This window comes from Sycon ciliatum, chromosome 1 (genome assembly GCF_964019385.1).
Source record: "Sycon ciliatum chromosome 1, ocSycCili1.1, whole genome shotgun sequence".
NCBI classification, from domain to species: Eukaryota; Metazoa; Porifera; class Calcarea; order Leucosolenida; family Sycettidae; genus Sycon; species Sycon ciliatum.
Window position 1 is genome coordinate 32,889,530 of NC_088643.1, and position 72,089 is coordinate 32,961,618.

The 72,089-nt window shown below is 48.3% G+C and overlaps 4 protein-coding genes across 4 annotated transcripts in view; 1 reads left to right on the forward strand and 3 right to left on the reverse strand.

The window, feature by feature from the left end:
- The window catches only part of LOC135823474 (uncharacterized), a 6,077-nt gene extending 1,768 nt beyond the window's left edge, over positions 1-4,309 (forward strand). Inside the window, exons 1-3 of the mRNA XM_065336322.1 lie at positions 1-3,004; positions 3,244-3,520; positions 3,718-4,309. The exon at positions 1-3,004 is cut by the window's left edge and continues 1,768 nt beyond it. Of these exons, the coding sequence (XP_065192394.1) occupies positions 1-3,004; positions 3,244-3,520; positions 3,718-3,721 (3,285 nt within the window). The 3' untranslated portion in view covers positions 3,722-4,309. The remainder of the gene's footprint in view (positions 3,005-3,243; positions 3,521-3,717) is intronic.
- A 26,298-nt stretch (positions 4,310-30,607) lies between these two features.
- LOC135823484 (tRNA wybutosine-synthesizing protein 2 homolog) lies at positions 30,608-51,531 on the reverse strand. Its single transcript, XM_065336334.1, has 6 exons — positions 51,327-51,531; positions 48,795-48,966; positions 47,974-48,204; positions 47,263-47,413; positions 42,680-42,909; positions 30,608-31,789 (listed from the first exon to the last, which is right to left on the reverse strand). Exons 1-6 carry the CDS (start codon positions 51,380-51,382, stop codon positions 30,944-30,946), a joined length of 1,686 nt encoding a protein of 561 aa, XP_065192406.1. The 5' UTR covers positions 51,383-51,531; the 3' UTR covers positions 30,608-30,943.
- Positions 51,532-52,755: 1,224 nt separating this feature from the next.
- LOC135830636 (uncharacterized) lies at positions 52,756-57,675 on the reverse strand. The gene has a single exon (XM_065342893.1). It carries the CDS (start codon positions 57,673-57,675, stop codon positions 52,756-52,758), a length of 4,920 nt encoding a protein of 1,639 aa, XP_065198965.1.
- Positions 57,676-61,873: 4,198 nt separating this feature from the next.
- Positions 61,874-72,089, reverse strand: part of LOC135823497 (translation initiation factor eIF2B subunit delta-like) — a 26,651-nt gene continuing 16,435 nt past the window's right edge. The window contains exons 8-12 of the mRNA XM_065336342.1: positions 70,204-70,331; positions 69,695-69,786; positions 68,796-68,881; positions 63,947-64,127; positions 61,874-63,247 (exon numbers count right to left, since the gene is read on the reverse strand). Coding sequence (XP_065192414.1) covers positions 63,021-63,247; positions 63,947-64,127; positions 68,796-68,881; positions 69,695-69,786; positions 70,204-70,331 — 714 coding nt within the window. The 3' untranslated portion in view covers positions 61,874-63,020. The remainder of the gene's footprint in view (positions 63,248-63,946; positions 64,128-68,795; positions 68,882-69,694; positions 69,787-70,203; positions 70,332-72,089) is intronic.

Genomic DNA, 72,089 nt, shown 5'->3' on the forward strand with positions numbered 1-72,089 from the left:
AGTGATGTTTCTCCTGCTGAGCCAGCACGAAAACGCAAGCGTACGCTGGCCCTCGAACCTGAGGTTCTTCCCGAATTAGTGTGCCCGACAAAAGTCAACCCAGAGCGCCGTGAGGCAGTTGACGTGGAGACGCTGGACACCTCACTGCCTCACTGTTCTGACGCGGTGGCCATGGATGACTTCATCTGGCAGCTTGCACGGGCTTCAAAGGACGGTGACATCGGCAACGTCATTTTGTCCCGCACTGATCAAGACCAGACAGTTCCAGCGTGGTCGGCATTTAATGCCCTGCTTCAACGCCAATGCATCCCACCACGGTCTGCCATAGGTTACTGCCCTGTGGTCAACTCGTCACCAACTGACATGTCAACAGTCTACGCCATCCTCAGAAAGTGCCTTGGTCGATGTGCCAATGCTGGCCTCCCATTTAGCATCATTGTAGTGGACCAAGCCATTTACGCAAAGGCATTGGACATTATTAACCACCGGCCTGACGAGTTCTCACCCGTGGTGCTGAGATTGGGAGCGTTTCACGCAGCCTGCACGTTCCTCGCCATCATCGGGAAGCGTTTCCGTGATGCAGGTCTCCTTGATCTGTTCGTTGAGTCCGGGATAGCTGGACCATCTTCTGCCTCGTCTGCGTTAGACGGGACTCAATACAACCGAGCTGTGCGTTTGCACAAGGTTGTTGCAGAGGCTTTGCATCGGATGCGGTGGCAGCAGTTCGTGCAAGATGCGGATCCCACGATCATCAACCTAGCAGCCCTCCGATCTTCACTAACGTCTTCATTCAAGGAGCTACAGTCTTGTGTCACCGATGACAACTCGGCGTGCATCACGGCATCACCGGAGGCTGTGGAGTTGCACAAGCAGTATACGGAGTACTGCCGGAAGCGGGCCGCTTCATCAGAAATGTTCAACTTCTGGTCTTCCTACATTGCCATGGTGAGCCTTCTGCTCCGGTTCTTGCGTGCAAGTCGAATGGCAGATTGGAAGCTCCATCTGCAGTGCGTTTTGAAAATGCTCCCTTGGTGCTTTGCGTACGACAGGCAAAACTATGCCCGCTACATGTCCTATTATTGGCTGCAAATGACCCAGTTGCCAACAACACATCCCGAAGCGGATCGGTTCCTGCAAGAAGGAGGTTTCTCCGTCCAGCGCTCCGACAACCCATTTGCTCAGGTCCCATCTGACCAGGCCATTGAACAGTCGATAAACCGGGCCACAAAGACCGTGGGAGGCATTATTGGGTTCAGCCGCCATCCAGCAACCGTGCAGAGATGGGTGTTGACTGCACATGACCGAGCCGCTGTGGCAGATGTCTGTTCGGAGCACTGTGGTATGGACAGTGGTACCGAGGAGCGAGATACCCTGCACAAAGAGTGCCAGACGGGAAGAATGGCTCGTGATGAAAACGATGTCGTGAGTGTGGTCGAGACTGTCAGCAAGTTTCTCAACCCATTCGCATCTGACGGCGAGGAACCGCTGCCTTTGACACAGTTCGCATCTGGCATTGAGGCACCCCATGATGTAGCCCAGGATCTGCTCCATGCCGAATCTCGTGGACACAAGGCCTTCACGGCTTTTCTTAGCGAGAGACTGTTGTCTGGAGCATCCGAGAAACAATTCCACGATCCACTGAAGAAGCTGCAGCTGAAGACCTTCACTCTGAAGAAGCAGAAGAAGAAGACTCCTGGAAGTGGTCAAGCCGAAATTCTCCGGAGTGATCGGTCAACATTCTCCAGGATTGCCCTGATTGCTCAGACCAGGCAGATGGATATGCGTCATGTCCTGTCATACCCACTTGGCCCCCTGCCCTGGGCTTTAGCAACAACGTCAGGATCTCTGGTGAAGACCAGCAAGTCTGCCCTGCTGCCGTTGCTCACGGACAAGGCGATTGTCGACGACAGTACACACCCACCTGATGGTGCACTAATAGTCGACGCCATGGCACTGTTGAGGTCAATGAAGACTTCCAGCTTGCCATCCACGTTTGCCGAATATGCTGAGTGCATCCTAGATCGCCTGTGTAAGTTCTTTGCACGGTATGCTCGAGTGGACTTTGTTGTTGATACGTACCGGGATATGTCGATCAAGAATCTGGAACGTTCATCACGGGCCGCTAGTGGGACTCTACGGCAGCATATCACTGGCGCTGATCAACGGCTTCCCAGGCAGTTTGCCAAGTTCCTGGCAGTGGGTGACAACAAAGAGGAATTGATTGCATTCCTCGCCGTACAGTGGCAGCGTCCTGCCATGGTTGAGAAGGTGCCTGAGCAGAGGGAACTTGTCGTTACCAGCGGTAGCTCTTGTGTGATGATCAAACGTCAGGCAGGTGCTACAAGTGTCGTCCCTGTACCTGACTTGGAGTGCAGCCACGAGGAAGCGGATACCCGTCTCTTGTTGCATGCATCTCATGCTGGATCCGCAGGCTATCCCACCGTCACGGTCAAGTCCCCGGACACTGATGTAGCAGTTCTGGCTGCCTTCGCCCGCCATTGCATCTCTGGAAGATTGTACTTCCTCACTGGGACTGGGAACAAGGTTCGATGCATCGACATGGCAACTGTCAGCGACGAGCTTGGCCCAGAACTCTGCCAAGCACTGCCAGGCTTCCACGCCTTCACTGGGTGTGATAGCACAAGTGCTTTTGCATACCGCGGGAAGAAGGCTGCATTGAAGATTCTGCAAAGCACCGGTCCTGTTGGGTCTACATCTCGGCAAGCATTCACCTCCCTGGGGAAAGGCTTCGAACCACTGACAGCTGATGTGCTCATCAACCTTGAGACATTTGTGTGCTCCTATTACAAAGTCTCTGGTTGTAGCAGCGTCAACGATGCAAGGTATGAGCTGTTCTGCACAAAGACCTTGCAGTCAAACCAGCTTCCACCATGCAAAGATGCCTTCCTGAAGCATGCCGCGAGAGCTAACTACCAAGCTGCCATTTGGCGCCAGTGCATTGTGGCCCAGCCTGCGATACCAGCACCACAAGATAATGGCCAAGGTGAGTGAGCTGACTGTAGCATATAATGCAGTTGTAGAGGAGGACTGCAGTATGAAAATGATGGATATTCTCTGAACAAGACATGTTCGTTGATGTTGCTACTTATACAATAGAGTGAATCAGCTGTGTTATCAACACAATCATGCATGAAGTAATTGACTGTTGTAGTGTAAGAAGCTTTTCTGATATATGGAGTAAATAATTTGCATTCCTCCATCTGTTTGTTCTCCCCATTACAGGTTGGTGTCTTGACCAGAACGGTGATCTAGCTGTGGACTGGCTTAGTATACCACCCGCTCCCCACTCTGTCCTCGAGTTTCTCAGCTGTGGCTGTAAGACTGGCTGTGGAGGAGGCAATTGCTCCTGCAGGCGTCATATGCTCGTGCGTACAGATGCTTGTAGCTGTCACCATCATGCTTCAGTTCCATGCAAGAACTGCCCGGTGGAATCTGCTCCTGGACATGACGAAGTACAGGCCATCGATGAGGGAGATCTTCCGTCTGACACTGAGCAGCAGTGAGTCACCCATTTATGGACACACGGATAATGCACTTTCGTTTTATGTTACATGTAACTGTTCAACTCTAAACATTGGGTATACAGAACTGTGTTCACGTTGTGACATGCTTCCCTATTCTGATTCATGGGTGACTACAATGTAAGGTCGTACTGTGAGTCAGTGAGTTCTATGATTCTATGGTCTGTCAATGCAGGTAATTGAATGAATGGCAAGTGCGGTTCACGTCGGTTTACCCAGTATGTGCTCAAAACTAGTGGACCGATGCGGTTAAAAGTCAGGCACCTCTACTTGTTGCATACACGTGTATGTGCTGAGTGTTTTTGCTGGCTTCTGAAACAACGTAGTGTATAGTGTATAGTGTATAACAATGTAGTATGAGTATGTGGTTGGTAATAATGCAAAGCCAACATCTTTGTTACGTCAGATTTATGTGCATCTCTCGGCGTCCATATTTTGTTGGCCGCTTAGCAGAATCTACTGTGCATAGCAGCATATACTGTGCATCTTCAGTTCCCCGCTCAAGTCCATTACTGAGTTGGCAGCGATTGCCGGATAGCCCTCCCACATTGTACATTGTCCAGTGCCCATGTGATGGCATACTCTTCTTTTTGTCTTTTTTATATTTTCTACGCCTTCATTTTGATTTGATAACAGCCGAAGTTTGTTTCAGATGATGGCCCAGTCACATGGAGAAGCCCACCTACATGTGTATTTCATGTACATTATAATACTTGTGATGAGTACTCTGTTCTTTGCTTCTGATGTACATACGATCCCCAATGTGATTTGACTACAGCTCATTACGAAAGACGATCCATGTATTGGACATAATCTTATCAGTGATTGTAATGCTATTGTATACCAAAGGGCATTCTGAATTGTATTGTGAAACAAGGCCCACCAAGTGATAAAGACTGTAAAATGTCCAGGCATATCACGAGGGGAGAGCCTCCCCTTCCACCCCATTCTGCATCCCTAATCGAGGGGCTGAGCACCCCCCTTCTACCCAACTACTGTACTTACAGTGCAATGGTATTGACCTTTTGTATGCACACAATTGTCGTACTGCGGGCGACCCGGCAGCATGGGTTCTAGTTGCACGATTATCATCAAACCTTGGATACCGGTGGTTCTTGGTCTTTCTTTGGCAATGCAAAAAACTGGAACTGCTTACAGCAAAGGAAAGGTGGTAAAATTTGAATTTCGACTTCCGTTACCATGGCAACATCAAAATAATAGTATTCCTTTGATTTGGTCAACTTAGGACAAGAATCCCGGGACAAGAGATACATGATAAGAAAGCCCTAGCACCACTCTATCATTTCGTATAGTCAAACCTTGGTACCCTTCTGCTCGGAGCGAAAAGTACGAATTTTGCACCCTGGCCTGCGGACTATAGGATTCGGGTTAGGATTGGGGTTAGGGTTAGGGTTAGGGTTAGGGTTAGGGTTAGGGTAATTGTTTTTTTTATCGTTTTTTCATAATTTTCGCCAGGATTGGTTCAGAATTAGGCTTAGAATTGCAATTAGCTGTACCCCTTGCTAATAGCCTTTGATTTAAGGCTAGGGCTAGATTCAGGGTTAGGGTTGGTGTTAGCGTTAGGGTTTGGGTTAGGGTTAGGGTTAATGTTTTTTATCGTTTTTTATCGTTTTCGCCAGCATTGGTCCAGGCTTAGGCTTAGAATTGCAATTTGCTGTACCCCTTGCTAATAGCCTTTGATTTAGGGCTAGGGCTAGAGCTAGGGCTAGGGTTAGGGTTAAGGTTAGGGTTAGGGTTAGGGTTAATGGTCTCTTGTCGTTTTTTACTCGTTTTCAACAGCATTTGTTCAAGGCCAGGCTTAGAATTGCATATAAATGTAAGCTTAATAGAACCACGAGAAAGCCTATCTGAAATGGCCTCCCCGACAAAATCTGGAAACTCATGTGTACTTTTGTGGTTGCCTGACAACCTGGTCCTTGGCAATCTAACAAACGGCAACGTGTATCCATTATTGATTACTTCAAGTACAAACTTTGATGCTCCGATTTCTTCCCAGAACTGCACGCTTTTCTTTAGATTGCCAATGACCACCCTGTTTCGGTCCCGTCCGAACTCCCCATCCGCCCTATGCAACATAGAATACGTCATGTAGGTTTCAGCATCTAATTCATTGCTTTGAAATGACATCATGGCCAGCAATCGAGGACATCTGAGAGTTGTAATTTTTGTACTCCTCCGAGGTGTGATTTTTGGCTTGCTGGGCCAAGCACTAGGAAGCCATCTGCAAAAAACTGAAGAAAATGGTTGTTTAAAGAGTCGGCGTGGAGAAAGCAATTTTATTAGTGCAATTAGGAGTATAATCGATGCAGACATGGCCAGACAACAACGAGTTCATGGAATTTTTAAGGATTTTTATGTTATTCAAAATCGATTTTCGTGTTCCGCTCATCAGTGAATAGTATCGGAACTGAGGGTAGAGGAGACGGCTCGATACCGGGACGTTTTGACAGCCAAATTTGTATAGACCCAAACCGATCATCAGCGTTGATTTTTCACTCGAAATATGTTTGTGGAAGGAAACTGGCATGTTGAAGTTTGCTCTGGGGCCAGAGTCAATCGAACTGAGCCACTCCTTTGTGTTGACCCATTGCCTCCAAGTTGCCCAATTTTTCGCTTCAAAAAAGTTCAAATCAGAGGTGGCTCCAAACCGGACACGTTTTAGAGTGCACGTCAAATTCACTCTGGGTCTGAAATTAGGTAATTGCTATCGCTCCACGACGGCCAGTATAGAGTAACAATAAGCCTTGTGTGTGATTCCATTAGTTTTGATTGGTATGCGGTGCTTTATTGGCGAGAGGCGAGCCGCTGTTTACCTGCGACAAGAAGTTGATTTTTCGAAAGTCGTAAAACTCAAGTCGCAGTGCGAAGCAACACGTCAAAAACTCACCTGCTTGATATGGCGCTTCTGGTCATCGCAGAGCCATGAAATTTTGGCTCGGAGTATAACACATAGTAGTCTCACTGTGACATATATTTTCTAATCAAAATACCAAGAGAGAAAGTGAATATTGAGTCCGTTCCGGTTTGCAACCGGTGTCCTATTTGAAACCGTCGCCTCTACTGTGTACAACAATAGAACATTTTATAACAGCATAATTAATTAAAAGTGTGAACAACAAAGGAAGTAATCGACGCGGAGACAACAATTTTATAATAGCTATAAAGAGAACAAATTCTGCTGTCATCGCCACACTACAACAAAGTCATGAAGGTTTACCAAAATCGATTTTCTTGTCACAATCATCAGTGGAAAGCCGTGACTGAAGAATAACCATGCCAAATCAATAATTTATCTACATTCAATAATGTGTTACGAGAACAAAACAAAGTGCTAAAAATAGAATGGGGGAAGGTGAGACAATAGAAGTAAAGTGAGAGCTAAGTGCAACAGGGGTGAGGAACTAATTGCAACGCTAGAACTATGTAGTGAGACAAACAATCATGCTGTGCACCTACGAAAACAATCTTAACGCAACTACATGTTTCTTCTGCTTACAAAGATCAGGCTTATGCAAACGAATACAAACAGCCTCAAGTACTTTCAACTGACTAGCGTACCGTGCACGACAAAGAACAGAAAAACTAAAATCATCATACACCTGCAGACACTTAGGGTGAGACAACAGATGAAGAAAAACGGCAGACTTCTTACGATCACAATCACCATCCGATTCCTCGTCTCCACCAACCGCAACCTCGTCCCCCGTCTCATCTTCCAACTCATCCTCAGTGTCGTCCTCCGTGTCATTCTCCTCATCACCACCGATCGGTCCCAGGCTCGCTTCACGTTGCTGAACCTCTGTTCGTTGACTCCTCCTTTGATCTTGATGGTAATTTGTTACCATTGTTGTTGTTGTCATTGTTGTTGTTCCTGTTGTTGCTAAATCTTCTGTTCCCAGTGTCTTCACCGGTGCTTGACATCCAGTACTGTAATAATTCATTGAATAATTAGCCGTTGATCGTCTAGGTCTTTGAATGTTGATCGTATTGTTTTCTCTGTTGAATTCCGTTTCCTTCAGCCTTCTTTCTTCTTGTTCATGTTCAGTGCTTACCTCATCCATATTTGCCCGTTCCAGCGACACCACAGACTCAGCCCCAGCACTGCCGATGGCAGATGCAGGTGGCGGTTCTGGGGGAGGCAACGGCAACGATGGCGATGGGGGCATCACCATGATCACCTCGCCGCAGCGTCTACTTTGGTCTTGAGCTGGATGTTGTTGTGGTGTACTTTCTTGTGTTGTTATGGTGCATTGTGTTATAACGTTAGTGACAATGTGCACATTATCCATCTCCACGGCTCTCGATACGGGTAATGGAGGCACTATTGCCGTCGACGGCAATTGTGCTAACGATGGCTCTGATCGAGGGTTCTTAGGTGGCCTGCCGCGTTTGGGTCGCAGTGCCCGTGCCGAGCCAGTCAGCATGTGCAGTGGGACGTGCTGCTTGATACGTGCGTTCAGATGTTGAAGAGTCCTACCAACGTACCGACTACCGCATTGTCGGCACTCAAATTGGTATACCAATTTCGATGCGAGTTGGGTTGGTAGGACATCCTTCCTCACCGTGAACGCACGTACAGTTGTGAAAACCGGTACAAAATGTACCGCGTAGTACGTTTGTTGTACAATTTTGCGGACCACGCGACTCATGGATAATGAGAGGTTACCTTTCCAAGGGAGAGAAAGATACGTGGGACATTTGTCCGGGCCAAAACGTATTTCCTTTCTATGCAGCCTTTCGCTCATGAGCTCCTTCAAGAGATCGTCGGGATACCCGTTCTTTAGAAAAACTGACTTTAGGAATTCCAGTTCCTCAGCCAGTTTGGAAGAGGAGCAAATACGGTTTGCTCGATCCACCAAGTTACGCACTAAATTCACCTTGTATTGGTACGAACAATACGAGTCAAACATTATGTACTGGCCGGTGAATGTAGGCTTTCTGTACACAGATGTTACTGTACCCTGACTAGACTTTTCCACAAGGACGTCTAGAAAGGGAAGTTTGTTCGCTTGTTCGTGCTCACAAGTAAAGCGTATGGAAGGATGTAGGTCATTTAGAATACCAAGAAAGATTTGGCTATCTTCAAGAGAATCGAACCAGGTGAAGGAATCATCAACAAAACGAACGTACAATGCTGGCCACAACTGTTCTGCAATCAGTGACTCGCAGTAACCAACGAACACATTCGCTAATACTGGACCTAATGGGGAGCCCATGGCTACCCCATCAACCTGCCTATACATAATGTCACTGAAGGAAAACTCCACACCAGTCGTCACGAGCAACATCAGTTCCCGGAATGCCGTCTCCGATATCCACGGCGTATCAACTTCATCATTGCGGTACAACACATCTAGGCAAATATTGATAGTCTCTTCTAACGGAACGTTCGTGAATAGAACCCTCGATCAGAGCCATCGTTAGCACAATTGCCGTCGACGGCAATAGTGCCTCCATTACCCGTATCGAGAGCCGTGGAGATGGATAATGTGCACATTGTCACTAACGTTATAACACAATGCACCATAACAACACAAGAAAGTACACCACAACAACATCCAGCTCAAGACCAAAGTAGACGCTGCGGCGAGGTGATCATGGTGATGCCCCCATCGCCATCGTTGCCGTTGCCTCCCCCAGAACCGCCACCTGCATCTGCCATCGGCAGTGCTGGGGCTGAGTCTGTGGTGTCGCTGGAACGGGCAAATATGGATGAGGTAAGCACTGAACATGAACAAGAAGAAAGAAGGCTGAAGGAAACGGAATTCAACAGAGAAAACAATACGATCAACATTCAAAGACCTAGACGATCAACGGCTAATTATTCAATGAATTATTACAGTACTGGATGTCAAGCACCGGTGAAGACACTGGGAACAGAAGATTTAGCAACAACAGGAACAACAACAATGACAACAACAACAATGGTAACAAATTACCATCAAGATCAAAGGAGGAGTCAACGAACAGAGGTTCAGCAACGTGAAGCGAGCCTGGGACCGATCGGTGGTGATGAGGAGAATGACACGGAGGACGACACTGAGGATGAGTTGGAAGATGAGACGGGGGACGAGGTTGCGGTTGGTGGAGACGAGGAATCGGATGGTGATTGTGATCGTAAGAAGTCTGCCGTTTTTCTTCATCTGTTGTCTCACCCTAAGTGTCTGCAGGTGTATGATGATTTTAGTTTTTCTGTTCTTTGTCGTGCACGGTACGCTAGTCAGTTGAAAGTACTTGAGGCTGTTTGTATTCGTTTGCATAAGCCTGATCTTTGTAAGCAGAAGAAACATGTAGTTGCGTTAAGATTGTTTTCGTAGGTGCACAGCATGATTGTTTGTCTCACTACATAGTTCTAGCGTTGCAATTAGTTCCTCACCCCTGTTGCACTTAGCTCTCACTTTACTTCTATTGTCTCACCTTCCCCCATTCTATTTTTAGCACTTTGTTTTGTTCTCGTAACACATTATTGAATGTAGATAAATTATTGATTTGGCATGGTTATTCTTCAGTCACGGCTTTCCACTGATGATTGTGACAAGAAAATCGATTTTGGTAAACCTTCATGACTTTGTTGTAGTGTGGCGATGACAGCAGAATTTGTTCTCTTTATAGCTATTATAAAATTGTTGTCTCCGCGTCGATTATTTACATATTTTAAACGGAGATACTCTAGGAATCAGGTTGAAATCCTGAATGATGCTCTGCGCAAACGCTACCTGGCTAAAAACATTTCACATAATATTATCTTCTTGAAGCGCTGTAAGGAAAATGGAGTGTGCCCTACTTCCATCCAGAAGCGGGTGCACAAAGCCCGTGCATATCACTCATTAGCAATAGAACGAGTATTCCTCAAAGACGACATTGCGCGCTCTACTGACACATTGTGTTCTGTTAGGTCTCAATTTAAACGTCTGTATAGTTCGGCTCGTTCGTTCCTCTCCTATCACGACTACCTCAGATTCAGTACACTACTGGCGGAGAATGACAGCAAACAGCAAGTCAAACTCCTCGCTAAGTACGAGAAAAACATCAAATGGCTGCGTGCAAAGCGGTATGGCTCCTTTAAGCCCAACATGGACACGATTATTAACCTTGCCAACATTGAACTATCTCCGGTGCAAAAGGAATTGCTGTGCCGGGGTACGGAGTTTGGTATTCCTCCTTCTAACAACAGAAAGGAAATGGTCCTTACACAATTCGAAATGTTCCACACAAAACTCACGAAGAATTTTACACCAGTGTCTGAAAATCAGCGTGCTATCTGTACGGCTAATCTTCGAGCCATCGCCGAAGAACACGCGGAAAAACCTCCAGACCGAAGCACATTTTCATTATCCAGAGAACACCTTAAAGCTCGACGTGTTCTAATGAACAACAACGATATTAGAATCACAAGACCAGACAGGGTCGAGCTACAGTTATTATTAGCACACAAGAGTACAATACAAAAATGGCGGTCATCCTTGAGGACACGAGTAAGTTTGTCCAACTCGGTCCGGTATCTACTCATGACAACACAGTTCGGGTAGAGAAAAAGTTGAATAGTTTTCTCAAGAGACTTAAAGAAAGTAAACAGATATCGGAGGAAGAGTTCTTCAAAATGCGGCCCATTGGTTCCGTCCGACCACGTCTCTATGGGCTCCCAAAAATACATAAAGCGAACTGTCCGTTGCGCCCCATATTATCCATGGTCGCATCACCGCAATATAATATCTCTAAATGGCTGTGTGGTTGGCTTGACATCGTGCAAAAGTTCTATTGCAAACATACAGTTAAAGACACCTTCGAATTCATTGACGTCCTTCGCTCCCACCCAGTTCCGGCCTCCGCGCATATGTGCTCGTTTGACGTTGTGAGTCTATTCACGAACGTTCCGTTAGAAGAGACTATCAATATTTGCCTAGATGTGTTGTACCGCAATGATGAAGTTGATACGCCGTGGATATCGGAGACGGCATTCCGGGAACTGATGTTGCTCGTGACGACTGGTGTGGAGTTTTCCTTCAGTGACATTATGTATAGGCAGGTTGATGGGGTAGCCATGGGCTCCCCATTAGGTCCAGTATTAGCGAATGTGTTCGTTGGTTACTGCGAGTCACTGATTGCAGAACAGTTGTGGCCAGCATTGTACGTTCGTTTTGTTGATGATTCCTTCACCTGGTTCGATTCTCTTGAAGATAGCCAAATCTTTCTTGGTATTCTAAATGACCTACATCCTTCCATACGCTTTACTTGTGAGCACGAACAAGCGAACAAACTTCCCTTTCTAGACGTCCTTGTGCAAAAGTCTAGTCAGGGTACAGTAACATCTGTGTACAGAAAGCCTACATTCACCGGCCAGTACATAATGTTTGACTCGTATTGTTCGTACCAATACAAGGTGAATTTAGTGCGTAACTTGGTGGATCGAGCAAACCGTATTTGCTCCTCTTCCAAACTGGCTGAGGAACTGGAATTCCTAAAGTCAGTTTTTCTAAAGAACGGGTATCCCGACGATCTCTTGAAGGAGCTCATGAGCGAAAGGCTGCATAGAAAGGAAATACGTTTTGGCCCGGACAAATGTCCCACGTATCTTTCTCTCCCTTGGAAAGGTAACCTCTCATTATCCATGAGTCGCGTGGTCCGCAAAATTGTACAACAAACGTACTACGCGGTACATTTTGTACCGGTTTTCACAACTGTACGTGCGTTCACGGTGAGGAAGGATGTCCTACCAACCCAACTCGCATCGAAATTGGTATACCAATTTGAGTGCCGACAATGCGGTAGTCGGTACGTTGGTAGGACTCTTCAACATCTGAACGCACGTATCAAGCAGCACGTCCCACTGCACATGCTGACTGGCTCGGCACGGGCACTGCGACCCAAACGCGGCAGGCCACCTAAGAACCCTCGATCAGAGCCATCGTTAGCACAATTGCCGTCGACGGCAATAGTGCCTCCATTACCCGTATCGAGAGCCGTGGAGATGGATAATGTGCACATTGTCACTAACGTTATAACACAATGCACCATAACAACACAAGAAAGTACACCACAACAACATCCAGCTCAAGACCAAAGTAGACGCTGCGGCGAGGTGATCATGGTGATGCCCCCATCGATTCGCCATCGTTGCCGTTGCCTCCCCCAGAACCGCCACCTGCATCTGCCATCGGCAGTGCTGGGGCTGAGTCTGTGGTGTCGCTGGAACGGGCAAATATGGATGAGGTAAGCACTGAACATGAACAAGAAGAAAGAAGGCTGAAGGAAACGGAATTCAACAGAGAAAACAATACGATCAACATTCAAAGACCTAGACGATCAACGGCTAATTATTCAATGAATTATTACAGTACTGGATGTCAAGCACCGGTGAAGACACTGGGAACAGAAGATTTAGCAACAACAGGAACAACAACAATGACAACAACAACAATGGTAACAAATTACCATCAAGATCAAAGGAGGAGTCAACGAACAGAGGTTCAGCAACGTGAAGCGAGCCTGGGACCGATCGGTGGTGATGAGGAGAATGACACGGAGGACGACACTGAGGATGAGTTGGAAGATGAGACGGGGGACGAGGTTGCGGTTGGTGGAGACGAGGAATCGGATGGTGATTGTGATCGTAAGAAGTCTGCCGTTTTTCTTCATCTGTTGTCTCACCCTAAGTGTCTGCAGGTGTATGATGATTTTAGTTTTTCTGTTCTTTGTCGTGCACGGTACGCTAGTCAGTTGAAAGTACTTGAGGCTGTTTGTATTCGTTTGCATAAGCCTGATCTTTGTAAGCAGAAGAAACATGTAGTTGCGTTAAGATTGTTTTCGTAGGTGCACAGCATGATTGTTTGTCTCACTACATAGTTCTAGCGTTGCAATTAGTTCCTCACCCCTGTTGCACTTAGCTCTCACTTTACTTCTATTGTCTCACCTTCCCCCATTCTATTTTTAGCACTTTGTTTTGTTCTCGTAACACATTATTGAATGTAGATAAATTATTGATTTGGCATGGTTATTCTTCAGTCACGGCTTTCCACTGATGATTGTGACAAGAAAATCGATTTTGGTAAACCTTCATGACTTTGTTGTAGTGTGGCGATGACAGCAGAATTTGTTCTCTTTATAACAAAGGAAGTGCTACAGCATTACATAATAGGTGTCAAACATAGTGCTAACGTATATAACTGAGTGCAGCCACAAAGCAAGAGGTGATACAGTGCAACATGACACAACATTTACATCTGATAACCAGCTACGAGAACAACTTTAGCGCGACTACATGCTTCTTTTGTTTACAAAGAACAGGATTATGCACACGAATACATACAGCTTCCAGAACCTTCAACTGCTTAACATAACTTGCACGGCACAAAACAGAAAAGTGAGAATCATCGTACACACCAAGACAATCTGGACGTGATAACAAGTGACAAAATACAGCTGACTTTTTGCTCACGTCGCTCTCTTCCGTCTCATCCCGCTCCTTTCCTTCGACCTCCTCCGCCTTATCCTCGTCCTCCGTCTCATCTTCATCATCATCGTCCTCATCACCACCATCATCATCATCAGTCACTTCCTCATCATCCGTTTGATGCTCAGTCTCACTGCACTCCTTATCAGCCTCCAACATGGCTCCATCATCTCCACCAGCATCACAAGTCTGGTGTTATGTTATGCAAGTTATGTTAAGCAGTTGAAGGTTCTGGAAGCTGTATGTATTCGTGTGCATAATCCTGTTCTTTGTAAACAAAAGAAGCATGTAGTCGCGCTAAAGTTGTTCTCGTAGCTGGTTATCAGATGTAAATGTTGTGTCATGTTGCACTGTATCACCTCTTGCTTTGTGGCTGCACTCAGTTATATACGTTAGCACTATGTTTGACACCTATTATGTAATGCTGTAGCACTTCCTTTGTTGTTCACACTTTTAATTAATTATGCTGTTATAAAATGTTCTATTGTTGTCCACAGTACCCTCAGTTCCGATACTATTCACTGATGAGCGGAACACGAAAATCGATTTTGAATAACATAAAAATCCTTAAAAATTCCATGAACTCGTTGTTGTCTGGCCATGTCTGCATCGATTATACTCCTAATTGCACTAATAAAATGGTTGTTGTTTTTAATAATAATAATAATAACTTTATTAGGATGACCCAAAGGCTGACCGCCTATCGTGGGGTCCGTCGCATTGATGGATGATGGTACAAGAGAGTTTGAGGGTTTAGTTTTAACGGATTTTTCTAGTTTGCACCAGAATTAGGTTTGCGTGCGGCTTAGAAATGCAATTGTCTGTACGCCTTTGTATTAGGTTTTCGTTTAGGGCTACAGTCCATTTCAAAACTATAGACGCGTAGTGTTTTGCAAAATTCGATGGGATTTATTTAAATATTTTTTGTTTTTTCACCAGATTCCGTCTCTGCATCGCTTCACAATTCTGGCTATATACTTTGTTTTCGCTACAATTGAAGTTTATTTTAGGCCAGGTTTTCCGGTTTTACATGTAATTTCTGTTTTTGAAGGGTTTGACCAGTTTGTTTCGGATTTTTGCTCTTGCTGAGACAGTGCTGCGCCCAGACCATCGCGGGTGCATTTTTGTACGGGTCCTGGTAGCCTCGTGGTTTCGATCCGTGATTTCCAGTACAAGTGTGGGGCATTCGAATCCCATCACGCCTCCTGCCTTTTTTTCTCTTCTTTTCCGCTGCATGTTTTGGATCTTGTTGGGTGAAATACAGTAGAGATGATAATTATATTTTCTCCTTTTGATTTGATTTGAGCCTCCCTGTTCCCTTCGCCTGACACAACGAGTGACAGTGGTTTCACTCACGCCAGTTGCAAGGTGAGTTCGACGACGAGGATTTCTGATACTCAAGCATCAACCAAAATCCAGCTCTTGTTCGAAGAAACAATGAACACGACTAATCATATCTTTCTCGGCATCACTGAGATTCTTACGGACCTTGGAAGCCATTACAGTCAGGCACTCAGAAAATACAAACAAGAAGAAGATTCATTTGAGACTTTCATTTCTTTTGATACTTTCCTCATACCTTTTCATTTGCGACCTTGCGTGTTTTGCATCTTTTGTATTTCCCGCGGCGACGAAGAAAAACCTGAAAAACATATCTGAAAACCAGAAAACACTCATGCAAAACTCACGGCTGTCGTGCGCTACAGTACGTACGACTCGTACGTATGAGTTCACGTGTCTACAGTTTTGAAATGGACTGTAGGGTTAGGGGGAGGGTTAGGGTTAAGGTTAGGGTTAGGGTTAGGGTTAGGGTTAGGGTTAGGGCAAGCGTTAAGGTCAACGGTTTTTTCGCGTTTGCAACAGCATTAGTTTTGCGTGGGGCTTAGAATTGCACTTGGCCATACGCCTTGGTATGAAATTTAGTTGAGAGTTAGGGTTAGGGTTAGGGTTAAAGGGGCACTCCGGGAATTTTTTCGGTGGTGTGTTCTCTTCATTGGGGCCTGATATGGCCCTCAAGGAATGGGGAATCGCGAAAACTAGACCCAAAAAGTCGATATATGAAGCAGGAAGGGCCAAGTTTGTCTCCTCTTTTGATGGTTTTGATGACGTCACGTGTGATTACTGATTAGTATTCAAATTCTCTGCATATGAAGATCTTAATAATTATTGTTTGAATTTTCTGGTGATGAAGAACGATGTTTGGTCGACATTCCCAAGCTTCACAACTGCGGACATACTCTAAGGAACCTGAAGGACCCCCTGAGGTGCCCCTGGTAGAAGCGCAGCCTGATGAGGGCCAGGAGATTGGAGCTTGGGTGACTGAGAACTGACTATCAATGACCTTCCTGCGGTGACCACCCCGACCCACGAGCCATTAGAGCACGTTCATTTCCGAGAAGCTTCAGTCCGGCGGCATCTTGCAAGGCTAGTCGCATCCAAGGCATCTGGACCTGACAGCATTCCATCTCGGGTATTGAAAGAGTGCTCTAAGGAACTTGCTGCTCCCATCACGAAACTGTTCCGTGTTAGCTTTCGTGCCGGTGTTGTACCGTCCCAATGGAAGCTCACTCACGTTGTCCCGGTATACAAGAAGCCACTTCGATCTAGGCCATCCAACTACCGGCCCGTGTCCTTGCTCTCTATTTTATCCAAGGTCATGGAATGTATTATAAACCAACAAGTCACCAATTTCCTGGAGCGCAACGACCTGCTGCCTGAAAGCCAGTTTGGTTTTAGACGTGGCCGTGGCACAGCTGACCTCCTCACAGCACTCCAGAGCGAATGGGTGCAGGTTGTAGCTGAGGGGGCTGTGTCCCAGTAGTAGCAATTGATATTGCCGGTGCGTTTGACCGCGTCTCTCACGTCGGCCTCCTCAACAAAGCAGAGCGAGTAGGCATCGGCGGACCTCTTCTCTCTTGGCTACGCGACTACCTGAGTAACCGCTGCCTAAAGGTGGTAACTGGAGGCCACGCTTCCAAGAAGTACCCCATCACTGCCGGAGTGCCCCAAGGCAGCGTCCTGGGCCCCACACTCTTCATATTGTTTGCTGCCGATATCGACCAATGCCTCTCGCATGGAGTAAAGCTCAGCTCTTTCGCCGATGACACTACCGTGTACAGTCTGATCAGACCAAACGACAACCTCCAGGAGAAGGCAGCATCCTTACAGACAACCCTCAGCAATCTTGCCGCATGGGGCCTGCAATGGCGGATCCAGCTCGAGCCCACCAAGAGCCAGCGCCTGATTTTATGCAATGCTCGAAAGACTTTCCACCAACCACCTTTGCCGGCGAGATTATTCCAGACTCGGACCACCTAAAGCTGCTTGGAGTCCATGCTGTCGCTGTCAAGGCCAGCCAGCGCCTGGGATTCTTGCGCCGTGCTGCTTGGCTTCTGGGTCATGAGGGCCGCCTTGCCGTGTATAAGGGGTTAATTCGGCCCATCCTGGAGTACGCTCCCCTAGCCACCATGTGTGCAGCCCAATCCCACCTAGCACGCTATGACAGGGTGCAGGAGAAGGCAATGCGAATCATCGGACCTGGCACGATCCTTCAGAGCCTGTAGCTCGGGAGGGCAGTCTCAGGGCTTGCATATGTGTACAAGTTGCACTACATTAAGGGTCCACCCCAGCTGACAGCCCTCCTCCCGCCACCGTCGGCACCTGCACCTACTCCTAGAACCCGCCGACAACTAGCTTCTCGCCACCCTTTCCAGTTGCAATGGCCACTTGCTCGGACAACACCGAACTACCTACTGAGGTCATTCCCCTACACCCTCATTGCAGCATGGAACGACATTCCTGAGCAAGTCATCCCGGAAACTCCTGCATCGAAGGGAATGCAGGCCTTCAAGTCTCGCATTTGTCAGCACCTGATGCGCCAGGATTGGTTGTGGGCGACAGCATTCCATGGCTAAATTTGACGATGTCCACTCTCCAGTCCCACAACGATCACTTTGTCTTAACCCCACTGAACTGTACCTTGCTCCCTAGAGCTCTCGAATCACCTCAGTGCAGAATGTGTTGCGTTAATGTTTCTTTCTTCTCTTCTTTCCTTTTTGCTGCTTTCGTGGCCCCTTTCTCGCTGATCCAGTGCCTGCACACTACTCTGCCTGGCAGCAGCTCCGATCTAACTTCTCCGTATTGCCCCCCCCCCCCCACTGAAAGCAACGCAGCTGTTGGTCCATTGCCATAGTTTCCTGAACTAATCTGGCACTCACTCACTCACCCCCCCCCCCCCCCATCTCTTTCTCTCTCTCTCTCTCTCTCTCTCTCTCTCCATCATTTTCTGGCTCTCAGGTTCTCACTCTTCACACACAGTCTTTCTTCTCTCCCTTTCCCCCATGGTGCGTGATGTGCGCCTTGATCCCAAGACCATTGGTCGGGGAGTGCACTTCACCTCACCGGCACAGCTCAATAGCACCTACACGCCCTTTGCAGTCCCATATGTCTTGTTGTTGTTGTTGTTCTCTTCCATTCTATGTAGGCACGTGCACTTTCATAAAAATAAAAATAAAAAATAAAAAGGGGGGAAGCAGGGGAAACAGAGGAAAACATGGAAAACAGGAAAACTCAGAAAGAAAAAAAAGACAGGTAAGAGAAACATGGAAACAGCGGGAAATAGGTAAGTGGAAACGAAGGGAAACAGGGTAAAAGGAGGAAAATAGAACAGGAAACAGAGGAAAATGGAGGAAAGCAGGAAACAGCGGGAAACACAGGAAACCACAGGAGAAACATCGGAAACAGCTGGAAACAGGTGGAAACGAAGGGAAAACAGAGGAAACAAAGGAGAACAGAGGAAAATGGAAGAAAACAGGGAAACAGAGGAAAACAGAGGACAGCAGGGGAAACAGAGGAAAACAAAATAGGTAAATCGGCGAAAAAAAGGAAAACAGGAAAACGGAGGAAACACATTTTCGAAAAGACAGGAAACACAAGCGGAAAAACAGGAAAACACAGGGTTTGTTTGTTTGTTTGTACTTATTTTGATTCGCAAATTCAAACGGGCATAGAGCCCAATAACATGAAAGCGAATATGAAAATTATAATGAGAATTAAAATGCTTAGATCTTCAGCGTAAAGTCAGCGGTACATCAGAGGGAGATCGGGTACAACAGAAAGAGAACAAAAAAACAGAAGATTTCGCTTGTCTTCAGCATCTACAGCGCACAGGTATAGGGGATTACCTGCGTGCGAAACTGCCGAGCGTGATGGATGGCACGGATGTCGCTGGGGAGGGCATTCCATAATACAGCACCCTTGCAAGCAAAGCGCCCCCGCCCCGCAACCGAATGGGAAACTGGCACGCACAGGCCCATGGCAGATTGGAGCCGAGTGGGGCCGGGTGCAGCGGGGGTTAGCAGGGCTTGCAACTCTGGACTTGCCAGTGCATAACGACAGCGCCACACCAGGTATGCTAGCTTCTGATTGAAGACTTCTGCCACACGGAACACTGCCATGCGCTCCAGCAGGTCGCGGGCAGACGACCACGGAGGGCGGGCAAATACAGCACGAGCCCCACTGTTCTGCAGGACCTGTAGACGGTCAAGGTACCTTCTTTGCGGTGAGCTAGAGTACGCGTTTGAGGCATACAACAGGTCAGACATGATCAGCGATCTAAAGTAGGTCATGCGTGACTGGTGATTCAGGCAGCGGCGCATTCGCCAGAGTGCTCCGATCTTCTGCGACACGCGTGCAGAACATTTGGCAATGTGGGCGTGCCAGGACATGCCAGAATCGATTGTGGCGTCAAGATAACGAGCACTTAGCACGCTAGGCAGTGAAGTGGCATGGCAGACGACCTGTAGATCAACTGTGTGCTGACGGCCGGCAGGAATTGGCACTACTTGGCTCTTGCCAGCATTGAGGATCAGGCCTCGATCCTTCAGCCAGTCTGGAAGGATTGAAACCGAAGCAGATAATACATCGGATACCTTCAGTGCTGTTCTCCGGCTGCACGCGAGCGCAATGTCGTCCGCGAATTGAACTGACTCGGACTGGCCAACTACAGCGGGGACCTCGCGGGTGTAAAGGCTGAACAGAATGGGGCCCAGCAACGAACCTTGGGGGACACCACTCGTGCAAGCTGATATAGAGCTAGTCCGCGACCCCAGACAGACACGTTGAGTGCGACCGGATAGGTAGCTGGCGAACCAGTCCAAGGCAGAACCGGCCACCCCAACACTGTGGAGATCCTGCAATAGCTTGACATGTTGGACTTTATCGAAGGCTTTGGACATGTCTAACAGGCATACACCTGTGAATAGGCCCTGGTCCTTGGCTGTTAGGATGCGGTTTGACATAAGGACTAATGCGTCTTCGGTAAAGTGGCCACGCCTGAACGCAAACTGGGTTGTTGGTAACGATGCTGTTATGTCCAGGAAGGTGATGAGCTCCTTCTGAACCAACTTCTCTAGAAGCTTGGAGAGTATGGGTAGAAGGGATACAGGGCGGAAGTTAGTTGGCAGCGATGGATCACCAAATTTATGCAGTGGGATGACATTAGCTAGCTTGAACGCCGAGGGCACATGTCCGCATGACAGCGAGGCAGTGAACAGGCTAGTGACAGACGGAGCCAAGACGTCAGAGCAGAGTTTGAGGACTGCCGCTGGTACGCCATCGCTGCCTGTTGCCTTCGCGGGATTAACTTGCTGGAGTAGCCGTTCAACAGCACCGATACTGACGTGTGAAAACTTGGGGAGGGAAGTGCGGGGTGGAGGCCCGAGGGGAGCAGACAAAGTTTGCGGTCGACAGTCATCAGTAACCACCTTGTGGAAAGCTGAGGCGACATCTTCGATCGTACAAGAGGGTTCTACATGGGAACGGTCTCTACAGGTGACTTTGTTAATGGTACGCCAAAGCTTCTTGGTGTTTCCTGCGTTTGCTGTACATTGTCCCTGGAAGTAAGCGTTTCGCTTCTGTCGGTATGCATTTCTAGCTTCCGCACGGGCGCGCTTGAATGCAGTGTGAAGCGCAGCGTTTGCCTTGTCTCCCCGCCACCGCCTATGCAGCCGCTTCTTGCGCTGGGGGAGCTGGAAGAGGTGCCGATCCGACCAGGGTGGTAGCTGCTTCCGCTTGGCAGTAGAACACTGGAGAGGAGCATGCTTGTCGAGGATCACCAAGAGTTTGTAGTGCCAAATTGACCATATGTCGTCAACTGTAGTGTTCGGGGGCCAGGTATCAAGGTGTGCTGCATCAAGGTTGTCTCGGAAATCAGGTATGTGGATTCTACGTACGTTGCGGAATGGCTTCCTCGAGTCACATGCTTGTCTGGGCACTTGAACGTGCAGGCCCAAGAGGACCTGAACGGCATCATGGTCGCTGAGGGCAGACGGCACTACGGCGCAACTTGTGAGAATCAAGTCGATGATCTTGCCATTGGAGCACTGGGGTGTGGTCCTAGTGGCAGTTGTGACCAGGTTTCTGAGGCCATAAGATGCTACCAAATCTGAGAAGCGCTGATAGTGCGGGGATGTTGTGCCGGCTCCGACATCGACATTGGTAACGCAGGAAAACAGTGAAACAGAATCAAACAGAGGGAAACATGGGAAAACAGGAACAGGAAAACACAGGGAAAAGAAAGAGAAACATCGGAAACTAAGGGAAACAGGTGGAAACTAAGGGAAACAGGTGGAAACTAAGGGAAACAGGTGGAAACTAAGGGAAACAGGTGGAAACTAATGGAAACAGGTGGAAACTAAGGGAAACAGGTGGAAACTAAGGGAAAACAGGTGGAAACTAAGGGAAAACAGGTGGAAACTAAGGGAAAACAGGTGGAAACTTAGTGAGAACAGGTGGAAACTAAGGGAAACAGGTGGAAACTGAGGGAAAACAGGGGAAACGGAGCAAAACAGAGGGAAACTGAGGGAAAACAGGGGAAACGGAGCAAAACAGAGGAAATGGAGGGAAACAGGGGAAACAGAGGCAACCAGAGGCAAACAGAGTAAAAAAGAGGTTGGTTGGTTTTATTTCACTTCGCACATTCAAACGGGATGACGACCCAATAAAATGACGGCGAAGGCTTAGCCTAGAATTGGCTATGGAAGAACATAGTAAAGGCTATGGAAGCACATAGTAAGAGAATAGGATACTAATAACTGCGAGTAAACGGGGGGAGAGCGAATACGATGTACCTGTGATACTATCTGTGATACTACGTGAGGATTACTGAACTGCACGGGAAGGGAGAGCAGAGCAGAGCAGAGCAGAGCAGCAACTCGAGCTACTCCCTACAGGCGTATGGTACACATGCATGCTTAAACTCAGGTAGCCGGGTAATTGTGCGGACCTCACCAGGGAGAGCGTTCCACAGCAGAGCACCAGCAACAGAAAATCTCCGCTGACCGCGGGGGCTACGGTTTGCCTGGCTTAGTAGGCCATTTGACTGCTGATGGCGGGTAGGAGTGCCTTGTGCCGGGGTCAGAAGCTGGGCGAGCACAGGGCTGGTGCGGGCGTGGATGCACCGCCAGATGGTGATCAACATGTTCTGCCTGTAGAGCTCGCTGACACGGTACAGGGAGTGAGCAGCGGCTGCATGGCTGGGTTGCCGTCGATACAGCGGATGGCTCCGTTTTGCGCGGTTTGCAGTCGTTTCAGTTGACCCTCTCGCATTGCGGCTGAAAAGCAGCAGGAGCCATGAAGCAGGTCGGGCATTATGACCGCTTTCACATACACCTGACGAGAGCGTCTTGATAGGCTTCGGCGTGCCCGCCACAGGGCGCCAATTTTCTTGGCAACCTTGGTGACCACATAGTTTACATGGGTGTCCCAATCTAGGCGATTGTCAAGGTGAACGCCGAGGTAGCGCGCAGAAGATGCTGAAGGGAGGAGACAGTCGGCGCTTTTGACTGTTACTTCCTGTACGTGCTGCTGGGGAGAGATAGTCAGAACCTGGCTCTTGGCGGCGTTCAAGATGAGGCCTCGAGACATCAGCCAATCGGCCAGAGCAGTTGCCGCTGTGGTAAGGGTTCTGGACGCTTCCGCCGCTGAGGCCTGGGAGTCGTACAGGGCTATGTCATCTGCAAATTGTACACTTGGCACAGGCGAGGAAACCAAAGGGATATCTCGTGTGTATATACTGAACAGAACAGGGCCGAGAACAGAGCCTTGGGGCACTCCGCAGGTGCAAGCCAGAGCAGGGCTGGTTGAAGGCGAGATGAGGATCTGCTGCTTGCGTCCGGACAAGTAGTCGACGAACCAACTAAGGGCTTTTCCAGAAATTCCAACCGCAAGGCGGTCTTGGATCAACTTGTCGTGGTGCACTTTATCAAAAGCCTTCGACATGTCTAATAGGCACAGCCCTGTGGTCTTGCCACTGTCTCTCGCCTTCTGCAGATTATCCGTCAGCACACAGAGGGCGTCTTCCGCAGAGCATTTCTTGAGGAAGGAAAATTGTGTTTCGGGTAATGCCTTGCTCAAGTCCAAATGACGAACTAACTGGTGTTGCACTACCCTCTCCAGCAACTTGGACACTATTGGGAGAAGGGATACAGGTCTATAGTTGGTGGGGACTGATGGGTCACCGGCCTTGTACAGTGGCACGACAGACGCCAATTTAAATGCGGATGGAATGATTCCAGTCCTCAGCGAGGTGCAGAACAGCACAGCAAGAGAATATGCCAGCAAGTCAGCACACTGCTGTAGCAGAGAGCCCGGTATGCCGTCACTACCCGTGGCTTTCCGCGCATCCAACTTCTCAAGGAGACGTCGGACGTCAGCAGGAGTCACAGGATCAAGTTCGGTCAAGGAGACAGGTCCAGCGGGACCTTGCGGGGTGCAGAGTTGTTCAGGACGGTTGGGATCGGTGACAATGGAGTGGAACGTGTGGGCCACCTCACTGATGCTACGACTAGGATCTTGGCGGCGACGTGAACGCCCAGTGACTGCAATTAGAATGGCCCAAGACTTCCTAGGGTTGGCCACATTTTCTTCGCACTGATGGGAGAAGTACTCGTTTCGCTTGCGCCGATACGCATTCCGAGCAGTGCTACGTGCTTGTTTGAACTCAGCATACAGTGTGCCGTCTGTCCTATCCTTCCGCCAACGGCTGTGCAGCCGCCGTTTACGCTGTTCGAGCTGGTGCAGCTCTCTGTCAGACCAGGGAGGCATCGCCCTCCGGGAAGGCTTAGAGTTGTGCAGCGGGGCATGCTTGTCCAAAACGTACAGGAACTTAGTGTGCCACTCTTTCCACATGCGATTTACATCATTGTGATCCGAAAAATCATGTAGGCAAGCCTCAAGGATATCTTGCCGAAAAGAGTTAATGTCAACGCCACGTATATTCCTGGTCAGCCGCGACGTCGTGGATGACGCGGGTGGAACGTCAACGTCAAGCTGAATATAGGCTTCCACAGCGCGGTGGTCACTAATATCAGTGGGCACAACCCAGGAAAGCAGGGGAAAGCAGGGGAAACGGAGGGAAACGGAGGGAAACATGGAAAACAGGAAAAGACAGGAAAACAGGGAAACCTAAGAGAAACATGGAAACAGCGGGAAATAGGTAGGTGGAAACGAAGGAAAAACAGGGGAAAAGGAGGAAAATAGAAGAGGACAGAGGAAACAGACGAGAACAGAGGAAAATGGAGGGAAACAGAGGGAAGAACCAGGGGAAAGTAAATAGGAAATCGGCGGAAAAAAAAACAGGAAAACAGGAAAACACAGAAAAAAAAACAGGAAAACAGAGGAAACAGAGTGAAACAGAGTAAAACAGAGAAAAACGGAGGAAAACAGGGAAACAGAGGGAAACGGTGGAAAACAGAGGGAAACGGTGGAAAACAGAGGAAAGCAGGGGAAACAGAGCGAAAACAGAGGAAAAAATAGGAAAACGGAGGAAACGCAGGAAAACACAGGAAACATAGGGAAAAAAGGAGAACACAGCGAAAAAACAGGAAAACAGTGAAACAGAGGGAAACGGAGAAAAACAGAGTAAGGCAGGGGAGAACCAAGGGAAACAGAGAGAAACCGAGGAAAACAGCCGAAAAAAAGAAAATAAAACACAGGGAAACCGTGGGAAACAGCGCAAAACGGAGAGAAACAGAGGGAAACAAAATGGAAAACTAAAGAAAAACAGGAAAACAGTGAAAGAAAGGGAAACAGAGGGAAACGAAGGGAAACGAAGGGAAACATGGAAAACAGGAAAAGACAGGAAAACACAGAAAAACACAGAAAAACAGAGGGAAAACAGGGAAACGAAAGAGAAACATCGTAAACAGCGGGAAACAGCGGGAAACAGGTGGAAACTAAGGGAAAACAGGGGAAATGGAGGGAAACAAAGGAGAACAGAGGAAAAAAAAGTGAAACAGAGGAAAATGGAGGAAACAGGAGAACAGAGGGAAACAGAGGGAAAACAGGGAAAAGAAAGAGACTAGCCTCAGAATTGCAATTAGCTGTACGCCTTGGTATTAGGCTTTGGTTTAGGGCTAGGGTTAGGGTTAGGGTTCGGTTTTTCGTTTGCAGCACCATTCGCATTGCCTGTGGCTTAGAATTGCAATTAACCGTATGCCTTGGTTTTAGATTTTGGGTTAGGATTAGGGTTAGAGTTAGGGTTAAAAAAATTATCGTTTTTTAATCGTTTTCACCAGCATTAGTTCAAGGCCAGGCTTAGAATTGCAAATAGCTGTACGCCTTCGTAATAGGTTTTGGTTCAGGACTAGGGTTAGGGTTAGGGTTAAGGTTAGGGTTAATGTTTTTTTAATCGTTTTCACCAGCTTTAGTTCAGTGCTAGGCTTAGAATTGCCATTGGCTGCACGCCTTGATATTAGATTTTGGTTTAGGGTTAGGGTTACGGTTACGGTTAGGGTTACGGTTAGGGTTAATGTTTTTTATCGTTTTTTAATCGTTTTCACCAGCATTAGTTCAAGGCCCGGCTTAGAATTGCAAATACCTGTACACCTTGGTAATAGGGTTTGGTTCAGGCCTTCAGGGCTAGGGTTAGGGTTAGGGTTAATGTTAGGGTTAAGGGTTTTTTAATCGTTTTCACCAGCATTAGTTCAGTGCTAGGCTTAGAATTGCCATTAGCTGCACGCCTTGGTATTAGATTTTGATTTAGGATTAGGATTAGGGTTGGGGTTAGGGTAAGACTTAGGGTTAGGGTTAGGGTTTATGTTTTTATCGTTTTTTAATAGTTTTCACCTGCATTAGTTCAGGGCCAGGCTAACAATTGCAGTTAGCTGTACGCCTTGGTATTAGGTTTAGGTACAGGGCTAGGGCTAGGGTTAGGGTTAATGGTTTTTTTTAATCGTTTTCACCACTATTAGTTCAGGGCTAGGCTTAGAAATGCCATTAGCTGCACGCCTTGGCATTGGGTGTTGGTTTAGGGTTAGGGTTCGGATTACAGGTAGGGTTAGAGTTAGGGTTAACGGGTTTTTCTCGTTTGCACCAGAATTAGGTTTGCGTGAGGCTTAGAATTGCAATTGCCTGTACGCCTTTGTATTAGGTTTTGGTTTAGAGCTAGGGTTAGGGTTAGGGTTAGTGTTAGGGTTACGGTTAGGGTTAATGTTTTTTCATCGTTCTTTTAATCGTTTTCACCAGCATTAGTTCAATGCCAGGCTTAGAATTGCAAATAGCTGTACGCCTTGGTAATAGGTTTTGATTCAGGACTAGGGTTAGGATTAGGGTTAGGATTAAGGTTAGGGTTAATGTTTTTTAAAGCGTTTTCACCAGCATTAGTTCAGTGCTAGGCTCAGAATTGCCATTAGCTGCAGGCCTTGGTACTAGATTTTGGTTTAGGATTAGGGTTAGGGTAGGGTTAGGGTTAGGGTTAATGTTTTTTATCGTTTTTTAATCGTTTTCACCAGCATTAGTTCAGGGCTAGGCTTAGAATTGCCATTAGCTGCACGCCTTGGTATTATTTTGGTATTACATGTAGATTTTGGTTTAGGGCCCTTGCCTTTTAGCGTTGCGTGATTTGGAAATGATGGCTTGCAACACCGTCAGAAGTGTATTTGGTTCCTGCAATACTCTGTTCTTCGCTACATTGTTATTCTGAAGAAACTCCTGTTTGGATTTGCGAAAGAAAACAACCATCATCATAAAATCATTACGAGCTAGCTCGTAGCTAGTGCCCAAGGAGATTTTGAAACCAGGAAAGTGGACATAATTTACCGTAGCAAAGCGCTCTTCCCGCTACGGTGTGAGATGCACTTTCGTACAGAAGGGGTGACAGTGCATTGGGTCAGTGTGGACAGGCCAGCAGATCTTTTCAAAATGGGGTGGGCGTTTGCAACGGACTTTACGGTACCGGTATACCGGTAACTAACTTGCATATCGATCGCTAAGAGCGCAATCGATAATCGTTAGTATTCGAAACGAGTACTGATGATTTTTTATGCATGCATATCAGTGACAGTATTCTAGCCCTTGCACTCCATCCGATAGTGAATACGAGTGCAATCATGTAATTTCGAGTGCAGTAAAATTTGATTTGTGGCTTTGAAAGAGATCGGGATAGAAGGCTTTGTCTTTTCGGTTCATTTGTGGGAGAAGTCAGAGATGAGAGCAGTTGCCAGAGGGTGATGACAAGATTCTTCGCTCTAGAAACAACATGAAATTCTCTAGTTCATGTTGATACAAACCAGTCAGATGTCTACAGATGTCAACAGTGCGGTGCCACAAATTTAACGTAGAAAAGGCATTATGGAATTTCTTCATTAGCTGGTGTTCGAGGTACACGAGTAGAGCCGACAAGAATCGATAAAACCAATATATCGATCGCTAATGATATTGGTTGATCGTTAGGAGTTATTGAATGATCGTTTCAGCCCTAACGCTTTTGTATCCGGTTTTGGTTTAAGGTTAGGTTTAGGGCTAAGGTTACCGTTACGGTTAGAGTTAGGGTAAGGATTCCTGTGTCCTTGTACCATGTTGGCGGCAGGACTTCTTCCATAATCATCACTAAACTAAACTAGATTGAGAATGTGTAGAAGCTTGTGGGGCATGGCTATCTACTCTCTCAACCAAACAATAACAATGAGTAAATCTGGATCAGTACTAGTTTAAGTTATATACCCACAAAGCAAAGTGTGAATGACAACATCATGGCGCAAATCTAAAAGGTGCGAATGACAGCAGTGCAACGCGTAAATGAGTGCATCATGGCGCATCTAAAAGGTGCAAATGACAGCGGTGGTGAAAGGTATCACTTCAAGTGACAAGCACTGGAGCTGGCGGTCTCCTACTTGATTAGATGATGGCTGTGGATGGTTTGAAGTTCCCAAGGTAGTACTTATTCTCGTGGCGACACTTTGACACAAGTTCACTCCTCTTGTTGAGAGAGAGTTGCTTGGGTGCTTGCGCGATTGCTAATTTTTCTGCCAGGCACAGGTTGCACCTTTTGCTTTTGTTATTCCAGTATACTCCTTCTTCTCCGTACCTGTGGTGACTCTTGCCTTATACACAATGCTCTCCGTTAGACACGCTCTGTCCAGTGGACGTAATTCTTTCTTCCGACAGTTACAAGTCCTGGTGTCGTCGTCACCTCCGTTGGCTTGTTTCTTGGGTCGCAGAAACGTGCTATTGTGTTGTTTGATGATGGTGGCCATATTCTGGCTACAACTGTAGCTAACTTTTACCGAGTTACGGTTGAAGATTTTGTTGATGCTTGAGCCTTTAGGGAAGTGTTTGGCCTAGCTGGAGGAAGCGATGTCCGATGTCGGGGGCGACGTTCTTGCTAAATGGTGAATTGAACCATAAATTATGATGTTCCGGTGGCGATTCCTTTTCTTCTTCTTTATTGTCTAGTCCGTTTTACGCTCGTCGAAGTACTGTACGTTCTGCCAGTATCTCTCTCTCTCTCTCTCTCTCTCTCTCTCTCTCTCTCTCTCTCTCTCTCTCTCTCTCTCTCTCTCTCTCTCTCTCTCTCTCTCTCTCTCTCTCTCTCTCGGTGCGTCACTGTAGATCGGATTCGCATCTCTGAAGATGTCTTCATCGTATTTTGGAAATATCTGTGAGTCTTCTGGCGATCGATGCAGGCAGCAGGTTCTGGATGATTGTAGGTGGATGATTGTAGGTGGCTGATTTCACTGGTAGTTGGCATACATCGGCTTGTCGTTAGGTTTCCGGTGAGGGCAGTACTTTCCGGTGGTCAGGTCCAACGTCACGTCCAGAAAGTCGACTCTTCAGGTTTGTCTGTATCGTTATTTTCAGTCCGAGGTTCAGGAATATTTTGGTCATCTCCTTTCTTATTCGGTCAGCTTCATGTCCCGACGCATTCCTGAACACAGCCAGACCGTAGTCACGATACAATCCGACGGCTCTGCCGTTGAACACGTCCGCTATCATGGTCGGGGCAAAGGCTCCAACAAGCTCACACACCTCAGTCCCATCATAGCACCCCATTGTCACGTCAAAGTGCTCGTTATGTCTTTTCACCCAGTGCGTCTCCATGCCAAACAGCAGTGATCGCCTGGCGTGGAATATAAGGTCACACTCCTCCTGGGAGATGTCCGAGTAGCGGCGGGCGAATTCAATGGATCTCTGGAGGAGGTCTCCGGAGATTCAGTGGTAGAAATCTACAATGTCAAAGCACACGAATATGCACTTTTCTTTTTCTGGTACTTCAAGTATACTTGTGAACCACTCTATCACCGCTCCCGTGTTCCTCCGTGCACTAATCTGCACCTGAGGGCGGAGCTGTTTTAGAGAGGTATCGAGTATGGACTTGGAGACTACGCCGATTTCACTCTTTGAGGGACTAATGAGCCGGCATGGCAGGGACCGGGAAAAGCTGTCCTTATGATCCTTCAGCGAAATTATGCGTCTTTCTTCGCCATTGCGTCCATTCTGTCGTCCAGCTCCAGCGTTGTGGCAATTATCTCAGCTTCCGAGTTGATCTGGTCGTAAGTCTCTGCCGGTGTAAGTTTGTAATGCTTGGTGATGTTGTTGCTCAGCAGTTTGGTATACTGCTCTTTGTTGACTGCGTAGAGGTTTCTGGTCTTGTCAGCTGGCACGATGATGTCCGGTGATGCTCTGATTTTCTGGATGTCGCTTCAGAGCTGTTGCTGAAAGGGATCAGTGACTCTACGGAACTCAATCGTCTCAATCATGTTTAACGAATCATCCTCGAACGCCTTCTGAACCTCTCTATTTTACTCTGTCAACCACGTTGTTGTCAAGTTGGTACTCAACAGTATTGAATAGTGACCAACCGTTATTGGAAAGAGTGACAACATCAGCAGGATCATGATTAGAACCATCTGCTGCCTTGACCAAACGCGCACGAAACTCAAGCAATGCTTTATGTGGAAGAAAGTACTCATCAACTTTTAAAGGTCGAAAACGTTCTTGGTCACCTTGAGTACGTAGAGTAGTTATTTACGGACTTGTACCGTGTGTACCCTTGGTCCTAGTTACAGTGGTCCAGTTGGACAGGTGGTGCATGGTGGTGACCTTGGTCCTAGCTACAGTGGTCCAGTTGGACAGGTGGTGCATGGTGGTGACCCTGGTCCTAGCTACAGTGGTCCAGTTGGACAGGTGGTGCATGGTGGTGACCTTGGTCCTAGATACAGTGGTCCAGTTGGTGCATGGTGGTGACCTTGGCAGGTTTTACTGTATCGTATGCGCTCGGGTGAGTGACACAGGAACATTTACCACACATCCGCAGTTACTCAGACGAGCAGGCTAAGTACAAGACAACAGAGCAGAATCGGAGGACTCTGGTTGACTGATGCAAGTTGCAAACAAGCTTGCAGCGGTGTGCGTTGCAATCAAGAATAATGATCTGACGGAGGGGGGGGGGGGGGGGGGGGGATACTCTGATTGCGTATACATGTACATCTGTAGTAGACCCTGTTCGTCTGGCCAAAACAAAGTGGCACAACGCACAGTTGCAAATTAGTCCAACGCATGCAGTGCTTGAAATGCAGCTCGCACACATGTATGCAAACACGAGGCAAAGCAGGTATAAAGCTGGGTATTTGCCACCTGTATGCATACCCACTCAACAAGGTGCACAAAACAGATCGAGTACGACATGGTCAATGTGTGGGGCATATGACTTGACATGTTCAATATGTCTACACTCGACCTTCCAGCAGTGCGTGTGCAGCCATTCAAGATGGCCAGTTACCTGGAGTACAACATCAGCTGCCCAGGTCTTGCAGGCGGTTAGTGAGCTTGACTGACCAGCAGCATCGTCAGAGACTGGGCCATGGCAAAGTGAACAGCCGGAACCCAGACCAGTGTGCACGGCCATTTGACAATGCAGTGTTTTGCAGTCGGGACACACACGGCATACACAGTGTCCAGAAGCGGCTAGTGGCATGCTGCTGGTGCTGGACGCAATGCCGGCAATGGCTGCACCATGACTGCTATTACTGCTGCAAATTGGAGTGTTACTGGCACTATCACTATTGCCCTGCTGGTGTTTTGTCCAGCTAAAGCTCACACGAGATGGCTCAGTGGGGGAGCCACAGGGCAACAAGTCATTTTCCGGAGGTTCAGAAGGATTCTCTTGATGAGATGGCTCAGTGGGGGAGCCACAGGGCAACAAGTCATTTTCCGGAGGTTCAGAAGGATTCTCTGCGGCGTTGTTCTCAGTGCAACAGTCAAGTCCATTTGCACCCGAGGCCACAACTATCCTGTCATTCTCCTGCTTGCTACCAACACTAGCAACACTGGCGTGGCCAGTTAGTTTAGAGAGAAGAGACGACGAGACAACATTGCCATGAATGTGCAACCATCCGCCAGATGCTGGTTTTAGCGCCTTGCACGCGGTCAGCCATGCACGTCCACTACATGGTATTAGGCCAAGCAGCACTCGATCTGCAATTCCAACAGGACATACCTGTACATGACACAGGAAAGCAAACAAACCGACAACACACAAGCATGCTTACTACTATCCAGCAATCAACCAGAATATCAAGTGACTAAAGTCAAACAAACTGATAATCAATACAACAGATGATGTGTTCATTCATACACAGTCCGACTCATTTCAGACCATCTTTCTGCATCTTTAGTGATGTACTGCTCTACGTTACGGGAACGCTACGCGAAGAATCCCGGGAACACTCTTCATGTTCCCGGAACGTAAAGGAAACCTGTTCTGCTCTACGTTCACATGGAATGGTTACTGGGAATTTCCCATTCCAAATTCGGCAGTTTTCTGCCTGATTTGAAAGATACACAGCAGATCCGTACGCATTTTCTCTGCGTGTGCCGTAATGTAGAGAATCTCATCTCGACGTGGAAACCTGGACCCAAAACACGCGAAGCCGAAGACTCTAACCCAGACAATTGTTCTCTACATGATTTCTTTATAGAGCGCCTTCACTACTTCAAGTATTTTCAGATTGGCCTCATTTTCCCTGTGCTACGCTGATGAGTCTACAAAGGACGGAACAGTTCTGCCCGCCGATTGAGCCATTTTCAGACTATAGTGATTGCATCCTTCTGGCAAATTTCACGATGATGGTCAATCATGACCCATTTCCATTACGGAGACGACCAAATATAGGCTGGAAATGACACCCCTGTTGATTGAAAAAATACATCAAGACTCGTAGTGTTGAAACGATCTCACCGGGTACTCGCTAGCTTGCTCGCCAGAAACTCGGCTCGTTTGTGCGGCCAGCTCGTTTGCACTAACGAACACCGTACTCCGTACACATGGCAGTACATATACAGTCAACTTCGCCAATAACGACTACGGATATAACGACAATTCGCAAATAACGACAGAATTTCCATGCCCAGAGCAAAGTCCCATCCCACTGTAATACATAAAATGAGACTTCGGGTATAACGACACTTCGCGAATAAGGACACCTTTTTGATGCCCCGCCGAGTGTCGTTATAAGCGAAGTTGACTGTACGTACAGTCATGTCGACCGGGGAGTCGTAGAATATTAATTTTTACGACCCCCTGATCGAGAGTCCAGTCCCACGCAAAGTGAAAATCACTCGCAGTTACAGTGACTGTATACCTGCACGACATGTCAACACTGAGCTTTTTTCAGTTGTCGTTGCAGCTTTGGTGGACTCCACTAATGTCTTGTTCCGCATCTGCTGACCTGTTGCAGTACAATGCTTCTGTCAACTCTCTGAAAGTTACGCTCAATCGTTTGGATGTTTTCTCCCGCGATGCAGCGAAGAACAGGGCTACTTGCGATCTGTGAAAACAGTCTATTCTTTCAAAGGCTGCTCAACGACGGCGCTGAAAAGACATCTCGACACCAAACAGCAGTCCGAAGTGAAGCAACAGCAACCCCAAATGCCGGCTGAAAAAAATAGAACTTAAGAAAAAAATATTTAAAAAAATCATATTTGCCACATCAATGAAACTCGTTAGCTCGCTCAATAGCTTGCTCGTTAGTGGAACTGATCGTTCGTTTGTTATAGATACGCTCGTTTCAACACTAAAAGAGCCAGTGCTTCATGGGCACTTGTCATTGACTACAGTCAACTTCGCAAATAACGACTGCGGATATAACGACAATTCGCGAATAACGACAGCATTTCCATGCCCAGAGCAAAGTCCCTTCCAACTGTAATACATAATATGAGGCATGGGCAGCAAAAACCAGGGTTAGGTGATATTTGGCAAAAATGAGTTTTTGATGGCTTTGAACTGTCCACTAAATGAGTGATCTATGGGCCAAATTTTGGAGCTCTGGGCACCTTCCAAGATGGTAAAAAGAACGCCCGAAATGATGGGTGACGGTCAACAAAAATGGTCAGCAAAAAGGCAAAATGGAACGCAGTTACAGCGAGCTCTAATGGAGTGACTGAGAACAATTTAGCATATTTATAGGTCTTCAGGGAAGCACAGCGTACTCTAGTTGATATTATAGTAACATTGTTGCCTGCACTTGCTGCAATGTTACTTGAAAACTCAATCCCTGTCATGTGCAGGTCTGGTGTTGTATGCAGACTTGTCAGACAGAAAGAAGCCAAGCAACTGACGTTTTACATGGCTGGGAAGAATCTGCAACTTAGGACAAGACTAGATATGCATGCTGCGCCAAGCCAGATACATCCACCAAGCATGTCTTGCTCTCCTACGCACAGCAGCTCGTAGATACATGTAGAATACTGTGACAAATTTCATGCGCACCGCAAGCGTGCATGTATACTTGCAACAATTTTATTCACAAAATATCTTGTATCAAGTAAGGTTTAGTTCATTCAGGGCTGTCTCCGTATCTCACCAACTTATCCAGCTGCGAATAGTCGCCACGGAGTACTGAATCTCGTTCGTCACTCTCAGCGCTGCTGTCCGCGTCGCCACTTCGTGTCACGGAGCTCTCAAACTCGTCGTCTGCGCTGCCTCCGCTGATGGCTTGTCATCTGAGCGGAACCTCTTCACTTTCACCTGATTCTTCTTGCGGGGGACTATCACAGGCAGCGGAGTATCTCTGGAGATCCAGCTGCCAAATATTCTAGTCGCTCGTGCTCCATCAAGAATTCGTGACGGGATCGTTCCGCCAAGAAATTATTTGTTCCGCTCTCTTTTCAGCGCATGATTTGCAGACGCTACCCAGAGCGCAAACGCCTCCATGGTGGCTGAAAGCGCCTACCTGGACGTCCCAAGTGCTTGGCGGATAAACTACAACTGCAATGACAACAAATTATAGCGAAGCCACCAAGAGGAAAGCACTTTCAAAGCGATATTGCAAGAAGTCTTTCCGCTTTGATCGCGGTGACTAAAAAACGACATCGGTTCGGTTTTTCGCAAATATTGGCATTTTGAAAAATCGCCAGGACCCCGGTTCTTGCTGCCGATGCCTCATATAATGAGACTTCGGGTATAACGACACTTCGCGAATAAGGACATTTCTTGACGCCCCGCCGAATGTCGTTATAAGCGAAGTTGACTGTACATATTATCGTCGCCGAAAAAAAGCCGGCAAATGCTATACATGGGGTAGTCACATGCACTACCACTGCACATACCTATCATGCAGTAGTCAGTGTAGTGCTGCTGCATGCAGAAACAGTGGTAAAGGCATGCATGCTACCACGTGGCACCGCCGTGTCCGCATACCATACCACTGTATCGGCATTGGCCGGATTTTTTGGCGACATTTGTACTACACTCAGACCTGGTTTATCAGGCGGTCTGGGACCGGGTACTGGCCGTTACTCAGGGTGGTCTGGGACCGGGTACTGCCCGTAACTCAGGGTGGTCTGGGACTGGGTACTACGAGGTGAATAGCAATTTCTGGACATGAAAATAAAATAGAGGCCCACTGGCTGTGTGTTTTATATTTTTCATATCTTTTTGTATCTATTGTACGGCCTAATCCTTCATCTTTCCAAATATGTGACACTTGCTCATGCTGTGATCCCAGAGATTTTATAGCAGGATGTTTTCGACAGGCCAATTTTTTGGCCTAAATTTCAGTGTATGGAATTCTGGACATGAAAGTAAAATAGCGTCAATAGGCATCCTATACGGCACCATTTTTGTTATTTTTTCTATTGGTGGACTGCAGTTGGCCTCTTCACACTTCCAGCCAACAGGTCCAAGACTATACAGCGTCTGAGGTGGAGTGCACATGGGGATGCCAACGATTCGTCCATTACTTCTTATTTTACTCAAAATTCAAAATTCTCATGCGACATAGTACCACAAAACTCGTTGAAATGCCTCCCAAGAAAAGACTATCAACAAGGCACCGACACGAGGAGAAGCTACAACAGCCCAGCTGTCAACTACAACAAGAAAAAACTTCATCAACCTGACTGACTTGACTCTACATGCGACGAAAAATTATTTTACTCGAAATGTCCAGAAATGTACAATGTCCAGAAATAGCAATTCACCTCGTACCCGTAACTCAAGGCAGTCTGGGACAAGGTACTGCCCGTTACTCAGGGTGGTCTGGGACCGGGTACTGCCCGTTACTCAGGGAGGTCTGGGACCGGGTACTACCCGTGACTCAGGGCGGTCTGGGACAGGGTACTGCCCGTTACTCAGGGAGGTCTGGGACCGGGTACTGCCCGTTACTCAGGGAGGTCTGGGACCGGGTACTGCCCGTTACTCAGGGCGGTCTGGGACCGGGTACTGCCCGTTACTCAGGGCAGTCTGGGACCGGGTACTGCCCGTTACTCAGGGCGGTCTGGGACCGGGTACTGCCCGTTACTCAGGGCGGTCTGGGACCGGGTACTGCCCGTTACTCAGGGCGGTCTGGGACCGGGTACTGCCCGTTACTCAGGGAGGTCTGGGACCGGGTACTACCCGTAACTCAGGGCGGTCTGGGACAGGGTACTGCCGGTAACTCAGAGCGGTCTGGGACCGGGTACTGCCCGTTACTCAGGGAGGTATGGGACCGGGTACTGCCCGTTACTCAGGGAGGTCTGGGACCGGGTACTGCCCGTTACTCAGGGCAGTCTGGGACCGGGTACTGCCCGTTACTCAGGGCGGTCTGGGACCGGGTACTGCCCGTTACTCAGGGCGGTCTGGGACCGAGTACTGCCCGTTACTCAGGGCGGTCTGGGACCGGGTACTGCCCGTTACTCAGGCGGCCTGGGACCGGGTACTGGCCGTTACTTCGAAATATCCGTAACTTCAAATCACATACATGTTGGACGTTGGCGGATGTTCATGCATGTCGATGACGATACTGGCAAGACCAATGGACAATACGGTCAAACCACGATTCAAGGACGCAAAGCAACATTCCACACAACTTCGCATCTTTTGAGCCACACAAGTTGTGCGGAATGTTGCTTTGCGCCCTTGAATCGTGGTTTGACCGTATTGTCCAATGGTCTTGCCAGTATCGTCATGGACATGCGTGCACATACATGTTATGCAGAAAGGCCATAGATATGGCATGTGACGTCCACAAAAGTGACAAAAGAGTAGTAATATTTCCACTAAAACTCGACCAAAGGGTGCCCGGTAAACCGAAGTGCCCGTAACTTCGGTGTGCGGATAACCGAGGTCTGAGTGCAGTTTGGGACACCTCCATTATTCAGGACGCGTTCAGCGAGTATTCACCGCACATACCTGTAATGTTCTGGGACATTATTATTATTACAGAACTGGTCAAACCAAAGCACTAACAAAGACAAAACTAAAGACCAAGAAACAGGAACATAAAGCACAGAGAAAGGGAACAAAACAGATACACATATAAATATTGTACAAGATACTATAATAGTACAATACTATAATATAGTATTAACCAGGAGGCCTGCAACATCACATTCCTCCTTTTCTCGAAAGTCTACAACTACAGTCCATAGAAATACTGACCATAGCAAACTTCAACGTAGCATTTCAACAAACTAAATATACCAAAATAGGCTGTCCAAAACGCGACGAATAACCAAAAGCGTTCTATCAATCCATGCCATAAAATATGTAAATATACAGTATAATGTAACTCATACATTGTTAGCCGAACGACCAGTCAAACACAACTGTCACACAGCCTAGTCAATGCCGAACAGAACAAGGGCCGGACAGGTTCCTTAGCATTTCACGCTTAACCTGTCTGACCTGCGGGGCTCCGCACGATGCTGGGGTGCCTCTTGCACTTCGGGGCTAGGTTCAGCCGGATGCTGCTGCCGGAATGGTTTGGTGAACTGTACGTTCCTCCGCACAAGCTTCCCATCTGGTGCCTGGACCACTACTTGGTCCCCATTCCGACTAACCACCACATGAGGTTGGTGATGGAATGGTGTGTCGACCTTCGACCGTGTCTCCGAACGCTTTAGCAGTACTGAGTCACCTATCTGCGTTGACTGGCTTGTGGCATGGTTGGCGTCATCTGCAGAGTCACGCATACTCTGCTTACGCTCGCTGTCACGATCTCTGACGGCCTCGTTTGTCGCTGGTTCACCGAGGGCTGGTAACTTGCAGTGCACTTTGCGCCCAAACAATAACTCAGCTGGAGCAACTCCGGTGGTGCTATGTGGCGTTGAGCGGTATGCCATCAAGAATCGTTGAACCTCCCGCTTCCACGTCTTTCCTTCCGCATATGCAGCACGGATCACTTTCATCAGGGATCGATTTTGTCGCTCAACTTCACCGTTAGCTCTCGGCCACAGTGGTGTAGAACGAAGCTGTTGAACACCACACTCATGTAGAAACTTCGCAAACCCTTCCGAGTTGAAAGGTGGGCCATTATCCGTACGCAAACTCGTCGGGATACCGTGTCGGCTGAACTGGGCTTCAATCATCGGAATCACAGCTTCAGCTGATGTTGACTTGACCACATCTACTTCGAAATATCGACTGTAGTAATCCACAAGCACCACAATGTGCTCGCCAGACGGTAGTGGACCCAGCAAGTCAACAGCCAAATGCTGCCATGGCGCATCTGGAAGAGGAGTGGACTTGACTGGCGGTGCATTGGCTGGCGCTGCAACCACTTGGCAGGCATGACACGACTTGCAGAGCTTCTCGGCCTCGCTGTCCATGCCTGGCCACCAAACCTTGGACCGTAGACGCTCTTTCGTCTTCACGATGCCCTGGTGGCCCTCATGTGCCAACTGCACGGTCTGGTGTCGCAACTCTGTAGGGATAACAATGCGTTGACCTCTGAGCACCACCTTGCCAACAACAGTCAATTCTCCTCGGACCTGACGGTATGCTGCTGGCAGACCATCCCAAGATCCGTCGTGAAGGCACTTGCGAACAGCAGATAGCTCTTCATCTTCAGCTGAGCTACGTTCAATCGTTCTGATACCGATAGCGATGGGTGCTGCTGTCTGAGTGATAAGTCTAACCGACTCTTCATCACTGCTGATTCCTGGATCCGCCGCTGCAACGGGCAGGCGAGATAAAGCGTCAGCGATGTTCGTCTTTCCAGGAATGTGCTTGACTCGATAGCTGTACGGCTGTAGGCGCAGAACCCATCTCTCGATCCTGGCACTGGGCTTGGATCTTGCCGAATAAATCACTTCCAGCGGCTTATGGTCGGTGCAGAGTGTAAACTCCCTGCCAAGCAGATAGGTGTGAAGTCGTTCACACGCCCAGACAATACCAAGAGCCTCTCGCTCGGTCTGCGAGTACCTCCGCTCTACCGCTGACAGTGATCTGCTCGCATACGCAACTGGCCGCCAAACACCATCCTGCTTCTGGACAAGCACAGCTCCGAGCCCAACTGGACTGGCATCCGTCACTAACTCGATCGGCGCTTCAGGATCATAGTATGCCAGTGTTGAGCTGGACACCAGTAGTCGCTTCAGGTGGTCGAACGCTTGCTGTTGCTCTGTAGTCCACTTGAACTGAGCTCCCTTGACCGTGAGGCGACGCAGTGGCTCAGCAACTGTAGCAAAATCAGGGATGAATTTTGCACTGAAACCGGCTGTACCGAGGAAGCTTCTTACTTCCGACGCATTGCTCGGCCTGGATGCTTCCGCCAAGGATCGTATCCTTTCCGGAGTTGGTTGTATGCCCTTGTCAGATATCTGCAAGCCGAAGAACTCAATGGAGCTCTTAGCGAACTCACACTTTGCTGGGTTGACTGTGAGGTTGACCTGCTGCAAGCGATTCATCAATGCATGAACCCTCACATCATGCTGGTTCAGTGAGTCCGCATGTAGCAAGATATCATCAGCTCCGTTTCTGCAACCGGCCAAATCCTTGATCACATCGCTGATGATCTTCTGGTACAGCTCTGGTGCTGAACTTATACCAAATGGAAGTCGACGAAACCGGTACAACTTCCCATTTGCAGCAAAAGTTGTCAGGTAGCGGGACTCTTCTTCCAACTCTACTTGGTGAAATCCCCACTTCAGGTCAATCTTCGAAAACACCGTGCTGCCATTGACTTCATGCAGCAACTCCTCTGTTGTTGGCATCGGATGTCGTTCTCGGACGATGGCTTCATTGACCCGGCGTAAATCCACGCACAAACGGATGTCGCCATGCTTCTTTGGTGCTATCACAATTGGGCTTACCCACGGCGTCGGGCCCACAGCTTCTTCAATAATTCCTGATTGCTGTAACTCCTGAAGTTTTTCATCCACCTTGGTTTCATACGCATATGGTATCCTACGCTGGCGTTGGGCCACAGGTGGAACTTCAGAGTCTACATGAAGGCGTGCTTGGTAGCCAATTAACTTGCCCACACCACTGAACACACCAGGATACTCATTCTTGATTTCATCGTTGGTACTGGGGCTAGCTGTGGCGCTGCCAACTTGATTCACGTCAGGTAGCACCAAGGCCTTCAACTTGAGTGCAGTACTACGTCCCAGCAAGAACTCTCCATCTCCTCTGACGACGATCACTTCGTCCTCAGTGCGCTCTGAGCCGCATTGGAAAATTGCAGTAAACTTGCCGACGACATTCAGCTGGTGTGCTCCATACGCGAAAAGCTTCCTGGTGCACTTCGTCAAAGTGACACCGAGGCCTTGCAATTGCAGCTGGCCCAAAGTCGATTCTCCCAACAAGTTGCATGATGCTCCAGAATCGACTAGCACTCGCGTCGACACACCATTGAGGCTGACATCGATAGAGGCCTGTGTCAAATAATTACTTCCTCACACTCCAAACACAAAATCGTCTACATCTTGAATTTGATTTGCCGAGTGATTTTCTTTTCTGTACAAACTTGCCTTTCCCGACGACTTGGGAGCGTGACGCGTGTTGCCTGTACGCTGTTTGTCACCTCCGTTGCATTTGGATGCGAAGTGACCGTTTATGCCACACTTTCTACACCTTTGGCCACGTGCAGGACAGTTCCGGTCGCGGGCGAAGTGGCCAACTTTTCCACAGTTGTGACACTCTTGCTGGGGTACGCCGTGCACAGCATTCACACTTCCTGGTGCAGCTTCACCCGTACCGTACGAACTGGACCCATGCCCATCATGGCTTGCACTGTGACTTGCACTTGTACTTGTCGATGTTGACATATCACGTGCGTGCTGCTCCGTTGTTTCATACTCGCGACCTTTTTTCAAGGCCACCGCCAAAGTGAGGTCGTCGACTTCTAACAATTTCTTTCTGAGGCGATTGTCCGATATCCCTATGAGGAGCTGGTCGCATACATGATCCTCCATGTCGGTGCCATAGTCACAGTATTTGCCTTGCCCAAGCAAACGGGTCGAAAACTGAGATACTGTTTCACCAGTCCGTTGTGACATCTGACGAAGCTTATACTGTTCGAACCTCTTGTTGGCCACGAACTCAAACGCCTTGTCCAAAGCACTCGCAGCTCGCTCGAATAAATTGTCGGTGTCCTCATCTTCTGTTAGCGTTTCGAATTTCTCCTGTACTGGCATACCAGCCAAGTACAGCAACAGACTCCTCTGCCTCTTCGCGGATGTAATGTTCTGCCCATCCACATAGTACTGGAATGATCTCTTCCACCTGCGCCATCTTGCCGAAACTTCATGGGCAGGACCCTCGAGATCGAACGGCTCCAAAGCCGGGCCTACTCCTGTGAGCGCCATTGTCACTGAGGCCTACTCAGGTCATCTATATGACTATAAGTTATAACTATTAAATCCAGTTCATCTTCGTCGCCAATGTAATGTTCTGGGACATTATTATTATTACAGAACTGGTCAAACCAAAGCACTAACAAAGACAAAACTAAAGACCAAGAACCAGGAACATAAAGCACAGAGAAAGGGAACAAAACAGATACACATATAAATATCGTACAAGATACTATAATAGTACAATACTATAATATAGTATTAACCAGGAGGCCTGCAACATCACAATAGAGAGGTTGCGCACAACGAAAATTCGTAGCGCCGTAACGAATATTTTTAACGAAAAAAGCTAACGAAAATTCGTCAACCGTGAGGTTGCGCACAACGCCTGAACGTTTTCGTAGTGGGTCGACGCGGCGGCCGCGCGGGTACGAAGAGTCAAGACAAGGAGTTGTAAAATATCAATATTTTAGTACTCCAGGTGACGAAAAATATTTTCGTAGATCTGCTCTGTTTCGGTCACGTTTGGACGGATCTTCGGAGCAACTTTCGTTACTCGAACCCGGACGGTCGAAATCTAACGAATTTTCATTGTGCGCAACCTCTCTAATACCCAGTCCCAACAATTCCTGAGGATGGACCTGACATGAAGATAAACCTGCACATTATAGCACAGAGGCCGTTTGAAGCGTGCAATGATGTATGCATCCAAATGTTGCCAATCAAGTACTTTGAGTAAAACTACACACCGTAATATCCAGCACAGACACCAAGAGTCAAGTTCCAAAGGTGTACAGGCTTCCACAGTAAAGCTAACTGAGCTTGGGGCCTTAGGGCTGGGTTCCACTGCGGCTCCGCGGCACTTGGCTGCATGCAGCGGAGCAGCGCGGTTCTACTGATACTCGCCATTTGCGGTACCGCGGTCGTGCTCTACGTTTTTTTCATGATGTTTTACCTGCCTGCGCGCGCACGCGTGCGCGAAATCAAAAATCCTCGTGTTCTGGCCTGCGCAACGAATAAAAATCTGAATTATAAAATTATCCCGTATAAAACAATGCAAAGTACGGGAAACAGGGCGAGTTGCGACCACAGCTCGCAGTTTTTGATCAAGAATTTTGTTTGTTTGCTTGAAGTTTTATTTTACATCGCAAACCAAACGGGAATCGTAGCGAAAGCTCGTGGTGAGCCACAGCCTCGCTGCACCAGCTCGAGCCGCGGTCAATATGGTAATGATGATGCTTCATGCCGCGGATGACGTGCATCGGAGCATCAGCGGAGGCGCAGTGGAACCTGGCAGTGGAACCTGGCAGTGGAACCTGGCCCTTACCTTGTCATTATCACCATAGTAGGTGTGTAGCCTGTCCTGCACTTGATTGCAGCTAGCGCCAGCTTTCAGTGCTGCAATAGCATGGCTGTTCCAGTCACACGCATGAACACACTCAGCACCGGCATGCTTCAACAACGGCAACGTGAAGTAGCCAATTCCAACAAACAGGTCCACCACCGTTTCGCCATGGCAGGGTAGCTTTGATATGCGAATCTTCTCTGTGATATTACCTGGCCAGGAGAGAGCGAACAGAAAAATAGATAAGGAAAACTAGGAAGCATGACCATCTACACAAAGTCATAGTGTAGCCAAGAAATAGCTACCAAGTCAACCAGAAAATTTAAAACGAAAGAGCCTAAAAATCACAGTGAAAATGGGACAATCTGAAAATAACTTTGCATGGCTACAACACTGAGGGTTGGTTCACATATCGCCCAGTACGCGCCAGGGGGGGGGGGGGGGGGGGCACCGGCAGTGGGCCAGCTTCTGGTCAGCACCGATGCCAAAGGAGATCATGTGCATACAGTTCGAGTACTGCTGTAGTACCAAATCTACTACAAACTTAGTAGTACAAAGTAGTACAAAATGTGCCCAAATGCTACGACAGGATTGCCAATTGGAGCTTGAATTCATCAATAGTTCATGGGACAGTAGGGGTCTTTCAGTGATGGCCACTTGGTGATACCTTTTACTGCAGACCATGAAACCACTTCTACACCTTTTTTGCTGTCTAGTAAGGAACAGTGTTGAAATTATGCATGAAAACGTTGATCACGACACAAGAACTTGTAAATGTATCTTTTGAATTTCGTATTTGTTTCAATTGTATTCATCTTATAAGTTGCAGAACAGTCACACAGATCATCCGAGAAGGATGGGTTGGTATGCTGACTTTACTTTATTTGACACCTTGAAGCGACTACAAGAGTGGCGAATGGACCTGATCTTTAGCTTCAATTTAGGAAATTTTAGGACGAGTCTTGGGTCCAAAATTTGACAAAATCTGGGTCCCCACACTGGCGTGCACGGTTCACATACCACTTTCGATCAGAATTTTACGGGATCGGTGCCAAGGCTGATTGCAAGAGTTGGGCACTGCCCAACTTTGCCGGCGCTCACCACAGATGATTTACCGTATGACTTGGGTACACGTGGATGCAGCGAATGGTATTTTCGGTCTTTGACCACTTTGTGGTGGGTCTGATTTACTCACCTCCCACCGCTTTAGGAACTGCGTCTGCGCCTTGATCCTAGAGGGTGGTGGCGTTTCTGTGGATGCGGAAAACTCGGCCTCCAGCAGTACGCACTGAACTGGTTCACATACCGTATTTTCCCGAATATAAGTCGACCTTCTGTGCGCCAGAAATTTCGCCAAAAGCTGGGGGTCGACTTACATACGGGAATCTGGCACAACAAATGGAGTGACTGGAGTGTCCGTACTAAAATGCACTACCGTACGAACCATGTGAACTTTCGTCCCGCGAGTGTCAAGTCACTTCCGCGCGCGCGCAGTGCGATGTGTTGCTGTACTGTAGTGATAGCCACGGAGACTCGCAGATCGAAAGAGTGCTTTGTTTGTCGTTTTGTTTTCCGGAGAGAACACAATGGGTCCTCGTCGAACGTCGTACACTGTTAGAGAAAAGCTGAAAGCTGTCCTTCGTGCGGAATTTCAAGTTTCCGAAAAGCTGATCCGCGACTGGCGGAAAGCAAAGAACGCTGGAAAATTTGAGAACGTTCTCCGCACAAAGCGCAAAATTGGAGCTGGAAGGAAAGCTGCTCACCCCATCTTGGAGCAAGAGCTCGTAGAATGGGTCGAGTCTCGCCGGCAGTCTGGCCTGACAGTGTCCACTATGGACATTTGTCGCAAGGCGAAGAAGCTGAGCCAGGAAGCGCGACAAGCGACAGGGCAATTTCGCTTCTCCACACATTGGTGTTTTCGCTTCATGCGGTGCAATCGGCTGGTGATGCGCGAGAGGACGACACTAGCTGCTCGTCTTCCGGAAGACCTGACGGAGAAAGTGCTGGCCTTCCAGCGGTTCGTAATCAATCGCCGGCAGGAACACCCTAGCGCGTTGTCACAGATTGGCAACATGGATGAGGTTCCCCTGACGTTCGACATGCCGACGAAACGAACCGTCAACGCCAAGGGCCAGCACTCCATTCTCGTTCGCACCACGGGCCACGAGAAGTCTCACTTCACACAAAGTTGCCGCCGCTGGTGATTTTGAAGCGGAGAACCCTGCCACGTTGTCAAGTTCCTGCAGGTGTTGTTCTGCGAGTGCAGCAGAAGGGCTGGATGACGGCGGATGGCATGGTGGACTGGGTGAAGTGTGTGTGGGAGCGTCGTCCAGGGGCTATACTAAAGCCCAACGCCCTGCTCGCCGTGGACTCATTCTCTGGCCACAAAGAGCAGCGAGTGAAGGCTCGGCTTCAGCAGGGCAAGACAGCTGTGGCCATCATTCTTGGAGGGCTCACAAGCATCTGCGAGCCCCTGGACGTCTCGCTGAACAAGCCTTTCAAGCAGGGCGTGAAGACGCGCTGGGTAGAGTGGATGGAGTCAGGAGAACACATCTTCACTCCATCTGGTCGTCAGCGCGCTGCGACACCAGACTTGCTGTGCCAGTGGGCGAAGAAGGCATGGGATGACGTGAAGATTGAAATTGTCACCAAGAGCTTTCGGAAGTGTGGCATTTCGAATGCTCTTGATGGCACGGAGGATGACGATATCTTTCTTGATGATGGTCATGATGATGATGATGATGAGAACAGCAGTGACGATGAAGGTGTCAGCAATGATGAAGAAGACAGTGACATGGATGGAAGCGGTGACGAGGCTGTGATTGACGGCGATGAGAGCGAGACAGAATCAGAGGACAACGGCAGTGACAGTGAAGATGGCTATGAGACTGATGACGCCCGATAGAATTCGATGTGGCAGTTGGCAGCACAGTGGCAGTTAACATTGAATGAACATTGGATGACACTGGTTTTGTTCAGATTTTGTCTAACTGGCATGATATGATCTCTCCTCGCAGAGAATTCATCATTTTGTATGTGTGGGTGTCATGGAGCTATAAAAACTTTTTTCATGAAATTGACTCCTGGATTTGGGGTGGTCGACTTATATTCGGGAAAATACGGTAATCGCAATCCGCCAGGAGAGGTTGCAAGAGGCACTCCCGGCCCCGGTCCTGGCGCATACCGGCAATATGTGAACCAAACCCTAAACAGGGTTCGCAGCCAACCAAGCACACAGAATTCCAAACTTTTTCCAAACTTTTTCCAAACCAATTTCAAGAATTTCCAAACCCACTCGTGCAGGAAAAATAAAAATTTTAATATTATAAACCTCTTCTGATCGACTGTCTTCTCCACTACGAGAACAACCAGGGAGTAGCAAAATCCTCCCTGGTATCACTACCATCAACAAATTCACCAAGGTGCATGGCGATGATATCGCCTTCAGCAGCTAGAGCCCCTGAAAATAGCAGGGGAATTCATACGACGAGAGTTCCCCTCGATAAGTTCAAATCCGCCTCCAGAGGGGGTTCCAATGAAACATTTACATAGCTGGTGTCCATCTCAGCGCTAAAGACGGCTTCATCCTCGCCAGCAAACTCATCTGAGTGCGAAAGGACCTCGCCATCCTGCTGTCCCGACTTCAAAGAATCAAAGTCGAGCGCGAGCGCCAGTAACAAAAAACGGCCAAATAAAAGGCATCACCGGCCGCGCTTGAGCTGCACTGAAATGACTGTACGAGACGCGTCCATGCAGTGAACACCACGCATCGCCAGCGCGTCTTCTATCGCGGCACTCAAAACGGCCACTTGCACTGCAAGAGTGCAGCACATCTGCGGCCAAAAAATCGAAATTCAAAACTTTTTCCAAACTTTTTCAAAAGGAGCACCTTTTCAAAACCTTTTCCAGACCTGGAAAATAAAATAAAATCCAAACTTTTTCCAGACTTCCAAACTTCGCTGCGAACCCTGCCTAAAGCTGTGTTCACAACTGGCGCGTGGACGCGGTACGCTTGCGCTTCATGCGTGCCCAAGCGTGCGCTCAGGCTTCCACAAAAAAAACAGCAATTCGACTCGTATTTAGGGTGTGCGACGCCTTCGAGTGCTAATTTGTTGACCCCGCCAGTCAAAGTGACTGGCATGTACGCTGGTACGCGCCGAAAATTCCAACATGTTGGAATTTCCATTTCGACGCGTTTCCGTACGCATGGCGCCTCAAAAACCAGCAAAATACGCACAAACGCGTGGTTTCACGCATACACGCGCCAGTTGTGAACACCGCTAAAGAAATAGTTTCCTCTGAGACAAGAATGCGATAATACTCAGAAAAAGGACACACTTCAGGCTCCTTAATCCACTGTTCTTGTTCCTTTCCCTTTACCTTTGCCTGTAGTTCACCTGACGAGAAGGCTTCAAAGTACCGGTATACTTGTGAAACCGAAAACTTTCAAGATGTTCGTAAAGAGCCTGAAGTGTGTCCTTTTTCTGATTAGAACGCTAAGAACTTTAATATAAAAGAAGTAAGAATGTTCGATGAATTATTCTGGAACCCTTCTAAAAACCCACCTTGTGAGAACATGCAATGACGTACATCAAAGGAATAGGTCACACCATTGTCAACATGATGTACCCATGGATCTGATCCCAGCAGTAGGTCAACCTGTGGAAATCTCTCTCCTGTGTCACTGATTCGGCCTTGCCGTACCAAGCGATTCACCTGGCACGCACACGTGCACGCAAACATGCATACACATTACACACACGCATATGCACACGCACGCGCGTGCACGCACACACACACACACACACACACACACACACACACACACACACACACACACACACAATGTATGTATTGTGTGTATACAGGGGACAAGGAAGACATACAGCTACGAAGGACAATTATTTATGTTGTAAGACCTACAGTCACAGCCTGAAATATGCAGAAAAATCTTGAAATCTGAAAAACAAAATAATACTGCTTAGTCCCAGGTGTGTTATACCTTGCGTGCACTAAACGTTTGGCGTGCATATTTATTGCCACGATCTTACATGGGGATTTGCCCGATTAAGAGATACACGACTTCCAGCCCGTCACTTTCGTGACACCAATGCGTACTAACACAAAAAAGCTGAGAAAATAGAGACAAGGATGAAGGTACAACTTCTTTCACATGCATCACAGAAAGAAGAATTGACCATGACAAACTGCATGACGTCAGATGCATCCAATGGAGACCGTCCACCACACTCCACAGGCTGACAACCCCTGCTTACCTTAAGAGCCTTGGCAACAACTAGCCACAAGCGTTGAGTGTGCGCCTTCCAACATTCCTCAGTAAATGATCCTGGTGGAAGCACAGCCAAGTCCGCGTGACACTGCCATTTCTGTGGTATAGCTACATGTTCAGCAGATATTGCACACTGTCTGGCAAGCTCCAGAACATCACGACACAGTGCCAATGATGGAGAGACCAGCAGTGACGCCCTGGACGGTCGCAAGCACACCTGCACAAGACAAGAAGCCAGGACTATACCATGCAGTGACGAATATCACAAACAGAGTTAAAACACAAACACACTCACCACACCACTATCACATGATACTTTCGCCTACAGTCATGTACAGTGTGTATGTACAGTGGAACAACGCACCTAGTACATACCCTGACAAGGCGTACACCTGTCTAGTACAGACATTCTCAGGCGCACGGGGGTGTTGCTCCATATTGAAGTATGTTTGGATATTAGAAAGAAAAAGGACCAAAGGGAACTGCAAGATACGCTACAATGTCCACTAACACCACCAGCAGCTACTAAACAATCAGCTCATGCGAAAACATTGCACGACACTGACCGACGGCACTGACGTTCTACAACTAATTCTAGTACTAGTATTATTCTACAACTAACTGTCCTTTTTCTTTTCTATAAATGTATCCCTGGCTCTCCATCCGAGTCCATGTTCGGATACTAAGTACACTGTCCTGGTCTCTTGGGGGTACGTCTTATCCGAGTGCCACTGTATTGCAGTTACCAAGACATGCACTACTCAAGCACATGATAGACCAACAGCAATGTAGAGAGCCAACACCTACCTGGACAATGCTCTCTGCACCAAAAGACTGTCCTGCTGCGATAATAGGGTCCTTGCAAAGTACAGACCGTGCACCATCCGTTATAGGAATGGATGCGGAACTCTTCTCTTCATCATCTGCTCGTCCAATGCAGCGTGTTCCATCATAAAGGGACTTTTCTTCAAGTGCTATCCTTCCACAACAGAAAAAAAATAGAAGTAGCAGAGTGCATTCTTTCCAAATCTTGATTGCAATTTGCCACAAACCAAACTGTTTCATGCGTACAATATTATACCGTAAAGTCGCGGATAAAAGCCGGGTTTGCATACAAGCACATCGCAGATAGAAGCCTGAAAATCAAACGGGTCAATGCATATAAGCCTGTCACGTGTAGAAGCCTGGCTTCTATGCAAGCGCGGATCGAGTAGGTCAAGAGTGCATGCGCTATGTACAGTGCATAGTAAAACTGCCGCCATACCGGTAGTCAGTGGTAAATCTACGCATGTCGCGCGTAGAAGCCTGGCTTCTATGCAAGCCCGGATCGGCCGATGTGCATACAAGCCTGGCAAAAATATCAGTGGTGCATATAAGCAGGGTTTGCATACAAGCCTGGTTTGCATTGAAGCCTGATGCAGAAAGCGGCTTATGTGCTTATAAGCCCGGCTTTTATCCGCGACTTTACGGTATTAGGATAAAGAGAATGAGAGAAACATCCCAATGCGGTAGGCGTGTAGAGTCTTGTATCAAAGCATGACCTGTACAGAAGCTGCAAGGCAAGAACAGCAAGCAACTATGGCAAAGTGCATCCCTTTGCGCGCCGCATCCGTTGTGTGTAAGATTGCAGTTTGAATGAGGGCTGGGAGGCTTGGGGAGTTCTAGCATTTCAAATATTATACAACCTTTACTAATGAGATTGGCATGATTAACAACAGCTGTGTGAAGGAATTTATGCCAATATCTACAACTTGGGAGTGGTGTTGCTGGCGCCACTAAAGACCCTACAGAGAGGTCGGCCTGAGAGCGCATGTGGCGGGAAATTTGGACAGCATTGATGAATGGAAGCAGTACATGTATTCGAAAAAGGAATGTCCTTAACATCGGTTAAGGCGGCCATACAAACTGATTTCACACATGACTCTGGTAGCCGCTGCCTAGAGATTAACAAGCGAGCTTGCACTCAGGGCCATAGCGATGCTGGCACATCACCTACAACCGGTCTCACAATACAACTGGGTCATGTGGTATGCAAACATGCCCCCCCCCCCCGACGCAAACATGATCAATTGGTCATGTGGTGCATATGAAAGCTGCCTAGGCAAAGCCCGAGTGAAGGGTCAAAATATTGCTGGCTCATCACCAATATTTTGCTACCTTTTTGCTCCAAAGTGAGGCCGAATTTATGTCACGCGTGGGAAAACTGACCAAAAGTGGATCACATGTTGACAAACATGTGCGAAACGAGTCAAGTACACCGTAATATGTGTAAACTCTCCCAATTTTCAGCCAACATAACGATATTTTGCTCCGAATTGCCAGCAAATTATTTTTCAAAACTCTTCGATATTTTGAAGAAAGTGTCTGCTCCGAACGTCGGAGCTCGCGCTTTCTGCCGACTGACTTGACACTTGACTGACTCAGGACTGCGTCTGGAGCACACGAGAAGCCCGTCGAACCTTCCACTCGGCAAACCTGCAAGAAAGCACCACTCCCTTCTCAATACACAGTGTTTCGGGGGAATTCACCCCTCATCAGTTGAGCTTGAGTAGACTAATACAATTTCTGCTTCAAGAGTCCTGCATTATGTAATGCGCTCCGAGCCAAAACATCACCAGGGATACCAACTTGCAGTGACGATCCGCTTCCAGCGCAACAAACACCTCGTGGGCACCAGGCAGCAGTGTGAGTAAGTGTCGCACATGGAGTTGTGAGAACAGACGTTGAAGGCCATTTGCCATTCGCAACACTGTCGCTTCCAACCATCTAGTCGCATTCCCGCGCGAGGGACAACAGTACGAAAGATGTTGTCACATCGGCGGCGATTAGTGAAGAAAGTGTCATTTTTCCAGAACTCTTGTCAACTCTTGTTCGCATATACATGTAGCGTGCGACCACAGTGACCATGAAATGCAGGAAGATTTTCAAGTAGAAGAGCACTGCCAGCAAAGCGAGGGCACGTGAACGGATGCTCTCTCAGCACCGCTGTGCTCTGATGATTGAATCTAGTATCTAGTCCATTAGTCCATTAGTCGATGTAGTATGAATGCTTGACTATACAATTTGGAGATTCATTTGATTCCTGAAGATTTCAAATTCGCTACAGCACAGTGGTTTTCTCGACTCATCTTCTACGTCATGTATACTGTAGTAAATACTGTAGGCTTCTAGAAAAGGTTCTCTTGAAGAGAATTAACCCTCGTAACCGCCTGCGTCGAGCAAATCACAGTAAAATCAGGAAACTGCATTATCAGGCGCTGTGTGCTGCACAAGACTAGTGAGGGGCATACGTGTGTTATTTGCCAGATATGCACAACAGTACGAGTACAGTGTACTTACTTCAACACCTTTGTCAACGTTCGTTCGCATTGTATCGCCCAGCCCGTCACGGCCATTCCGCGCCCAAAACGCACAAGAGGTTACCCAGGATTTAAATAAGAAGCCATCGTAACTAATTACTTGGAGCTCTAAATAGAAAGACAATGCCAAGAAATTAGTCGCACTTCAACCTGTTTAGATTTCACTTCAGTCTGTTCAATTCAGACGTTTGAAATAAAACCTTGAAAACACATACCGGTAAAAGATTTTTGCAAAAATGGGGATGATCCCACTTTGGAAAGTGCCTTGAATCATGTACTTTCATAGTACATGTGATCCGGTGTTCTCATGCTCAGTATTCAAATACTTGGTGTGTCATTTTTTAACAAATCTGTAAACTGATGTCATCACAAACCAGGATATTCTGTTTCAGTCATCAATGTTCTGAAGTTTATGCATTGTTGTGTTCACTACTAACACCTCAAAAGTTTCAGGATCGCACAGACGCCACAAGACAAAGGTCACGTAATTCTTTACGGACTATAATGAATGAACAGTAGAATACATTGAGAAGAAGAGACTGGAAAAATACGAACTACATCGGAAAGAGAACTCTAGAACACTAAAGAAAACAAACCACAGCATCAAGGAAAAGAACAACGCATGAGGGGTAAAGCGCTGGCCAGCCACAACGTGCGTCCAACTTTGGCATGAGCGTACAGAAGAGCGTACAGCGCTCGGAAAGCGGAAGCTAAATTTGGCAAAGCGACAGCAATAGTACGGCGCGAGGCACATGAGCAGTACGAGGCGCGGCACCTATACGCGTATGCGGCAAACATTACACACCATGTACCATATATGCATGAACAGCGCGGGGCGCATGCTAACTCATTCAACATCAGTGCGCGGCGCAGGCATCTAGCTAGCTGACGCAAGCACGATCATAATTGCATGCCATCACGCAATCAGCGCACATAAATCGCGCATCAAATAAATAAGTAATCAAACACAAATCAACACATCAACTAAATAAATCAACGAGCTAGCAAGAACACAATTCAAAAATGCAACGAAGAAATAATTACTATTCTGGTCGGTTATTCGCATGGGACCAAGCGCAATGTCCAAGCTGATGAACTGTGATTGCACAAGGTAAGCCCAAGCTCCTGAGCTAACCGTTCTGGTGAGCAGTCTTCTTCGTGCTGCAAACACACACTACACAATGTGTCGTATCTCGTAACAAGTACTGTACCAAATCACAACGAACACTAACAATACGCAATAGTAAACAATAATCAAAAACACTACGCAAAAAAGCAAAGCAAGCAGCACCTAGCCAGGGAGACAAGCAGGAGTCACGGTCGCAACGAGATCTCGACGACACCCCAGAAGACCTTTCTCCGACACGATACACAACATTCTCCCCACCAAAGGGCTTCAACCACACTGATCACAAATCAAGACGAGGTGGTGGTCGAACGGTACGACGAGATCGACGCGTAACTTGCGGTTCAACGGTCGTCGAAGGTATTTCAACATCATCGACGACGTTGACTGGATCAGCGCTCGCGGGTGTCTGCGGCTGCGGCTCAGCGTCCACAGCAGGCGGCTCAACATGCTCCTTCGCTACTTCCAACGGAACCAAGCGTTGAATGGGCCGTAGCATGGACGATTGGCCAACTTGGACTTTGGCCACCCTGCACTTGCCATCTCTTCCAGGATACAGCTCTGCGACCCTACCCAAGCGCCATGATTGCCGCTTCCGGTTGTCGTCGGCAATAAACACAACGTCGTTCACGACAATCGGAGTTGACTTCGACCGATGATACTCACTGAGACGAATGAGATACTCAGACGACCAACGCTGGTTGAGGTGCTCGTAGACGGTGTGGACATACTTGACTCGAGCGGACAACTGCCGTGGATCGAGTGGTCTGTCAGACGAGGCAATACCGGTTGCAAAGATGTCTCCCAACATCATGGCTGGAGTCAGCGGCGACTCGTCAGCTACATCCGTAGAAACCGGAGTGAGGGGTCGAGAGTTGACGACTCTCTCGATCTCCGTCAAGACAGTGAACAGCTCGTCTCGACTCAATGACGCTCGACCGAGAACCTTCTTCAAGGGAGCTTTCACACATGCCACCAGACGCTCATAGAACCCTCCATGCCACGGGGCAGATGGCGGATTGAAGAGCCACGGGATTGCCACCTTGTCTGCGGCGGACTTGAACGTCGTAGCATTATCTGAACGTATACGCAGCGGCTTCCCACGACGGGCGATGAAACGACGCAATGCTAGCAGGAACACCTCTGTCGACAGGCTATCCACGAGCTCTAGGTGCACTGCGCGAGTAGTACCGCACACGAAGAGTGCGACCCACATTTTCTGAACATTTGATGAACTGCGCACGTACAACGGACCTGCATAATCAATACCTGTGAGACCGAATGGCTGGTGGTGCTTCACCCTGTCTGAGGGCAACGGCGGCATCTCCTCAGCAGCAGTCTGTGCGCGAAATCTGCGGCAAACAATGCACTTCTCCGACACGCTACGAAGAAAACGACGAGCTCCGAGAATCCAGAACTGCTGTTGTAGAAACGCAAGCACGCTCTCTACACCCTGGTGCATTCGCTGAAGGTGAGCATCACGCAGAAACAACTCACTTAGATGACATCTGCCCAGGATGATCGGATGCTGAACCTCGTAGGACAGATCGCTCTCCTGCAGACGACCACGAACTCTGAGCAAACCAGCTTCATCCAGAAACGGAGACAACTTGAACAGCTTCGAACCCTTCTTCAGTGGCTCCTTGCTCCGCAACTGGGACAACTCCTTGGGGAAGCATTGCTCTTGGATGGCGCGAAACATCACAGACTCAGCAGATGGAATCAATTCTGCACGCGAAACACCCTTGTGTCGCCATGACAGCATACTTGCGACCAAACCGCGAGCTCGTTGCCACTTGGAGAACTTCTCCCACGGCCAAACAACTGGAGTGTCAACCTCCACAGCCGACACGCGTGCTTCGGTGACGGACTCATTGGTGCTCTGAAACGAGATGACTGGTGGCCACTGAGACTCATCGCTCAACCATGACGGACCATGCAGCCACATCTCCTTCTGCAAGTCACACACTGGGACACCACGCGAGACAAGATCTGCAGGGTTGCTAACTCCTGGACAGTGACGCCATTCTACTTGCAGCTTCTGCGAAACTTCTTGCACTGCAGCAACTCGATTAGCAACATACGTCTTCCAGTGATACGACGGCTTTGAGATCCAGTGCCATGTGGTTAGGCTGTCTGTCCACCCCACAATCCTTTCAATTGGCACTCTCAATTCATTGACGACAAAGGACAACATCTTCACGCCAAGACACACAGCCGACAATTCCAGACGCGCAAGAGTGGGACGTACAACAGGTGCAACCTTCGCCTTCGCACACAACAAAGCAGACGTCAAACCGGACACAACATAGAAACAACAGCCATAGCCCTTCTCGGATGCATCTGAGAATACATGCAAAGTGACTGGAGCATCTGGAGTACACCCGATCCATCTGGGGATTTTAACGGAAGAAAGCGCTGCGAGCTCTCCCCACCATGAAGCACATCGGACAGCCAAATCAATAGGGAATGGGTCATCCCAACCACCGCCGAGCTTCCAACTCTCTTGCAACATCATCTTGCCTGGCACAACTGCGGGTGACGCCCAACCTAGCGGATCGAACACAGCGGCAACACAACGCAACAAAGCACGACGAGACCAACCAGACACTTCCTTGGGACACTCAACATCACCGAGCGCAGCCACCGAAATACAATCTGACTCGGTGTTCCACACAATACCCAGTGCCTTGGAACCAGCCTCGGGGTCTGAGGTCATCGTGTTCCCTCGCCACTTCCGCAACTCCATGCCTGCTCCCTGCAAAACATTAACGCTATACTCCTGCAGCTTTTCAGCATCCGCACAGCATGGCAAGCTAGAAACGCAATCATCAACATAAAAACTACGCAGCAGCAGCTCTATGATATCACGCTCAGCAGCAGAAGCAGACTCGAATGCACTATCGAGATGAAAGCGCAGCACCGCACTAAGTATGAAAGGAGAACAATTCACTCCAAAAGGCAGCTTCTTTAAACGCCAGATACACATTTCTTCGCTACCTATCTCAGGCCAAACAAAACGCAGATATGGCCTATCTTCTTCACGCATTCCGATCATAAAAAAAGCCTTGCGAATATCGGCTTGTACAGCACATTCATACTCACGGAACCTGAGGAGGATACCAGTGAGATCCGGTAGGAGTGATGGCCCGGGATCGACCATGTCGTTTAGGGATGGTGCTCCGGTGCAGGCGGCGGATGCATTGAAGACGACCCGTGTCTTCGTCGTTGAGGCGTCGCTACGGAATACGGCATGATGCGGCATGTAATAGCCGGCTTCCTCCGGATGCGGTTCCTTTTCAATGGCATCCAGCTTCAAGTACTCAGTGATGAGGACGTCATCATACGCTAGACGTTGACCTCGTCTCTGTAGCTGCTTCAGCAGTGAGTGTGCCGCTGCCATCGCTTGGTTTAGGTTGGCTGGCGGACGCTTCTCAGATCGCCATAGCAATCCCACTTGGTAATGAGGGCCTTGCCGCTCTATCGGGAAGTCCGGTAACGTCTCAGCTATTTCCGGCACCTCTTCCATCTTCCACAGTCGGTCAAGTTCAATACAACTCACACTGACGGTCGCTGACTTGGTTTCACTATTAGCCGGTCCTGACAGCACCCAGCCTATTTCAGTGTGCCAGGCCGTCTCTCCATTGATTTGCTCCTTGCGGAGAAGGAACTCATTGCAGTAGTCAGCTCCAATCAGCATGTGCACTTCGCTTGATCCGGCCTTTGTCGAGTCATCAGACAGCTGCAATCCCTGTGACTGCCAACGTGCAATTGTGCTGTCTGCTAACGGATCGAACCGGAGACCTAGCGACTTCTTTTGCCAGGCATTGACGGAAATGGACTTCGTTGCACCCTTGATGGTGACACGGTACCTGTCCATCTTTTCAAACTTCGGCTCCACGTCAAACGCCTTCAGCCTGACAGTTTGCGATCCAAGGTGTGCCGGTTGCAGCGAGTTCACCAGTGGTGCGGTGATGAACGATGCCTGCGCACCTGGGTCGATGAATATGCGTACACTGGCCTTTCGGCTAGGTCCTTGTACCTCAGCCACGCCGGTCATCAAGTGCACGCTGTTTGCACTACATTCATACGTACCGACTTTCGATTCGGCTATCGGTTCGGATGTTACCTGTTTGTCCTCTCTGTGCAGTAGACTGTGGTGTCGCTTGTTGCAGTGCTTGCAACGACCCTTGTTCTGACAATTCATCACTCGATGTCCTGGTCTCAGGCAGTTGAAACACAGTCCCTCTGCCTTGACGTACGCGTTTCGGTGCTCAGACGCCATAGCTGACAATTTCTTGTTAGCCTCATCAACGCTGACCGTCAAACACTCTGCCGACGCAAACGGTATACGTTTGTCGCTGGTGCTAGACTTGGCAGGCTTCAGCTTGCTACGTCCGTGGGCTGTTTGGTAAGCCATACCATCCTCCGCAAACGCCTTCAAGTCCTTCGTGTAACATCTCTTCTCGATCAAGAAGGCCTTAGTTTCTGCCGACACAGCTTCTAGCAGGACTTGACGTACGACACATCCGAACAATTCAGTGTCGTCCAGCTCACCGATTTGTCCGCGGCTAGAGGTACGGCTAGGCCTGGCGAGTTTTGCCCACTTCTCCGTCTCGCGCGTCACTCGTACCACAAACTGGTAGAAACTCTCATCACTTTTCTGCTGTATGGCCATCAGGGCTTGCCACGCTTTGTCGGCGGTCTTCCCATGCGCCATCAGCAGCTCGCGCTTCGCTTCGGCAAAGGTGTTGCAGCCATAGCATGCACCTTCCAACTTGCTGCCAGCAACAGCCACGCGCAAGCGGATCAGGTACTCGTCGGCGCTGAACTCGTTTTGCTTTGCCACATCCTCGAACAGTTCGAGATAGGTCTCAACAGTCTGCTTACCGTCGAACTTCGGCATCTTGATGGCAGCCCTCTTGCTCGCTAAACTGCCATTCGTCGTATTCAACAAAGTGCTCTCATCACTCTGAGTCTCTCGTGCGTGCTGGACTTGCAACTCCAAATCTGCAATCCTCGCAAGCAGCTGCTCGTCATCTTTCCTTTCCAATCTACTTCCTGCTCGTTCGTCGCGCTCTCTGTCTGCACGCACTTTCTCCTCGTGCTTCTCGATACGCTCCTCTACGTAAGTACGCAATGCCTCTCCAGTGTAGCCATAAGCTTGACCATTTGCGATCAGCTTCGCTTCTACCTCATCCATGTTCACGCGTCTCGATCCTGGCGTGGTCGCCAAAATGTTGTGTTCACTACTAACACCTCAAAAGTTTCAGGATCGCACAGACGCCACAAGACAAAGGTCACGTAATTCTTTACGGACTATAATGAATGAACAGTAGAATACATTGAGAAGAAGAGACTGGAAAAATACGAACTACATCGGAAAGAGAACTCTAGAACACTAAAGAAAACAAACCACAGCATCAAGGAAAAGAACAACGCATGAGGGGTAAAGCGCTGGCCAGCCACAACGTGCGTCCAACTTTGGCATGAGCGTACAGAAGAGCGTACAGCGCTCGGAAAGCGGAAGCTAAATTTGGCAAAGCGACAGCAATAGTACGGCGCGAGGCACATGAGCAGTACGAGGCGCGGCACCTATACGCGTATGCGGCAAACATTACACACCATGTACCATATATGCATGAACAGCGCGGGGCGCATGCTAACTCATTCAACATCAGTGCGCGGCGCAGGCATCTAGCTAGCTGACGCAAGCACGATCATAAATTGCATGCCATCACGCAATCAGCGCACATAAATCGCGCATCAAATAAATAAGTAATCAAACACAAATCAACACATCAACTAAATAAATCAACGAGCTAGCAAGAACACAATTCAAAAATGCAACGAAGAAATAATTACTATTCTGGTCGGTTATTCGCATGGGACCAAGCGCAATGTCCAAGCTGATGAACTGTGATTGCACAAGGTAAGCCCAAGCTCCTGAGCTAACCGTTCTGGTGAGCAGTCTTCTTCGTGCTGCAAACACACACTACACAATGTGTCGTATCTCGTAACAAGTACTGTACCAAATCACAACGAACACTAACAATACGCAATAGTAAACAATAATCAAAAACACTACGCAAAAAAGCAAAGCAAGCAGCACCTAGCCAGGGAGACAAGCAGGAGTCACGGTCGCAACGAGATCTCGACGACACCCCAGAAGACCTTTCTCCGACACGATACACAACATGCATGTAGATGTATGTACTATCAAGAGGGGGGATACCAAAAATGAAAGTGTTCATGAGTTTTCTTGTCGGCCGCGCGTAGATGGGCCAGGCTGACCTGCGCAGATGGGCTGCGCAGTGCGTTCGCTGATATCCCTACTTGCCAAGAGTAGATAAACAGTTGTTGTTTATCTACTCTTGGTTATACTCTTGGTATTATGTATTCTTGGTTGGAGGAAAGCAAATCAGCACATGAACGGCACAGAAGCCATAATAGTTCCGACTAGGCCCTTTCATACCATTACTTTTCAAGACAGAGTTGAAGTCGAATATAATGGGGGATGCATCGGTGATGAAGCGGGTGTACAGAAGTTTGTCAGCAACAAAGTTGCATCGTGGGTTTTAAGAGCGTGGAGCACCTCTCTGAGTCTGATGCTGCTAAAGCATACCCACATGCAGCTTATTGCGCGTTTACACGGTCCCTCTCCTGCGAATGATCATACATTCACCGCGTTGTCGAAGGCCATGAAGCCGAGTACGCCCCGCTACGTAACATCATTCGGCAACAGTCACGCCTGCTGTCCTGGGTAGAGAGGTCCTTGAGCGAGAACATCAGCTACTCGCCCTCCCTGCCAAGTTCGGCTGCCTCGCCATCACCGACCCCACCGAAACAGCACCGGGTGCCCATGCCGCATGAGTGTCGAAAGATGCTACTCGGACTCTGGCGCACTCCATCTGCTCCGGTCGGCCAGTGGTCATCAATGACCATTCTCGTCATTGCCAACTAGCGACGAGTCAGGCAAGCCGGATCAGGGACGAGCAAGCAGGGGCACTCAGCAAGGAGCTTCTTCAAGACGTCCCCAAAACGGAACGGCGCACTCTCTCCCGCATCGTCAACGGACATGCTTCCGGCTGGCTGACCGTCCTACCGCTCCGTCAGGAAGGCTACGACATGTCTGCAACCCAGTTTCGGTATCAGCTGGCAATCCGCTACGGCAGGCAGCCCAACTTTCTTCCGTCTCACTGTGACGGATGTGGCGCCCAGTTCACCCTGCAGCACGGCCGGACTGCCATAAGGGCGGCCTTGTCGAGAGAGGCCACAACGACCTCCGTGACAGTGATGCCAAGCTTGCCGACATTGCCTTCGGCGGCGTCACCATCGAGCACGGCGATCCTCATCCCGGAACAGGACAGGAATGGTCGGCCTATGCTCCAAGCGGACTGGCTCGCTCGCGGAGTATGGGAAGGCAACCGGGTGGCGTTTTTCGATAACCGCATCGTAGATGCTGACGCACCCAGTTATGCCAAGGCCAACCTGTCCTGGAATGCCACCGCCAACAAAGCAGCTGCAGCGAAGAAGCGGAAGTACAAGCATGCCGCTGAAGAGCTACGCGGCTCCTTTACTCCTTTGGTGTGTTCCACTGATGCTGTCCTCCACCGCGAGTACAGTGCGTACCAGAAGCGTCTCGCCAGTCGCTTAGCAGCGAAATGGGAGAAGCCCTTCTCTGCCATGATGGCTTGGGGTACGCGTGCGCACTCGGTTCGCCATTTTCAGCGCCGTGGACATGTGTCTGCGAGCAGGGAGCCCTACACATATTATGTGTCTGCGAGGCTCCCGTCGCTGTCTTATGCTGTCCCCGGGGAAAATCGCGATTCCGCGGCCGCGTTTTTTTCCGCGTTTTTTCGATTTTTAAAAGACCGCGTTTTCCGCGATTTTCCCGCGTTTTTGAACATTATTGTTGCACTACACGTACACACAGTGCTGTTCGAATGTTCGGTCAGCAACGTCTCATTGTGGCGGCTTTGTACTCAAATATGACGAGTGCTTACACCAGAGACTTGTAACTGATTGATTTCACTACATACTCACTGAAAATTGCCTCATATCAACTGCAAACTTTCCGCCGCGAAATGATATCAATAATATTCACCGCATATTTAGCGCATATTTACCGCAAATTCACCGCAAATTATGCCATATTATGCCGCGTTTTTGCGATTTTTTTCCGCGATTTTCCCCGGGGACAGCTTATGGGACTCTCCGTACATGACGGTGCTGGCGTGCCAAACATTTTACGTTTTTCACACTCTGGCGGTGAGAGCATTGACAAAATAGCACTTTAACTTTTAACAAGATAGCGCTAGTGGCGCCAACTACATATTTGGCGGTCGAAACTCTAATGGCTTCTGTGCTAAGTTTATATGTATCACTTCAACGAGTGCCAGTAGATGAAAATTCACTTGTCAACTGCCGCAATGATCGTATCCTGTGAAAGCTGTGAATTTGAATTTATAACTAGTGGCTGTGTCAGACTGGAATTGGATAGGTAGTATTGCACCGCAGCGGGGTTTTTCGTTCTCACAGAGTGTATTCAGTGTCTACTGCTATTCATATTGTCTTTAGTTTAGTGATGGCAAGACCTTGTCCAAAGGCACGACGGAATAAATTCACTGGCCTGCTCGCCCAGTGAGGCCTGAGGGGCTGATTTTTACAGATTTCACACAAATGTAACACACCCACTAGCATTTATACCGACGTGGCCGTGGCACGGAAAAGGAAATTTTATACACCAAACTTTCTGGGCAATGTTGATCTACGATAAACTGGCTCTCATTTGCCACCACCCATGTTTCGATGTTTCGATACAGCCATCCAGAGCAGAGAAACAGCCAGAACAAAAGAATTTTTTACATGTTAAAAATAGCCAAATCACCACCCTGTACTGTACAAATACAAAGTTTTCGACTTCGACACGACTCCCTGCTATCAAGCAAGGCTCTACACTACGAGTACAGTACTGATTATGGTACACACAAGGAGAATAGGGGTGAAACAATTATACCGAGTACTCGAGTACTCGCTCGGTTTTTTCAAAAATAATCGTACTCGCAATAAATCAGAGTACTCGTTCATACATGGTACATGCATTTACTACAGAAATCTGCAGTTTCAGGGCAGCAGTCGGCAGATGGTGATGTGCAGACTGTGTGGTGAACATTTGTTTACGAGTAGAGAGAGCCCAAATGACCCACCAACCAATATACCCGAGAACAATGACTGCTACTCGGTTCAATCAGGTTTGTATCATGTTATTATTTTTTTAAAGCCATTGGTGTGCAATTTTTAGGAGATGAAAAACACTCGAATACTCGAATATTCGATCGGAGAAAATCAGAGTACTCGAACTCGGGATCTCAGTGCCAACTTTCACCCCTAAAGGAGAATAACAGCTCAGTCGGACAAACAAAACTGAACATGATTACTACTACAGCCTACAAGACTGTATTGACTGTAATGAGTGAAGTGAAGTCAAGCCAATGGGCAGTGGCCTGGGGGTTGTATGTAGCTATGAAGTGAAGTCAAGCCAATGGGCAGTGGCCTGGGGGTTGTATGTAGCTATGAAGTGAAGTCAAGCCAATGGGCAGTGGCCTGGGGGTTGTATGTAGCTATGAAGTGAAGTCAAGCCAATGGGCAGTGGCCTGGGGGTTGTATGTAGCTATGAAGTGAAGTCAAGCCAATGGGCAGTGGCCTGGGGGTTGTATGTAGCTATGAAGTGAAGTCAAGCCAATGGGCAGTGGCCTGGGGGTTGTATGTAGCTATGAAGTGAAGTCAAGCCAATGGGCAGTGGCCTGGGGGTTGTATGTAGCTATGAAGTGAAGTCAAGCCAATGGGCAGTGGCCTGGGGGTTGTATGTAGCTATGAAGTGAAGTCAAGCCAATGGGCAGTGGCCTGGGGGTTGTATGTAGCTATGAAGTGAAGTCAAGCCAATGGGCAGTGGCCTGGGGGTTGTATGTAGCTATGAAGTGAAGTCAAGCCAATGGGCAGTGGCCTGGGGGTTGTATGTAGCTATGAAGTGAAGTCAAGCCAATGGGCAGTGGCCTGGGGGTTGTATGTAGCTATGCTTGCAGCGACAGGAAAACAAATATGAAAAGTAAACAGCGGCAGACCGTTAACAATAAGTAAAGAGAAAATAATCATGTTCTATGTACACTGATACCGGTAGGTCTGCAGAAGCACTGCAACAGAGAGACATCATGGTGAGATCCAACCGATTTTTCTGGGTATCTACATTTTTTACATACTACAAATTTGTACAGGTTTTAAAATGATAATTTGCTATGCTTGTTTGATGATGTAAGCTCAGCTTGTTTCATGCTGACGACCCCAGCGAAGACACTGACATGAGTGAGGATCATCACAGACACGATAGGAACAGTAACAACAAGGACGACAGCGGCACGTGCAGTTGCAACGACACAATGATAGCACTCAGTGACAGCAATTGTCCAAGGCAAGATGAAGATACCTACGGGATTGGCATCACAGACAAGAGCAACAGCAACGGCAAGATGGTTGGCTGACTGTGGTCAATCATGGTGTCTTTACACGCAGCACAACTGGAACGGACGAACATGGCAGCGGTCCAAGCTCCGTCAGCAGCAGACTGATATATGCTGGTGGTGTGACATCAAAGAGTGGGTTGACCAGAGCCAAGTTGGGGTTAGCATCCCAGTGCTCTAGTGGCTTGCCGGCCTTGGCTTGATGGCACTTCACCGCACTCCTAATGCATGATGTGCTCACTAGGTCATTGGGGTCACCTGTACACAAAGAGCAGCAGCACCAGCACAATGTCAATATTATGCTTGTGTGGAGAAACTAAGTTACTTGCCTACAGCGGTGGTAGAGTGACAGTGTCTTTTAGACAGTAGCTCGAGCCCTGCTCTCTGATGTGTGCGTGCCTGATGTGCAATCAAGAGTACATAACCCCTAGAGTGTGTAACTCCAGCATGCGGCAGTGCTGTCCACGTTGGCATCGCCAAGCAAGCGTGGCCAGCCATTGCATAAGCTGTTCCATGGCAACAGAACCAAGCCATGCAAAATTGGCAACATCATAGCAAGCTAACATATAAAACGGTGCAAAATAGGGGGGGGGGGGGGGCACAGAGGATAAATGCGTGCAACCAACAATACGATACTGGCCGATCGAAAAAGTCGAGCCTGTCTTAATTCCGCAGCCCAGTGCAGTGTGTAACCGCATTGCCAAGCGTGAAGTAGGACACACACACACACACACACCAGGCTAGCAGAACCATACAAACCATCCACATACACACAAAGGCAGAAGGTATCCATATACTGGTTACTCCTGCTAGTATTCATCAATGGGAGAAGTTACACTACAAGATGGGTCATATTTCAAGGAGAAAGCAAAACCTCCGCACCAAACTTTCTCTTGGGCCCATGAATTTTGATACCACGAATACATCACGCCCATCACATCATATTCAGGAACTCACCAAGCTCGTTAAAGACAATTGCGTCTGTTTGCACCCGTTCTGAAAATTTGTATGTCTCACAGGCGATAAGCACGGGCACTTCGCACTTCTTAGCCATCATGGCGATCATCGCTGTACCGACACGAGATATACAGTGACCATTGGATAGCACTGTGCTAGCACCCATTAGAACTTTAGTCGCCTAGGTCACACAGAAACGAATAAGAACAAAAACAGCACACAGCAAAACAGGCATTGAAGAAAGATATTAAAACAGTTTGCAGCTATCAAGTTCAAACCGATGCATGCTTTCCAAGTAGGGAAACATAGCAAAGGGCCAGCCCAGTCCATGTTCCGAAAGGAGGATTTGAAAATTCCTCGCCAACATTTCCAGAAACATCTTAAAAGAGAGGAGTGGAAGTGTTACAATAGTCCCACTTTTTTTCAATGGAATCGGGCTGCAGGCTGATTAACCCCGCCAAGTCCAAAATAGGCGTCGTAAGCAAAGCCATACTGGATGGTGTTATTGTGGTGTTTGTAACCACAGACATTGTGAATTACCTGAGGGCCAGACTATTGTTGGTAATGCTAGACCTTATGGAAGTGTCGAATGACCGCACTTGGCATTCATCCATTCATGCATGCTAGCTATCTCGTGTGTTGGGACTACCTCCATTATCTTCCTTTTGTATTGCTCTACTTTGTAATATTCAACCAGTTGCGTACTGGACAAGTGAACTACGGCTGTGCTTTGTTTTGGGTGTTGTGAGTCACGGACTAAAACACTACAGTGGCGACGAAGATGGGATTGTCACGCCTGCCAGTAGGAAATCCTCCGGCACCAGATACGGCAGAGGAAGCGGTCAACATGTTCTACATGGACCAATGCGAACCACTCCCAGTGACAGCGGAGCAGATCAAGGAGGCAACAGCCAGCGACCCGCTATTGCGAGAGGTCCATCGCTATGTGCTCCAAGGTTGGCCGAAGTGGTGCCCAAGAGCAGAGCTACAGCAGTACTTCCAACGCCGCAACGAGCTTAGCGTTAGCAACGAGTGCTTGCTATGGGGCAATCGCGTCATCATTCCGCCGGACTACCGGAAAGCTGTCCTGACAGAGCTTCATGAAGGCCATCCAGGAATGGTACGAATGAAGGCATTGGCGAGAAGCATCCTCTGGTGGCCGGGCTTGGACGGCGACATAGCAGACGCAGTCAAAGCATGCCTCGGATGCCAAAGTGTCCAGAGCGAACCTGCTGCAGCACCAGTGCACCGATGGAGCATGCCAGATCGCGCGTGGCAGCGCGTCCACGTAGATTACCTTGGTCTATTGCGGCAAACGATGTGGCTCGTCATTGTCGATGCCCATTCAAAATGGCCCGAAGTCATTCCGATGCCTTCCACAACGTCTTTGGCTACCATCGCAAGTCTCAGGACAGTATTCGCCAGATATGGTTGCCCAGACCTCATCGTCAGCGACAATGGTCCACAATTTGCATCTGCAGAGTTTGCCGAGTTCCTCGCCTCGAACGGCATCGCTCACAGACGCTCAGCGCCGTATCATCCAGCGACGAACGGCCAAGCTGAAAGGTTCGTCCAGACCTTTAAACGTGCAATCCAGGCAGTACCACAGTCAACGCCTGCACAGATTGCTGCTGACCGGTTCTTGATGAGCTACCGCAGAGGAGTCCATCCGGCTACAAACGCAACGCCTGCGAAGCTGTTCCTAGGCCGCCAGCTACGATCACATCTGGATTTGTTGCGACCGTCGACGGCACAACAGAACGCCAAGACGCCCACCGAAGAGCCTGCTGGCAAGGCACGATCCTTCGAGGTTGGAGGCGCCGTTCTAGCACGCGATTACCGGAACGCCAACCATCCCGGATGGATCCCAGCGACCATAGTCGAGAAGCTTGGGTCTCGTACGTACATGATTGTCACCAGCCAAGGCGCACAGTGGAAGCGACACCTGGATCAGCTACGTGCGGGACACCCGTCCTTCCTAGTGGATGAGCCGACACGATCTGTGGCTGCACCGTGTCTCCCTCCAGCGCAGCACCCGATCGCAGCAGAAGCACCCGAGCCTGAGCCGGCTGCAGTGCCACAACAGCACGAGGCTGACGCTACCGACGCCTCCCCGACTCCAACTCTACGCCGATCGCTGCCGATCGCTGCGGACACGCAAGCAAGTGTCTCGCTTGGGCCTGTAGAAAGTAGAAACAACCCCGGTCATGTTGACCATGTCGGAACTACACCTCACTGTATGCTCGTGTTTCTCTGTCTCAATCTTCATCTTGACGTTTACGATCTTTACTCTAGTCCCAGAAGTATGTTCCATTTTAGAAGGGAGGACTGTGGTGTTTGTAACCACAGACATTGTGAATCACCTGAGGGCCAGACTATTGTTGGTAATGCTAGACCTTATGGAAGTGTCGAATGACCGCACTTGGCATTCATCCACTCATGCATGCTAGCTATCTCGTGTGTTGGGACTACCTCCATTATCTTCCTTTTGTATTGCTCTACTTTGTAATATTCAACCAGTTGCGTACTGGACAAGTGAACTATGGTTGTGCTTTGTTTTGGGTGTTGTGAGTCACGGACTAAAACACTACAGTTATCGGCCATATGCGGAGCAGCGTATGTAAGAATCTGTGGCAGAGCATGCCAGCGGTCATCGAGTGGTTCAAGGGCATTGAAGACAAGCCGCGGTACACCTTCCTCATGTTTGACATCGTCGGGTTTTACCCCAGCATAACGAAGGACCTTCTGCTGGATGCTCTGTCGTATGCCAGGACGCCCCTTCCAATATCCAAGAAGGACATTGAAACGATACTACACGCACAAAAGTCACTGTTGATCGACGGCGGCAAAGCGTGGATGAAGAAGGAGAAGGACGGGTCATTCGACGTCACAATGGGGTCGTACGACGGCGCAGAAGCCTGCGAGCTTGTTGGGGCTTTCATTCTCAACAAACTCGGTCCACTCCTGGGCGACCAGTGCGTGGGTCTTTACCGTGACGACGGACTAGTGATAATGAAGGACGCTACAGGTCATGATGCTGACCGCACTCGCAAACAACTCATACAGATATTCCAAGCGCACGGCCTAAAAATAACAATCGAAACCAAGAATAAAGTCGTCGACTACTTGGATGTGACCATGAATCTCGCCACCGGAACATTCCAGCCGTACAGGAAACTAAACAGTACACCCCTGTACGTCGATGTGCGGTCCTGTCACCCACCGCAGGTGCTGAGACTTCCTCCGTTGCGCTTTTTGTGTTCTTTCCATGATATTTCTGTCGGCATTTAATAGACAAACATGTCAGTGATCTATTCCCTACATAGGGTAGCCGCGGTGTCGTCCATTGTTCTGACAGGCTTTTGAACCTCCGAAAAGCGTGGAGTCCTTCGAAAAATCGGCGAAGCAGAACCATTTCTCGACAGGATGTCACCAGAACACAACCACAGACGCGCGCACATGGCACCGAAGTGCGAAAATGAGAAACAGTTTGAAAAACTGCGTGGCTCGAAGAAGGGCCCAGAACTTACAGAAGCCGGCCAGCCACTGCTGTACCAGCACGATGGTGCGCGTCCACACATAGCAAAAATCAATGCACTTGTGTTTGCAGCGCAGGGGAAATCAAAAGTGTTCGACATTCAGGTTGTCGTTCAGTCGGCGCAGTCCCAATTTCAACGTCGACGACTTGGCGTTCTTCCACAGCCTGCAGACAGACGCGTCACTCGTGGGGGAAGAAACCAGAAAGGAGCTTCTGCAGGCTGTGGAAACGTGCTGGCACGAGTACCTCGTTGCGAAGATGAGGAGCGTTCGGTTGTGTCTGTATGGCTCCTTCCATAGCATTCCGGAGAGTAGTCACAACTACCAGCGCCACCATGAAGGTCGTCTTTGTCGTGTGGCATGACCGCGAAACTAATATTATTCATTGTTATCATTAAATTATTGTCTCCACGTCATTTATTTGTACACCTCTCTCCACTTAGATATACCAGCGCTGTCTCCTATTCCACTATCGTTGTCTGAGGATTGGTTCAGCCATGAAACTCTGAGTCACAACGGAATTTGCAAAGGTTTTCATTGTGTGCCTCTGTGTAATGACGTCTATAGACGTCATTAGATTGCGCAGTATATCGCAGGGCATAGATCAGTGTACAAACTTCCGTAACTCCGTCAAAAATAAGTCTACAGCGACAATCGATACACCGTTGGAAAGGTATTGAGCTCAGCTGTCCAGCAATAGGAGAAAGATTGACAGAGCGGCGGTGGAGTGAACACGAAATTCACGGCACTGAGCTATCGTGAATTTGCTGTTCATGCGTTCGCAGTTTTCTGTCTCGTGCCAGGGGATTTCCCTTTGGCACAGCCCATGCGTAATGGACACCAAAGGAAAAAAGCACGTGGATCTCTGCTTTACAGCGCAGTTTGAATCGTGAAAAACGGCTGAACTGGAGCAAGAAACCGAAAAGGAAGGTGAGGTCGAGTTGCTGTGCCTTTCCGAGGCATCGTGAGTTAGTTTCGAGAGGACGTACAAGTTGCACCGCCGTGCATATTGAGTTGAGAGGTACCAGGATGGATTCGCTTGGTCCTGATCTTTCCAACAAGCCCAGGATGATCAAAATCCATCAAAGTGAACTGAATTGAGAGAAAAATTCGTTCGGACCTGTGCACGAAAACGACACCGGGAGAGTCAGTGCGCTGGAAGGGCAGTTTGCTGGAGAAAAAAAGGGGCCAGCACGGAAAGGGTGAATGTAGCAAAATAGAAGCAGAGTGGCACTGCAATGTGCATGGCAGATTTATGCTAGTGTGTATACAATGTGCATTGTCCACAGACAGGGCGCGATGGAAAGCCTACCGTCTTCATGATGTAATTGGTGGCATTGAGCAACAGATGGGAGCACTGGATGCCGTCTGCATGCAGGTAGTTAAGCATCAGATTACCTGAAACACATCCAGAAACATCAAGAATACAATAATCATATCAATGGCACTGTGCAGCTGAGCAGCTGAGCATGACTAAAGAAACCAGAGACTGGTGAATCAGTAACCGTTACATGTATTGTGGTAGCTGTATGATTCAAAACAGAATCAATTATTCCCGTAGCTATGCAGAAGACGTTACTTCAGTAACGTCTGGCGCTAGCCAGGGTCCACACAGCTTTAATTTGGTATTTGTTTGTGTGTTTGTGTCACGCCTGGCGCTATCCGTATCTGACGGCAAAAAAGCATAGGATGTTATAAATTTTTCAATTCGCCTATTTTTTTTTTCAGGCATATCCTGGGATTCGAACCCGCACTATCGCCCTACATGCATTCCCCCATACACTTCGCATTTATACCCATTCTTCCAAGTTGCTTCACGTTATTATCTTGCGTTTGAAAGCCCTAATTGAATATTGCGGGCAGCTAGACGGTGTCGTATTACCCTCGATCGTACCTGTCCCGTACCTATCCCCTACCGTACCGTGCCATCAAAGACGGCTGGCCACAATGCATATTCAAATAGGGCTTTCAAATGCAAGATCACAATGTAAAACAACTTGGAAGAATTAGTATGTATGCGAAGTGTATCGGGGGATGCATGCAGGGCGCGCGATAGTGCGGGTTCGAATCCCAGGTTTAAAAAAAAGGATTTTTTAAAGAATTTATAACATCCCTATGCTTTTTTTTGTCTAGGTCATCAAGGCAAAAAAGCATAGCGTAGGGCCCTGAGCTTCCAAGCTCTCTCGTTTCAACAGGCTTCAAAATCGTTACCTTCATACAACGGCCTTGAGTCCACCACCAGTACACGGAAGCGCTTGCCACTACGATGTGCTTGACGCAGGATCTTGTGAACAATTGTTGAGCTGCACATAGACAAAGAAAGCACAAGCCGTCATCATGATGAAAATGTAAAGGATAATGACAGCGAGACCATTGAGACATTGGAGTCAGGATGATGACAGCGAGACCATTGAGACACTGGAGTCAGGATGATGACAGCGAGACCATTGGGACATTGGAGCCAGTAAGTGAAACTATTGCATGCAATAGTACCTAAACAAGTGATTGAGAGAGTGGCATAGCAGCAAAGCCATCCACACCCTTACTACATCACATGATACATACTCATACTACTAAACAACTCTAGAGCAGCACAGTAACCATGGTAACACTGCAAAATCCACATAATCATTGCATACAGCTTGATACATGTGCTGAGATATAGCACTTAAGTACATACATACATACACCGCTCCACTGGTTGGCACCAGCTAACTTACTAGGCAAACGTCATGATCACATCGCCATCCGTGATTTTCTGTTCGCCAAACTGAACAATAGCAGCATCAGCTAGCGAAATCTTTTCAGACTCATACCGCTGAAGTTCTAGTATTAGCCGATCTTTTGACTGCAGTTACAAGTGAAGCAGAGGAACGAGATACGGCATGGAAAATGTTCATCGCTACTACCAGTACTACTACTAAAAGGTGGTTTATTCCCGTAGCTATGCAGAAGACGTTACTTCAGTAACGTCTGGCGCTAGCAAGGGTCCACACAGCTTTAATTCCCGTAGCTATGCAGAAGACGTTACTTCAGTAACGTCTGGCGCTAACAAGGGTCCACACAGCTTTAATTTGGTGTTTGTTTGTTTGTGTGTTTGTGTCACGCCTGGCGCGATCCCGTATCTGTCCCGTACCGTACCATCAAACACAGCTGGCTACATACAGCTGGCCGCAATATTCAAATAGGGCTTTCAAACCCAAGATCATAACGTGAAGCAACTTGGAAGGATGAGTATGAATGCGAAGTTTATGGGGGAATGCATGTAGGGCGATAGTGCGGGTTCGAATCCCAGGTTATGCCTAAAAAAATAGGAGAATTGAAAAATTTATAACATCCCTTTGCTTTTTTTGCCTAGGTCATCAAGGCGGTAGACGGTGTCGTATTACCCTCGACCGTACCTGTCCCGTACCGTACCGTGCCATCAAAGACGGCTGGCCACAATGCATATTCAAATAGGGCTTTCAAATGCAAGATCATAACGTGAAGCAACTTGGAAGAATTAGTATGTATGCGAAGTGTATCGGGGGATGCATGCAGGGCGATAGTGCGGGTTCGAATCCCAGGTTATGTCTTCAAAAAAAAAGGAAAAATTTATATGAATTTATAACATCCCTATGCTCTTTTTGTCTAGGTCATCAAGGCAAAAAAGCATAGCGTAGGGCCCTGAGCTTCCAAGCTCTCTCGTTGAACGCACAAACCAATGATGATATGAATGCAAGCAGAGCAATGATGATATGAATGCAAGCAGAGCAATGATGATATGAATGCAAGCAGAGCAATGAATACCATTACAGTAAAACCTGTAACTAACGACCACCCCTTGGTGCCAGCAAAAGCGGTCTTTAGTGGCAGGTGGTCTTTAGTTAGAGGTTTGCACTGCGCGACCATATATGGATCCCGTATATGATATTATGTATGTCAAAATGCAGCTAATACGATTCCCCAGGACTTGCGCAATGCCATTCTTATTTCAGGTCAAACAAAGCAAAAAAAAAAAAAAGAAGACATCCAAGAAGAAGATTGCCTGATGAGTCCAGCGGGGACGAAACGTACGTCGCAAACGAGCTATGTCGTTGCTGTGTCATCATCTATGTGCCATGCGCTACTTGATGTACCAGCCTGCTATGCCGGATACCGCCAGCCATGCATCGACCAGGCGCGAACTGATGGTGGTGGTGGTGAGAAGGAGAGCTCTGTGCCAGAACTTTGCAGCCTAGAGAGCGTGTGTGGGCAGGCGTGTGTTTACCGCCATACTGCCAGGTGTGTCTTTACCACCATATTTATCAACCATAAGTACAGCTGCAGTGGTGTCTTCAACTTCATTCTCCCAGGTCAAACAACACTTGGAGTAACTTCTCGATTGCTTGAACACGATCCTTCAGCATCAGGACCTTGCGGTGCTGCTTCGTTTCTGGATTCCTTGATGCCCTCGTCGATTCGTCTGTATGACTGGGGTGTCAGAGCCGCTCTGTCTTCGTTTCTCCTCCGAGTAGTCACATCGATCAGAGAGCGCTTTCGATGCGCTCTCCAAGACGTTTCCTATCGTGTTTATTCTTGACAGAGCTTGAAATTTGGACAGGTGTAGTGCATTCCACACCGATTC

Coding starts and splice junctions, on each gene's coding strand:
- LOC135823484 (XM_065336334.1), bottom strand. CDS start 51,382: ATGGCCGTGACGGGCTGGGCGATACAATGCGAACGAACGTTGACAAAG. Junction 48,205..48,794: donor GTGCAGAGAGCATTGTCCAG/GTAGGTGTTGGC, acceptor TGTCTTGTGCAG/GTGTGCTTGCGACCGTCCAG. Junction 47,414..47,973: donor TTGTTGCCAAGGCTCTTAAG/GTAAGCAGGGGT, acceptor TGTGCGTGCCAG/GTGAATCGCTTGGTACGGCA.
- LOC135830636 (XM_065342893.1), bottom strand. CDS start 57,675: ATGGATGAGGTAGAAGCGAAGCTGATCGCAAATGGTCAAGCTTATGGC.